Below are 72,089 nucleotides of genomic sequence, written 5' to 3' on the forward strand. Positions count from 1 at the left end.
TTGCTTTTCTATTGCCTTCCCCTTATCATCTTTGGGCTTAGAAGGTGTCACCCCTAAGATGCCTTGACCTTGGTCTTTCTTTGGATAAGAGTGAGAGCCATAAGATTTTGAAGTAGACTTCTTTTTAAGTTGTTGCTCTACCCTTATTTCCCAATCTAAGTTAGCCTCTACATTGTCCTTCCCATGGAAGTATGAGAGGTTAATGTTAGCCTCTTGAGGCTTTCTTTCCTTTTCTCTTCTATGGAAGTGAGGTCTAAGATGTGACCTATGCCTTCCTTCGTAATAGTCACGAAGTTCTTCACTTAGGCTCTTGCAAGAGTTATGACTACTATAGGAGGCATGTTTTTCTCTTTTCATTTCTTTCATTATTTTTCTTCTTTCTTCCTCTCTTATTTTCTTTCTTTCATCTTGAGTTATTTCTTCCACTCTTTTTTTTCCTTTTTCTTTTCTCTCTTGTTTTTCTTTCCATAACTTGAGGGAACTCAACTCATCTAAGATTCTAGATAAAGGGTCTTTATGACTAGTACCCTCGCCATTAACACTAGATGAATGATGACTCATGTTGGTTCCTAAGTTGTGATTCTTTCTTGTTGGAGGTTTGAAAACAAAAGGTAAAAGAAACTACGGTTTAAACTAGCCAAAATAAACACTAAAAGAGGTGTGAAAGATAAGGTAAACAACTAATTGGTAAAAGGAAAGTTATCTAGGCGGTTTGGCAAGAAATGTAAACTAGGCGAATCCTAAGAGTGTTTGGATGACCACATTCAAGGTTCCCAACAAAACACTCACTATCCTAAGGAAAAATTGCCTAAAATTATTACACACTAATGGAAGTTTGGTAACCTATTGGAGGCTCCCAACACACTTCCAATGAAAGGCCTTTTTGTTACAAAACTTGAAAGCAATGAAGGTAAGTAAATTGTAAATTACAAAACGGTCCTCAATTTTCGTGGTTGTTCTCTCTTTGGTGATTCACTCAATTTGGAATTCTTCTTAGTCCAATAGCTCTTAAGGTGGTTGGCCCTTTTTTCTTGACTCAAATTCTTCAAGGGATGGCACCAATCCTCCTTCCAATTCCCTATATGGCAACCCACAAACATGGAAACAAACAGACAAGCAATAACCAAAGAAAAAAAATGAAATGAAAGCTAAACCAATGGAGTTTTAACAAGACAATTTTTCAAGGATTATTCAACAATTAAAGCAATGAAAAGAACATAGAAGCAAGCTAGGACTCAAAGAGAAACTTAGAATGGCTCTAGAGTAGAGTAAAAAAACTGAAAAAAAAAGACTCAAAAAACCTCTAGCTTTGGAACTTGTCTTCACACTAATTTTCAATTGAAATTTTGGAACTAAGATTGGTATAACATAGGCACCAATTATAGAATAAATTTTGAGCCAAAACAACAAGCACACTTCCCTTTCATTTTTTTTCCTGGATACTGATTTTCCTGCCAACTTGTGTGATTTTTCGTATTTTTTCCTTTTATCCAAATCACTTTTTTCTTTTTTTCTAACTTTTTTCCAGATGTCTATAAAATTCATTAAAAATTTCAGATCAAAATTCGAAGTAACCAATTCTCAGTAATTTTTACAAGTTTGTATGTCCAAGCTGCGAGCACCAGCGATTTTGTTTTTTAAGCATGGTATATTGATTGCCTTGGGCTTACTTTCAACCTTCCTATGTATGTTGAACTCACTAGGATTGTTTACCACAGTTTTAGGAGTTCAATATTCACTTAGGATCAACATTTCAGCCAGCAATTCAATCACCAAAACTCAAATTCACAATAGACACAATCATAAGGAAACCTAAAAGTTCAAGAAAAGGTTCACAATCAAAGACTCTCTAAGAATTTTGCATGAACATGTTAAGGACTGATTAACATGAAAGATTTGACTCAAATCAAATAATAGGCTAAAATAATTTCATACACTCATGATCAAATGAGTTAGACAAAGAAACAAGAAAATAAAATTCAGCACAATATAAGAAATCTTATGTCACAAGTTTCATGACTAGACATGACTTCTATGACAAAACTACAATAGGTGAACAAGTCACTCTAGATTTTTGAGGTTTTCTTCTACTTTAATATTTTTGTAAGAATTTTATGGTTTAGGTTTCAGCCACAAAAATAACAATACAAAACTCAAAGGAACCTAAACTCAACACAATTCATGGTTCAAGAACAAGAACAAGAAATTTGAACCATAGAAAATAAAATCTAGCTTCTATAGCAAGTTTAATCAGTGAAAACTCTAAAGAATCATGTTAACAACATTTAGAACAAGACATTTGAGGAGATACATGGAGAAAAAATGAAGAAAAAACAATGGAAGAGAAGGTAAAGCAAAAAAATAATGGAGGTTTAAGGAGCACCTACTTGAAGCTCTTGTGCTCTGATTACCACTTGATGGAAGCTTGCTTGTGGAGCTTCTATGGAGGCTGGATCTTTGAGCTTCAATGAGGTCCTTCAATGGTAATTTTTCACCATGGAGATGCAGCGGAAGGCAAAGGAGAATAGGAGAGGGGAGGCACCATCCACTAGGGAATAAGCCAAGGAAGAAGGAGCTTCACCACCAAGAATTGCCTTGGATAAGAAGCTTGAAGAGGATGCTTTAATGGAGGAAAAGAAAGAGAGAAGGGGGGAGCACGAAATTGAAGGAATAAAAGAGGGAGAGAAGTGTAACTTTGAAGTGTATCTCATAAGACTTTCATTCATCAAAGTTACAACAAGTGTTACACATGTTAGGGACGAATTCTCCATAACCCAGGACAAGAGAATGGCGTCTGAATCAGAGGAAACAACCCGTTTTTAATATTATTAGTTTCGTATTCCAGTTTACTTGTTTTGTTCTTTAAATCACAAAACAAACAAACCCCCCCCCCCAATCGTTACTGTTACTGCAAGTATATTATGAACATTTGGTTTATCATTGCTCGTTGGGAAATGACCTAGGATCACTTCCTAGTTACAGCATTTTCATGTTTATTTGATTCGGGTACGGCCTCGATCACCCCCATCAAGGCAGAACATGCCCGCTTCACACAGCGCCTCCAACATGAACCTCCTAGAGGTTAACACATCTTCCATCCGCTTCGGCCCCCGAGGTCCACATTCCTTCACCGCATTAACCATTCATCCCCTATGACTCGCAAGAGGATTCATCCTTACATTTGGGTTGTCCTCTTGAAATGTCAGCCACCTTCGTCAATCCAACTTTGGACCTTGTGTTTGAAAGCTATGCATTGTTCTATTGAATGCCCTAGGACACCTCCATGATAAGCACAAGTTGTGTTGGGCTTGTACCATCGAAGGAAGGGAGATTGGTAGATCTCCCCGGGGTTCACCATTGTCATTTGGTTGGTGATCAAGGATGGCAGCAAGTCGGCGTATGGCATCGGGATCGAGTGAATTCCACAAGCTTCTTTACCAGAAAATTCCTTCCTAGATTGACGCTTATGCTGGGATTGGAGTTACTGGCATGGCGAGATTATGTGGGAGGCCTTTGTGGTTGAGTGGGTGCCCTTTGCTGAATGGGCGCCGAATTGGAAGGGTTTTCGATGTGGGCCGAAAAGCTTGGTTGGTGTAGGGTATATTGGTAAGTGTTGTGACAGGTTTGTTGGGATTTAGGCCAAGCAGGAGCTGAAGTCACAGCGTGGGTATCTCCTTCCTTCTTCTTGGCTCCACTTGCTTTGAATCTCCTATTGCTTGTGTTGGTAGGAGTGGCATAGTCGAACTTTCCCTTCTCAGGCCTACCTCGATCCTCTCGCCTGCAAATACCAAATCTATGAAGCTAGAGGACATGTAACCCACCATCTTCTCATAGTAGAACACTAGAAGCGTGTCCACTATCATAGTTATCATTTCTCTTTCCATCATGGCAGGTGCCACTTGTGCTGCCAGGTCCCTCCACCTTTGGGTATACTTTTTAAAGGACTCATGCTCCCTCTTGCTCATATTTTGCAATTGGGTTCTGTCATGAGCCATATCGGTATTATACTGATACTGCCTGATGAAAACAAATATCAAGCCCTTCCAAGAGCGGATCTGGAAAGCTTCCAAATTTGTATACCAGGTGACTACTGCCCCGGCCAAACTCTCTTGGAAGAAATGCATTAAGATCTTCTCGTCTCTAGAGTATGCCCCCATCTTTCAATAGTACATTTTCAGGTGGGTCTTGGGGAAAGTGGTCCCAAACACAACTCTGCCATGTAGGCGAATAGATAATCCTCAATTCCTTCGATGGCCCTTAGCCTCTCCTCGATGAGCTCCAATTTCTCCTTTTCTTCCACTACCGGAGGCAGTCTCCCCACGGAGAAGTGTAGAGGTTGCAACGGGCGCTGATGAGGGACTCCCGCGGCATTGGTTTGAGGCATACCACTACACGATGGACCTTCAACGGTGAACATAGGGTATGGTTCAAAGTCACCCTGAGCATGATCCCAAGGCTCTTCATGGGTGTCCCCCACAGGCTGAACAAAAGGTATATGCCTCGGTTGGGGTTGTTGGCCTTCAAAGGGAACGGGAACAGTGTGGTTAGCATTCTCATTGGGCATGTGCACGGTGATGGGTGGTGCATAGTTGGGGGGTAGGCCATATGGGTAAGCATTCCTATTATGCCCTATGTGTGGACCGCCTGTGCTGCCCAACACCTCTCCTCCTTGACCCACCATGTCTAAGATGGGTTGGTTCGCTTGGTTTATGGCGGATGGATGGGTCGGATCTGCTTTAGCGATAGCGCTGGTGGCGGCCACTTTGGTCGTATTGCTCTCCGTCATTCACTTCATGCTTAACATGGCCTCCATCATGGAGGTCATTTGATCCTTCATGGTCTCCATGTCAACCTTCATTTGCTCTTGCACTTCCTCTATCTCTGCCATGACTCTAGTTTTGGAACAGGTTCGATAGGGGTGTCGTAAAGTGTGTTTGTCTTTCTTGGTTATGGTGTTTATTTGACTATAACTGCTACATGAACAAAATGCAATGAGTATTGTGACAATGGACTAAACATGAATGCATGACAATGATATGTTGTCAAAGTATTGGACCCATGCAGAAATTTTAGCAGAGACATAGGATTGAATCTTATTTCATTAAGATACAAAATTGTCTATCTTGTCAAAGTCAAAGCCTAAATACAAACGCCTCAATGGTTCCTAATTATGTGGGACATCAACTCAATCATATGCTGACAATAATCGAAAAGCCCATGAACTTCCTCGAGAGCCGAGTACACGTCCGCCATTGCCTTGGCTTTGGCTAACAATCTTGGAAGTTCTTGACTTCCATTCAAAGTGAAAGTGAACCTATCCATCTACATCATAGCTTCTCTGTGTAATGAATCTACCACTCTCTCCCTCGCTTCCCTTTCCACTTGCAGGACTGATACCTTTGTGTGCTCATCCTCTAGCCTTTGCTCATAGGTTCCAGCTAGATTTAGGTTTTCTTTATACTGGTAAATGATAACCCAAATGTTCCCTTCCATCCTACTCAACTGTTCGGACAAGTTCCTCCTTGACCTTTGACAAGCCTTCAACTTGTCCTCTAATATCATACCTTTGACTCTTGACTGGTCTCTCTAGGCCCTTCGAAGCTTGAGTTCGTTGTTTCTGCCCTACAAAACCCCTCGGAACTTGTTTCGGGCCCTCTTCGTTTCCTGTTCTAATGCTTCGATTGTGGCCATGTTGACGTCCCTCAGCTTATCACACTCTTTTCGGACCTTGATGGTCGTCGTCTTGAACTTTTCCTTGACCGCTTGTGCTCTTTCAAGTTTTGCCTTCAAGGCTTGCACCTCTTCGCTCTCCTCTGGGGTTTCAGCCTCTTCCTCACTTGAAATCTTTAGCTTTGGGAGCCAAGTTATCTCTTGCATTCTAGCCCTCAGCCACTTGTGATAGCCGCCGACGATCCCATTGTTGCTTCCCTTAAGCTCCTTATCCTTTTTGTGCACCGCATTCCATGCTTTTCGAACTCTTTGAAGCACTCTTGATTTTGGTTCACTGAAGATTCGTGCAATGAAAGGCTTGCGATACTCTCTTCCGATGGTGCTCTTCTCATGGGGTAGCCAAGTTGTCTTATGGCAAGTACAAAATTATAATTGATACAACCCCTCGTTCCCATCAAGGGGACGTTTGTGAACCCTTCACATGAGGACAAAACTTTGGCCCTTCCTTCCTTTCATCGGGGGAACCAATTAATAGATGCCCTTACCATACCAGTCAGGAGTTGCTCCCAATTTGCTTTCCCTTTCTCGGCACACATGCGGTGACCTTGTAGAGGAGAGACAGGTCTACTTTCATGACAAAAGATGTGAGAGACCAACCATACATAAATAGCGGGGGTGCAACAAACAATCCTTGTGCTGCTCATCTCGCATCTCCAGTCAAATGTTTCATAGGCATCGGCCAAAATAGCAACGATTGAACTTTCCTTGATGTGGTTATAAGCAAGGAAGGCATCGATTGCCGCTAAATCCACTAGCCCATCCACATTTGGAAAGAGGACGACTCCGAACACCAATAGCACTAAGACATCAATGAATGAAGCCCATTCACCTTGTTCCGCAAAAGCCTTCACTTTTCTCTTCCTAGTGCTTCCTTGGTATTCCGACCACCCTATTTCTATTTTGTTTTACTCGGTCCAATTCTTGCGCCAAGACTTTGACCACTTTGGCTATTCTCGTCATGGAGGGGTAGAACCCAGAAAACAAGTACGGCTTCCTTCCTCCTAGCAGGAATCCCAAGATCCCTTTAAATTCTTCTATGGCTGGTACTAACTGAAAGTTCCCAAACATGAACCACCTCAGCGGCTGGTCGTAATATTGAATGAGGGATGGAATGGCTTCAACAGACACTTCTATCATAGCCAAATCCCATATCTTCCCATATATCTTGCGAAAAGCTTGACGTTGAAGTTGACCCATCCACTGCCCTAGCTCTTGCAAATTGGCTACTTCTAGGCTTTTGATTTTGACATGATAAAACCTTTTTCTTAAAAGAGGACGCTTGGTTCAATCCCATGTTTGCTAGAATGAAAGAAAAACTCTGTTGAGCAATACTTTGACACCCTATCATGGAAGGATATGATGAATGCATGAGGGGATGTTTATGCCATGCATCACAGAAATGCATTTATTTATAGACACAAGAGCCCGGAAGACCATCTCTCCTTACTCACAATGCATTGGGCATCATGGTTCATTCGCAGTCATTACCATGTTGCCCCATGCATGCATTTAAGGAGGTGACGCAGACCTTCTGACTTCCCGTGACAAAATGATGGGACAAATGCAATGCACAAGTGATGTCACAGTATGAGCATACATGCGTGAGAGCACGTAATTGATAGCACAAAGAGAAACATACGGGCATGGTAACACAATCAAGCACGGGAAAGACGCACACAATTATGACATCATTAAGGTATGCATGGCAATATCAATGAAACAAACATAGTGTGTTTGCTTCGTGCCCCTATTTTAGGAACCTAATAGGAAGGACTAAAGGTTTGCTACTTAGTGATAACCCCCAAGGTGGTTGCACATAACTTTCAAAGGTTTCTAGAGATATCATCCTCTTTGATATTAAACATTGTAGCGGTAGGGACTACCGGTGGCAATGTATCATCAAAGAGAAAAACTCTAGATAAGGTTTCACTATCATCAAGCGAGTTGGAGACTCAGCATGACCACAGATCAACCTCCACTTCCTATGTTCCCATGGACCCGGGTATATGGCCCTAATAACTCATCGTGTGTGCAAAAGTGTAGATGACTTGTGTGAATGAACAAATATTTATAGACATGCATATGATAAGGAAACTGATACACCAAATACAAAAACATCCAAAGAGTTATATGAATACAAGAACATAAAAGAAAGAAAGGGAAACAACACAAAGAGGAAGTCATGATAAATGTGCACAAAGATTAAATGGCTTAACTCTCTAACAATGTCCCCAATAGAAGTGTCAACTGTCGCAACCTACCCTTCGACGAGAGGGCAAGTGAGACTCAAGGGTGCATCTTCCAAGAAAGGAAAAGACGAGGGAGTCGCCACCAACGTTTATTCCAGGAAAACGTTAGAAAAACCAAGAAAGGGGTCTACGAATTTTAAGAATAAGGGTTCAGGAGTTGTTTACGTGCGGGGAAGGTATTAGCACCCCACGCGTTCGTCACAAGGGATGACAACCTTTAATCAAATGTGCAAAATCATGACTTCAATATTTGTTTATTTTTCCCTTTTATGTTTTTTTTAGATCGACAAGGGTGTTGCCCTTGCTCCTACATATCCTCAGGTGCAATGAGGAAATCATACCTACGTAGTTCTTTAAAAGCAAGAAAGTTACGCGTAGGGTTGATTTTAAACTTTTAAATGGTTCATTTTAACTGATAAAAGTAAAAAAAGGCCGTTAAGGCATTGGACCTTTGAACGGATTCAAGCAATTTTTGTGGATAAAAGCTTGTTTATGTGTTGATTTTAACTTTGGTTTTGCTTATTTACTTTCAAACTCATTAAAAGATGACTTGCAAAGTAAATGACCGATTGAATCTTTATTTCACATTGATAAACCGAGGTTATGACACAAACGATCGATTGAAACTTTATTTTACAATGACTAAGTGAGATTACAACACAAATGATCGGTTGAAATTTTATTTTATAGTGATTAAGTGAGATTACGGCTCAAACAATCGGTTGAAATTGCTTTACACAAAGACATGAGATCACTGACGGTTGAAGAATGAGATGAAGATATGAGAAGCAACAAGAGGGACCCCTAAGGGTGCATAGATTGAATTCAAAGCTTCAAAATAAAATCTAACTGATCGACGAACGAAGAGCGGACGAAGAATGGAAGTAGGAATCGATCACGGAAGCGATTAGAAAATGCCTCGGCCTCGTTTTTTCTTCTTGTTTCTCCTTCTTCTCACTAATTTCACTAAAATCCTCTCAATATATGGTGTTGAACCCCTTACCTCAGCCTCCTCACGCCTATTTATAGGAAATGAGGGGTGGAGGTTGCATAGCAGCTCGCCCAGGCGAGCTGGTTGCTTTCTCCAGAAGTAACCTTGCTCGCCCAAGCGAGTTGGTTACTTCATCCCTAAGCTTTCTGGTGGCACAGGCGAGCCAGGGACCTGAAAACGTCACCAAATGACCATTTTGTCCTCCCTTTTGTAATTGTAGTTTAGTTACTTTACATTTTTACAATTGATGACTCCTTAACATTAAATATTCTTTTAATTCATAGTAAATAATAAATTTATGATGGAATTTCTGGAAAAAAAAAATCGTTTCAAAATAGAATGAAAATGATATGTTATGGTTTTGATTTTAAAATTTGCATGTTAATTGTGGGGTTATTAAAAAATAGACAGCATATTAAAAAAATTCCTAAAAAATAACATTGATTTTAATAAAAAAAATCGATATTGTATGTTATATTAACATCGATCAGTTCTTTAAAAAATTGATGTCAACCTTCATAAACAACATCAATTTTTAATAAAAATTGATGTTGTTTTATGACCAGCAACATCAACAAAACCGATGTTAATATAGACATACAACATCGATTTTTACTAAAAACCAATGTTGTCTGCATATATCGACATTGATTTGGGTAAAAATCGATGTTGATATGAAGATATATTACTATTTTTTTTATAATTCTTATTATATAACATCGGTAATTTGAATAACCAATGTTGTAATTTTATATTAACATTGGTTTTGGAAAATCAATGATAACAGTATTACTTTCAACATCAGTATTTTCTATGTGGAAAATCCTTAATAACCAATGTTGAAACCCTATTTTTTAGTTGTGAAGGATGGTTCTTCAGAGAACCATTCTAGAAAGGTACCATTCTAAGACAGTTCTTAGCTAAGAACCGTTTTGGAAGACTATCTTTCTTAGACATTTCTCTGAAAAACCATCTTAGAAAGGTACTCTTCATAAACGGTTTTTAGCTAAAAATATGAAAAACCATTTCTCTGAAAATAATATATATATATATATATATATATATATTATTTAAAAATATTATTTTCTTTATATGTTTTTAAAGAAATTTCATATTTCATGTACAACGTATAAAAATTTCATATTATTTTTAAATAAATTTTATGTTAAATCAACACAACTTTGGCAACAAATGAATTTTGTAAAATATACCAACTTCTAACAAAATATATAGTAATATTGCTAGTTTTAAATTAAAATTTATTGATAATATAAACTGTGAAGCACTTTGAATACTCATCAAGAATGCAAGCCTTTGTTAGTGAAATAGTAAACAAATGAAAAGGATAAAATAATAAATGAAAGTTCTAGATGTTGGTTTACATAAGAAATTTTCACAAACCAAAAATTAAGTAAGGAAATGAAATATAATTAAATCAGAACCTCTGCATTAGTTCCCATGTCGTGAGGGGGAGGAACATCTCTCTAAATGCCAATGAGATCATCAATCTTTATCAAAGTTGGCCATGGAGGCTGAAATAGGTGAACCAAGGAGATGTCAAATGCTTGTTTTACGCCATTTTAATATCTTCACATTTTAACATCTTCGAGTATACACAACTAGTTATATGCAAATTCTCTACATATATGCATAAAACCGCTCGTTTTTATTAATAAATATGTAAGAGAATATTAATTCATATTGGACATGTAAGATAAACCTGAAGAATATTTACTTTTTGGATATATTATACGTATTGGACTAGTTTACTTAAAGCCTTTTTTTAATAAAAAAACAAAAAGCTTTTAATAAAATAAACAACTTTTTCCTTCGATATATTTGTCAACACTGTTTTTAAAGTAAATTTTTTATTTTTTTTAAAGAAGCAAGTTTGATATGCCTCTTAAAAAATTATTAATTAATTTAAAAATCACAATTTATAATATTTTTTAAATTTAAAAAATTGATTCTACTAAGAGATGCAACACATTGACTTCCCTTCAATCTTGTGTTATAATACATACTTTACTGCCTAATTAAGATATACAAATATATTATATCTTACTCTATATTTTAGAAAGATAAATTAAAAATTATTTGTATATTCAATCTTGTGTTATAATACATACTTTACTGCCTAATTAAGAGATGCAACACATTTTTTTTTAATTTTTTATATTTTAGAAAGATAAATTAAAAATTATTTTTTCTATAATTCGTATATTCAATTGTTTATGTTTTAAAGAAATTAATAAAAAAAGATATAAACAGTTTAATTTGACAAATGATACATTGAAACAAAAATAAGAAAAAGATAAAAAAATGAAAAAAAAGGTATGTGCATAGTATTTTCCTAAATATAAGTGTTAATAATACATTCTCTGCCCATATTTTTTCTCATATATTTTCTACTATTAATTAAAATTTGTTTGAAGTTTCAAAATTATAAGTATGACCTATTAAATCATAAGATTGATTCGTAAAATTTTATAACTAATAACAAAAATGTGTTCACATGAAAGAAAGTCTATCAGCAAACAAAATGGGATCTAAACGTTACCTATTGCTTCCTAAGACTCAATTCAACATAGAAGGCATCATGATATCAACAAAAAACCTTCCTTCAACTCTTCGAGTAAAAAATTGTAGAGTAAAGGAAGCAACACTACTACAAAAGCGTCTTTTTACGATGTGTATTTTAAGACGGTTGTATATAACCATCTTAGAAAATGGTGCGGTGGCAATTTTGTAATAAAGGAAAAAAATGTTTTTAACATCGCACTTTATAAGGCGGTTATAAATAACTGTCTTAGAATGTCACTTGGTGGCAATATTGTAATTACGATTAATTAAGACAACGACGAAGGACACAAAGGACCGTTTTTGTACAGGCTCTTCAATAATTGCAGTATACCCTAGCTAGCCCACGAAGAAACTTTACTTTGTTATGTCGCCCCCTCTCCTCTGTTGTCTTACGACGTTAGCCATAGAAGTCTCAAAAGAAGAAGCTCGAGTGGCACCCGCACCGGCAGTAGTGGCGATGCTGCCATCCCCTAGCATGGGCCACCTAATCCCAATGATCGAGTTCACAAAGCGAGTGGTGTGCTACCATAACCTGGCGGTGAGCTTCATGATCCCCAGTGACGACCCACCTTCAAAAGCCCAAGAGGCAGTTCTGAAGGCCCTTCCGGACTCCATTTCCCACACCTTCCCCAAACATGAGTCTGCATCACCGAAGGGAGGAAGAGATGTTGGGGAGCAGTGAGAGCTCACCCTACTCCCCCAAATCCATCAAGCACACTAGATCTCTCCCCCAGATCCATCAACTACCTCCTCCGCGAGCAACGCCTCTTGTTCATCCTCATCGACTCCACCTTCTTCATCATCCAGCCCACTCTCTCTTGCATGGGCCCACCCGAGCCGGTCCACACATTCCTCCCTCAAATCGGGCTTGCTCGCTTCAGCGGCACAAGGCTCACACGGGCCGCGTTCCTATCTGGATTGGCGGCAGGAGGCAACGAATCATCGTCACCGACGGCTCGAGCTTCATCGAGAGCCACCTCATTGACAAACTCATCGCTCGCGGTGATGACATCATCGTGATTGACAATTTCTTCACGGGAAGAAAAGAGAGCCTGATGCATCTGTTCGGGAACCCTAGGTTCGAGCTCATTCGCCACGACGTCGTTGAGCCGATTCTATTCGAGCTCATTCGCCCGTGAAGACCATCATATCCTTTCTCTCTATCTTCTAACTCTAACTTGTCGTGTTTTTAAGTTCCAGCCCTCTTTTTTCATAATTTTTTGTGTTTTGTGTTGAATTTTGTGATCCTTAATTGTTGGCTTACAAGACGAATGTGATGGGCATGCTTAACATGCTTGGCCTTGCGAAGAGAATTGGGGCTAGATTTCTACTTACTAGTACTAGTGAGGTTTATGGTGATTCGTTGGAGCATCCTCAGAAAGAGACTTACTGGGGAAATGTGAATCCAATTGGTGAGTGAGTGAATGAATGGACCATGCTTTTATGTTTTAACATAAATAACTTGTGTTTTCGTTGTTGGTTTGGTTTGGTGATTACAGGTGAGAGGAGTTGTTACGATGAAGGGAAAAGGACTGCGGAGACGTTGGCCATGGATTGTCATTGGGGTGTTGGTGCTGAGGTAGGTTATGTGTTTGTTGAATTGATCAGAGCTAGTTTATAATTAACAAATATTTTTCAAAAAAAAAATAAAACCATGGCCAAATGGAATGTTACGGCCTGAATGCAATTGTGTGATCTGCTGAAATCTAGAGTTGAATGTCTGGCCTTTCTTCAACAGTTGAGTGTGCTCGGGCTTCAGTTTCACAGATTATAGATGGTATCTTTTGCAGTGTGAAATGGTTTTTCGCATTTTGGTGATTTCAAATAATTAGTGCTTTCTCTTTATTTGTTTCAAGTTTAGAATGATAATAAAAGAAAAAGTTATTGGTTGTGGCAGAATAAGGTAATTCCTAGGATATGGTTAGCGAAAATGATCTCTGGGAAGGTGAAAGTTTTGACTCAGAACAAGAAGTTTTGATCTCTGGGAAGGTGAACGTTTTGATCTCTGGGAAGGTAATTCTTGTTTCTGCTTATACCTCCAAATATGCTTCTCAGTCGAGGCACAAATTCCAATTGGGGAAAAGTATATTTTAGAAAAATGTATTTGTAAAATACTTATTGTGAAATAAACATGAAAGGCTTATTTTTGCACTAAAATAATTTCAATGAAGCTGAAATAGGCAGGCTTCTCATGCTGGTTTTGAAAATTTGAAATCTTATTTGAATCTGTTGCAACCTGATTGAGAAACCACCATTTTCTGTCCTCTGAATCACAGTCACACAATTCATTCATAAATTGTCAAATCACACCAAATTGAGCTATACTAATTGCACTTGGTTTATCTTTTGAATTGGCATGTGTTCGGCTGTCTTTGGAGCTTTTAGCATAAATTGGCTACGTATCAGCATGACTATTTCTAACAGATCAAAAAAAGGGCCAAAATTATGGGTGTACCTACATCACCCACACAATTTTTATGAAGCCAGAATTACCATTGGATCTGCCTATGCTATTTAAACAATCAGGACTTTCTGACACATTTAACATATTTTTCTTTCCCTATGTCTAACTTTTAAAATTCATATTAAAATAAGTACTAAATTAAATATAGGGAGTGTTATGTACCAATATATATATTATCCCAGTTGATGGATTCTTAGTTGCCCAGTGTTTTACTAATCTTTTAGCACTGTGGTCTGCTCTGACAATTCAATTTTACTCTATTTTTGTTGCAGACTACATAGCATCAGTTCATGCAAACTACATAACATCTTTTAGCACCGTGGTCTGCTCTGACAACACATTATTATGAACTGATGTTTAACTATTTATGTCTCTAGTCACTTGACTATTTGAGAATAGTAATATACCACTACTATTTTTTAGCAAAATTAAACTGGAAACTTCTAGATTTAATATTTAATAATGAACTTTTTTAAGTTTGTATAATGCGTGCTTTCTCTACGGGGATGTCCATCCACTTTGTTCTATTAAATGTCAGGAAATAAGTAGTATCATGTTACAACTCAATAAGTTTATGTCAGGATTGCATTGTTGGACTTGATATCATTGGTATCATATGTTTCCCATTCCTTTATGCCTTTATGGGCATCATGTTGCAGTCCTGTTCGTTTTTTATATGGATAAAGATTTTTCTTGCAATGCAATGCTCAGAAGTCTCAATCATTAATTTACACGCCTTTTCCATAGTCTGCTTCTCTGTAGCCCTTTTCATTCATCTATAGGATAACAATCACTAGCATTTTGTAATTAGGAATGCCTTTTTCTTCTTTGGCTGTGAATAATGTTGTTTTATGAATTCTATCTATGATCAGTTGCTGCAAACATATTCTACCAAATGCATTTGAAATTTCTGTTTCTCTCTAATTGATTTCTTTGCTCTTTTGTAGGATTTGACCCCTGTCCAACTCCAGAGTGGTGAGTTGTTTGCATTCTTCCTAGTATGATATCTTCCCTTTTTATTCTTCCGTATATTTGAGTGATAAACAAGAAATAACTCTTTATCATCTACCTTTTCAGTCCAGATATTTTTTTATGATCTTATTGAGACAAGTTCATTGTAAGTTAGCTAAAACAATAGGAAAGAATTTCTAACTATTGTGGTTTGTTCCATTAGCGCTTAGCAAGACATTCTCAGTGAAAAAGAAAAAGGGAAAGCTACGAAAAGCTTGGGATGGGAGCAAAGTTATTTATAATGTTGCATCATGGGGGGCTACGGCCATAGGGTAAGTGGTTATTCCAATCCCCACCTCTTTTTATAATTAAGGAATTTATTGTAGCATTCACCCTTTGCATAACTTGCATATCTTGCCCGTGGATTTGCCTGCTGCCTGATAGCGTTTAATAGTCCGTCGTGTGATGGTCTGATGGACACTAAAATAAAGTTTAACAATTAAGTGCATGTTTAATTTATAATTGACACATTTTTATATAAATTCAACTGATAAAAATAATAGCATAAAAAATTGTCATGGTTGCTTTATCTTCCTTTCCTCGCCTCCAACTCCAACTTGCTTTACCTTCCAATAAGTTTAAAACCCTGATTGCATGGTTGCTATTTTTATTTATTAGGAAAAATAATAACATAAAAAATTATCAAGTAAACTGCTGATTCAAGCTTAGTCAGTAAAGCCTTTGATTTTGGAATTTTTATTATTGTTGTTTTTACTTATAAGTTTTAAACTAAAAACTGTTCTTAAAAAAAAAACTAAAAACTATTATTTTAAACAATAGAACTATAGTTTGTATATGCATCAAATTATTTATAAATAAAACGTTAACATAATCAATAAGTCATATAGTTTCTTACTTTTCTAATTTAATGCTTAATTGATTCTTTTATTATCTCATTTTGTCTGATAATATCAACAGCTTTTTTAAAACAATCATCCAATAGTAATATACACGTGTCAAATATTTAAAACAATCAATGAGAATTTTGAAAGGAAAACCAGTTATTATAATACGTAATTATGATAAGAAAAGGATTAATATAAAAAAATAAAAGGAAATAAGTTTGAAAATTTTAAAACAATTTTGGTAAGAAGTTATTATACCAACAGATTTTCTTTTTTTTTTTTTTTAAATTGTGGAACATACATATTCAATAATTGTCCCTCAAATGTAGCGTTAAATGCTTGTTAATTAAATACTTTTTCAATGATAAAAAAAATTCCTGTTAAATTCCTTAATGAAAGGCCTGTTAAATATTCAACATTCAACATATAGTAAAAAATTATTAAAAGGAAAGCAACTATTAAAGCAAAAAATCATGACAAGAGATTATAGTAATAATAAATTTGAAAAGGAAAATAGTTTAACAATTTCAAAACAATTATTAAAAAATTACTGTAACAAATAGTTCCTATTTTTAAAAATTTAATTGTAGAATTACACTCAATTAGTCTTCCTACAAATTAATACGGTAATGCATATATTCTCTATGGTAATAAAAGGAAAATACCGTCAATCTTTTCACCAATTAAAATGCATATATTCTTTATACGGTAATGCATATATTCTTTATTTTATTTTTTTAAAATTTCAAAAGAGCAAGTGCTTCACATGTGTGTTATTTGATACAATAATAGTTTACATTATTATTGTAATTTTTCCTCTTTGTTTTTGTAATTGTATTATTGGTCCTTCTCTTTTGGTCCACCAAGCCTTGCAGCAGCTTCATCAACTTCTTTCGTGCCTGAATATAGTTAAGTTGCTTTGAACATTTTAATATAGATTTCCCTGTTTTCCATTTGGTGCAATAAGGTAATAATTTTCTTTTTATTATGAAGCAATTAAAAGTAGGTGCAACCCAGCATTTTATTTTGATTGATGGAACATGGAGCAATTCAGCAGCCATGTTTAGACGCCTTCAGGTTACTTCTGGGTGGCTTTCTTGTTTTTTTTTTCTTCTTATTTTGTATATTTCATAATACGATTCAAGTTGAAAAATACAAAATTAATCTGCTGCATGACTGTTAGGGTGCTTAGGTGGGATAAAATGTCATTATATGAAATGAGGTTATAATACCAAGCAATAAAAAATTAATCTGCTTTTTACGACGGTTTAAAATCGTCGTAAAAAAATCCTATATAACCGACTTAGAATCGTATATTTGTAGTAGTACAAAAATGAATTTTTGCATTTAATAATCAGCACACATCAGATGTATATAAATAATTCACTAAAGCAAACATATATTATTATTGTAGAGAAGCAAAAAAACAACTAACATTGAAATAATAATTAATAAAAAAGTATTAGAATATAGTTGATAGATAATAAATGTAAACAATCTTCCGAGGAAATAATAAGGTTCAAATTTTGCATTACTTATTATTTAAAATATTAAAATGCATACTTTTGGAAGAGGTGGCCAGGAGGGGGAAGGTTAAGGCGGTGCAGGACTTGAGAGTGAGGGAGAGGAAGAATCTATAGAATCTTTTAAGCCATGGAGGAGGTTAAGGGTGTATGAAAGAGAATGAAATTCTAAGCGTCAAAATAAGAAGGTGCAGAAATTTCAAAGACGATTTTCTAATAAAATCATCTTTGAATATTTAAAATATTTAATTTCTAAAATGATTTTTATAAAATTATCATCATAAAATTTTTATTATTTATAAAACTGTCACTACTTAATATTCTAAAATGATTTTGCATAACCGTTTAAAAATACATATAGTAAAAAATAATTTTTTTAATAATGACGGTGGATCTTGACTTTATGAATTTGGATTAACTTTATAGCAACAACAGTGAAAAAAAGTAATTACAAGCACAAATCCCACCACCTCACATTTAATAAAACATAGAAACAACACTGCCATCATGATTTGGATCTCTTTATTATTTTTAAGAAAAAAATGATTATACATGGTCATTCTCATTCAAGTATCATCTATTATTTATAATAAATTTATTATTTTTATAATAATTATTTTACAAGTCATACTAATCATGAATTTTGATTAGATAATAGTGTAAAAATATTTTACATTATCGATATAAGATTAATAAACTTTTTTAATTTATATATATTTTATTTTGTTAAACTTCTTATATTTTAAAATCAATGAATTTGGTATTCCAATTTATGAAAATAGGTAGAATTAGTCCCCACCCATAAGTAACGTGATTAGTCTTGGTTGTTGGTGTAACTTATGGTTGACAGGTGGCAGTCGCATGCCATCAGCACTAAAACCAAGTTGTTTTTTTTTTTTTTTACAAAAAACCAAGTTGATTTACCCAAAAAATAAAAATTAATAAAATTCTCTTCCCAATTAATGATTTTGTTTGGCCAAGTTAATTTGATTATTAAAATTATGTAAAATTATTTAAATATTATAGTAATTATCTTACATTTTTATAATTGTAAAACATGTAAGAGTTTGAACGTATTTTTCTTATTATCTAGTAAATTTTATTAAATAATAGGCGAATCCTGTTAATATTGAAAAAGTAGTTTTACATTATTTTTACTTTCTCTTTTAAGAAAGTTTAACGATATTTTTCCTTCCATGCATTATTATAAAAACAACTTATACGGTCATCAGATGTTATGGGCCCAAATCAGGATGAAATAATAAGTAGGACCCTTTTATATTTAATTATAAATTTATATGAAAAAATAAACACTTAATTTTATTAAAATTGATATGTTTTGTCACATTAAACAAATAACTTATTTTTACTGAATATAAAAAGACGTATCATATTTTTTGTTCAATTTATTCTTTATTTATCATCTATTATTTAATTTATTCTTAAAAAAATTATATAATATAAATATTTATATATAAGATAAACATAAAAAAAAGATAGGTTTGACTTTGCTCGGAAAAGGTAAGATAAGTTATGGTTTATATAAAAGGTAAATTTATATTTTTTAAATTCATCACGGTCCCTATTGAGTTTTATTGAATTTGAGTAAATTTGTGGGAAATACGTCATATTTTATTATTATTCTTTTAATTTACATATATATATATATATATATATATATATATGTATTTAAAAAATTGTTTTATATATATGATTAATTTAATTTATATTTTGTCTTCAAAGAAAATATTCTTGTTGAATTGATATCTTATATTATCAGTAAAATATCATTTTATATTATAGCTAAGATATTTTTATTGTTTACTAACATAATAATGATTAGTTTTATTTTCTTTATAATTTGAGTTTTTTATTTATGTTTCTTGTTTGAAAAAAACTAACAACCAACGAGATAATACTTTTTAATCACATGATACGTGCCAATATAAATAAAAAAGAGACATGAAATAAAATAATAATTTCAAACCATTTATAAAAACAATATATTATAATATAAAAATAATTATATGACTATATACTTTTCTTTTAAAAAAAATTGGACCCCTTTTAATTAGCTACATTCTCATCTCCAAACAAGACTCAAGTTCGGCCTTGGTTTTACAACTATAAATAGTTATATTATAAGTACTTGTTCAATAAGACTGGATTAAATGGTTTATCCAAGTGCAGCCGTAGGCCTTAGAATACATATGTACTCTGAGTTTAGTGAACTTTATATGGCTTCTTTGAATGCCGATGGTGCTTTTCACACAACCAAAACGTGTTTCTGCAATATTTTTTTTTTTCATTTATGATTTCTTTACTTAGAGTGTTTTAAAATTTTCAAGGTATATATGTTATTTATTTATTTATTCAATTGCTTAAATATTTAAAATATATTTTCATTTTTTTGTTAATTTAAATTAAGTTTCACTACTATTATTTAACTAACTTCCTTATTATTATATTTTATAATGATGTGAATATTTAGTTATTAAGTTATGTATGTAAACTTAATTGAATTGTAAATATTATAACTTGGGGTGCTTTTATCTTGTGTATTGTTTGACAGATCATGGATAACACAAAGAAAATAATATAAATTTTATTTTTGACATTAATTATCTTAATACAAATTATATTATTATATGTAATAATTTCTCTCTCTATATATTATAATATAATATAAATATTATATTATAATATAATATTTATATATTATATTTTATAATATATTTAATAATTTTAAAAGACATATATATACTTGTAACAATTTTAAAATATATTTATATACTAGAATGTGTGACCCGTGTCATGTCGGGATAAAATTTGTTTACAAATATTGTTATAAATATTTAAATATATAAATAGTGTCTTAAAAGGAGATTGTCTTGGAAGAAAATTAATTGGGTATAAAAGGAGATAGGTGAGGGTGAGTCTTGAAAGAAAAAAAAAGTAATAAAATTAAGAAGATGGATGGAGGTATCTTGGAAGAAAATTATTATTTTTTTATTGTTTTGTTGGGAAAATCCATGATGGGTATAAAAGTTACATATAAATGCATATGTATATATTTAGTCTATGTTTATACATTATGTATATAAATAACTTATAAATGCATATATTTATTTATATTTTTCGAGTCCTTTTCATCATTTTATATAAATTATTTATTTTATAAATTATATTAATATTAACTTAAATAATAATAATAATATATTATTTTTGAAACAGAAAAAAATATTGTTATAAACACAAATGTATTGTATTAGGTTCCTCTTTTTATTATAATAGATAAATATGAGTATTGAAAAAAGTCTGAAAAAAATTATTTAACAGATCTAGAAATTAAATAATTTTTGTAAAATAATTATGTATTTTATATAATTCAAACTTCTGTACAGAATTTAATTTCTTTGATAACAGAATGTGAATTAAATTCAAATCAATTTCTTAGAAGTTTTAAAATATTTTAATTTAATTCATATAATTAGTGAGATGTCTAAATAAAATTTTAAACTAAATTGGATTAGTAATGTCCAAATGAATTTAATTTATTTATAGTATTGGTTTATTCTTAGCAACTCAATTAATTATTTTAAATTGTAAGAAAATTTTTAATTGATTAGTCTAACCCTATCATACAAATAAAGAAAAATAAATAAATTTTAAAAATAACAAAATATATATTTTTATCAATATTTTATTGCCTTTTAGAAATTAAAAAAATTAAATACATGAACAATGCCTAAAAAATTGTTTTTTTTTTGTTGTAATCGATGATATGAATTAAATACACATTTTTATCACTATAGAATTGGGTAAAGGCACCTAAAAGGGATTTGTATATATGTACTCGGTAGTTCGATATAAAATCCCATTGAAAGTTTTAGAGATATTGTGTTTGATACTCAAAGTGGTGATACTTTTCTCATTAGTAATGTCAATGCATTGACATTGACATGCCTAATATGGTGCGGTGACACAATGAGTTTATTTTTGAATAATTTTTCTTTGCTAGGGGTGTCTCGAATATGTAACTTGTTGGGTGTTTTATTGGTTAGGAATCTTTTCGTTTTGAACCTACAACTAAATTTTTTTAATAAATTTATTCTAAAAAATTTCTTTATTTTTGTTATCTTCTCATGGAATATAGGCACACTTACTGGAAAATCTATGGAAATAGTGGATGTTATGGTGAGGAGGAAGATCAATTTTATGTGCCTACAAGAAACTAAGTGGACAGGTGAAAAAGCGAAAGAATTAGACAACTCGGGATTTAAGCTGTGGTATACGGGAAAAATCAGATCAAGAAATGGGGTAGGGATTATTGTGGACAAGGAGTGGAAGAAGGATGTCGTGGATGTAAGAAGAGTAGGAGATCGTATCATAGCCTTAAAATTGGTAGTGGGACAAGACACCTTTAATGTTATTAGTGGGTACGCACCTCAGGTTGGGTTAGCAGAACACTTTAAGGTAAAATTTTGGGAGGATCTAGAAGGGGTACTTCAGGATATACCCCAAGGAGAGAAAGTTTTCCTAGGAGGGGATCTCAATGGACATGTAGGTAGCGTGGCTAGAGGTTTTGAGGGGGTGCATGGGGGTTTTGGCCTAGGGGAGATGAATGGGGAGGGTAAATCCATCTTGGAGTTTTCGGAGGCTTTGGATCTTTCTATAGCCATTACATGGTTTAAGAAAAGAGAGAAACATCTTATCACTTACAAAAGTGGAGGGACATGTTCTCAGATAGATTTCTTCCTTATCAGGAAGTCTGATAGGAAGTATTGCTTGAACTGTAAAGTTATCCCGGGAGAGAGCTTGACTACCCAACATAGAGTTTTGGTTATGGATGTAAGAATTAGAGATAGGGCAAAGAGAAGAAGTCCTATGGTAGCACCAAGGATCAAATGGTGGCACTTGAAGGGTGAGAAACAAGGAATCTTCCAACAAAAGATATGGGAGGGATGGTGTGGACAATCACAAGGAAGTGCAAATGATATGTGGAACAAGATGTCCCAAGAGATTATTAAAGTGGCTAAAGAGACGTTGGGTGAATCTAGAGGTTTTGGACCTAGGGGTAAAGAATCGTGGTGGTGGAATGAAAATGTTCAGAGCAAAGTTAGAGTAAAAAAGGAGTGTTTCAAGGAGTGGTCTAGGTGTAGAAATTCTGAAACTTGGGATAAGTATAAGATAGCTAGAAATGAAACCAAAAAGGCGGTGAGTGAGGCAAGAGCCCAAGCTTTTGACGGACTATACCAAGCTCTAGGAACCAGGGACGGAGAAAGATCTATATATAGGCTTGCTAAGGGTAGAGAGAGGAAGACTAGAGATTTGGATCAAGTAAAGTGTGTTAAGGATGAAGAAGGCAAAGTCTTAGTGCATGAAAAAGATATCAAGGAAAGGTGGAAGGCGTATTTCCACAACTTATTTAATGATGGATATGGATATGACTCTAGCAGTCTAGACACAAGAGAAGAGGACCGGAACTATAAGTACTATTGTCGGATTCAGAAACAGGAAGTAAAGGAAGCGTTGAAAAGAATCAGTAACGGTAAGGCGGTGGGGCCAGACAACATACCTATTGAAGTGTGGAAAACTCTTGGAGATAGAGGTCTTGAGTGGCTCACCGAACTCTTTAATGAAATTATGAGGTCAAAACGCATGCCGGAGGAATGGAGGAGAAGCACGTTAGTGCCAATCTATAAGAACAAGGGAGATATACAAAATTGTGCAAATTATAGGGGAATCAAGCTCATGAGTCATACCATGAAATTATGGGAAAGAGTGATCGAACGGAGATTAAGAAAGGAGACTCAAGTTACTGAGAATCAATTTGGTTTCATGCCGGGAAGGTCGACCATGGAAGCGATTTATTTATTACGGCGGGTGATGGAGCAATATCGCATGGCCCAACAAGACTTGCACTTGATTTTTATTGACTTGGAGAAAGCGTATGATAGAGTGCCTAGAGAGATTTTGTGGAAAGCTCTAGAGAAGAAAGGGGTTAGGGTTGCATATATTCGAGCTATCCAAGATATGTATGATAGGGTATCGACTAGTGTTAGGACACAGGGTGGAGAGTCAGGCGATTTTCCCATCACAATTGGTTTGCATCAAGTGTCAACCCTTAGCCCCTACCTTTTTACCTTAATTCTAGATGTCCTCACGGAACAAATCCAAGAGATAGCGCCGAGATGCATGCTTTTTGCAGATGACATAGTCCTCCTTGAAGAGTCGAGGGAGGAGTTGAATGAGAGGTTGGAAACTTGGAGACGAGCTCTAGAAACACATGGCTTTCGCCTAAGCAGAAGCAAATCGGAGTATATGAAATGTAAGTTCAACAAAAAAAGGAGGGTTTCTAACTCAGAGGTGAAAATAGGAGACCATATTATCCCTCAAGTCACACGGTTTAAATATCTTGGGTCTGTAATACAGGATGATGGGGAAATTGAAGGGGATGTGAATCATCGCATTCAAGCAGGATGGATGAAATGGAGAAAAGCATCGGGGGTGTTATGTGATGCAAAGGTACCGATCAAGCTAAAGGGAAAGTTTTATCGGACTGCGGTAAGACCGGCGATTTTGTACGGAACAGAATGTTGGGCGGTCAAGAGCCAACATGAGAATAAAGTAGGTGTAGCGGAGATGAGGATGTTGCGGTGGATGTGTGGTAAGACTCGACAGGATAAAACTAGAAACGAAGCTATTAGAGAGAGGGTTGGAGTAGCGCCTATTGTAGAGAAGATGGTGGAAAATAGACTTAGGTGGTTTGGGCATGTAGAGAGAAGACCGGTAGACTCTGTAGTGAGGAGAGTAGACCAGATGGAGAGAAGACAAACAATTCGAGGCAGAGGAAGACCTAAAAAGACTATAAGAGAGGTTATCAAAAAGGATCTCGAACTTAATGATTTGGATAGAAGTATGGTACTTGATAGAACATTATGGCGGAAGTTGATCCATGTAGCCGACCCCACCTAGTGGGATAAGGCGTTGTTGTTGTTGTTGTTGTTATCTTCTCATCTTCCTATCTTATTTTAATTTTCTTTGCAAAAATATTGCATTGCATACAACTCAGGTGAGCTAACTTTTTCAATTGAAATTGTTGGATTTGGTTTGTATTCAATATTCATTGGTTTGGTTTTTTTTTATTAATTTCATTTAGGGCTTTTATCTCTTTTTTTCAAATAATTTCATGCAATATTATTTCTATTTCTTATATATATATATATGAAAATCACTTATATTTCTCCTACAACTTCCCTCCATTTTATAAGTACTTGTGTCCTATATTCGGTATGAGCGGTGGATGTTGTTAGAGGAAGATTATTGGTAGAGAATCACATACTAAGAAATCTTCTTTAATTGTGAGAAAAAAAGTGTAAATTGTTTTTCTTCTATTTTTGTTCTTCATTGTTTGGAATTTTTCATATCAGGATATTTAATATGAATGTCCTTGAAATTTATATTACCTCTTCTAATAGAAACTTTCAATGTGTTTCAATAGTTTTAAAATCATTTCAAACCAAAGTTAATTGTAGTTTGAATTGGTGGGCTTCATATACATGGTTAGCTTTTTAAGACTTTTCAGAATTTGAATGTAGTATCATTGGATGATGCAAGAATGACAACTCTTTCAATTATTGTTGAGAGAATTTGAAAGAATGCATTTGATATATTTAAAATCAATCTATCCTAACATAGTAAAAGATACAATTTTCTCTCCCTGCGTCCATTTTGGTAAGAATCTTCTCCCAAGTATTAAGATTTTCTGAACTTGATTTGTTTTCTTTTTTAATTTTGAAATTGATACATAAAGGTTATATATTTACTTTTTTGTTAAATTCTTTTTCCCAAATCAGATTCTTTTGTGATTTCAAATCCTCTTCCAAATCAGTTTCTTGTGTTTTCTACAATTTTTTGAAGTTGCTTTCCTGTTGCAAGTCTTTCATTTAAACATCAAGTGAATTGTTCTTTTTGTTAATCTTATTCATTTATATCTTCAAATATTTTCTTTGATTTTTCATATGTTTCTCTTATTTTTTTGACATTTAAGAATTTGATCCTTACCTCCTTCAATTTTCTGATAAAATTTCAATTCAATAAGGTATAGTTAGCCTATGAATTATGCTTTCTTTAAGCCCCGCAGGCTCTTTCATTTCCTATTATAATCGATTTTCCTGAGAATTCTTTCCCTAGCTGAAGTTTTATAAAGTGATGATGCTTTTTAACTTTTGACAGGCATGACATATTGTTCTTTTGGGTGGCAAGAATGGTGATGATGGGACTGAATTCACTCCATTTTCTTATGCTTATTTGCATGGGCTAAGTAGGGATTCACAGGTGACTTCTAGTTGTATATGTTTTTTGTAGTTACCATGATTTTAGCCAGGCTGCTTTCCTCTGTTTTATGATTTTAAATCTTGTATTTTATTTAATACTCGAACTCTTACCATGTGTTTGGATGAGGAATTTAAAGATTTCTAAGAAATTCAAATTCACATCATTTTGATTGTCTTGATTTAAATTTCTTTCATTTTGTAAATATTTTGTTTGGATGAGACAATTCAATTTCTTGTATTTTAATTTCCTTATTTGGATAAAGTAATTTAATTTCAATGAAATTAAAATTTTAATTTTTAAATATTTATTTAAAAATTAAAATTTTAATATTGAATGAAAATAAAGATGAGTCATTTTTTAAATAGTTAAATATTCAAAATAAATTTAATGTTATAAAATATATAATAATAAATTTTTTTAATACTTAATAATTAAATAATCAAAATAATTTTAATGCTAAACAATTTTGAATCTTATACAATATTTTTGTAGTAACACAAAAAAACTTGGATTAAACAATACTGCAAAATTAAAAGATGAATGATATGTAATTCTTTATTCTTGTTCAAAAAATTAATTACCTTTTCTTGCAATAATTTTAAAAAACATATTAAAATTAAATAATTATGTAATTTAAGGACAATTATATCGTACAAAATTCAAATGATATTAATTTCATTGTTCGTACGGGAAGAAAATTCAAATTGTTAATAACGCACCAACGCATAAACACGAATCAACACAAGCATTACAAGGTCCTAATTAATCAAGTTCCAAACAAAGATCTTAAACAAAAATTACAAGGTCCAAATTTAAAATAAAAAAACATTCTTCATTCCATAATCTTCATTCATCATCAAGTGTAAAAGGTCGATGAACCTGAATAATTAACATCCAATGCTGCCATTTAGGGAAGAAGAAACAAGATAATATAAGTCACAAGAGGAAAGACAAATAACTATAGTGAAAATATGAGCTCAATTAGGCATAAAAAAGACACAAATTTATAATTTGAAAATTGAGATTGGAAATGTAGACAAAAGGTTACTCACCAAGTTTCATTCTCCAAGATGTGTTAAAACATAACTGTCTTTTGGTGAATTGGAAGGGCTTTCACAGTAGCTAACTGCTTTGGATCGTCAGCTAACCATTTAATAGTTTAGCCCATTGTTGTCTACTAAATCTGGTATCAAAGCTGTCTCACGTAATACTTCTTGAATATCTTCATCATCAACTTTACCATCCATTTTTTCCACCATTTGATTAAAAGAGTTCGCCATTTTATCCAAAGAAGCTGCCTATTCCTTTTTTTTCTCCCATCTTTCTCTTGTGAGGATGTGCGCCAGAAGAAGTCGAACCTTGTCTTTTTCCTTTTGTATTAGAGCTTGATTCTTCTAAATCTATGGCAGTAGCACCTAACCCCATGAATTCCACTTCATTTGTTTGTCTACTCATCGCTTCATCAGCATCCTCCATGACCGGTGGCTCTATCTTTAGCACACAAATCCACTATATCATCCCAATTTGAAGCACCTTGAGTCGAAATGGTTTAGCCGATTTATGCGACTAGAAAACAAAGAAAAAGTCAAATCCAATCTACTTTGAATAACAAATAGCAACATTTAAAGAATATTTACAGTGCAATATTCATTCCAAGCATTTTCATTCTCAACTGTGATCATGTGCTTAGTGCCATCCCAACCACGATCTCCATAATTTGATACGATTTTTGACATTATCTGATGTGACATTAACATTGAAGCTTGTAGATAACACTGCGGCTGCAGCATTCAATGCTGACCTTTTCCAACCTCCGTCACCCTTGTTGCCCAAATTTCTTTGATCTCTAAGTACATCAGCCAATACACATTCCATTTCCAAATTTCATGTAAAATAACTTATTGTTTCCTCATTATTTTTTCCTAAAACTTTTCTTTTGTCCATCATTTTTTTATTAGACGACTCCATTGAAGTTAATGTCACTTATTCAACCTGCACATAACAAATAGTAGATATGACCTACTTTATTCATTTGACTAGTTCACTGCACAATCATAGAAAATATTTCAAGCAAAGTTTTTATGCAATAGCAAAGTACATAAAAGTCTATCTTCAATAGAAAAGTACAATAGTAACAAAGCACACAAAGTTTGTCAGCAATAGCAAATTACATTTAAAAAGAACTATCCCTAAGCAGAGTTTCTCCTAACTTGATAGTTAGCAAACATATTCATAGCTAATGTATCTCGAAATCTTGTCCATTCCTCGGTAGCTTGAATAGTTGTGATATCATCTATGACATTATTTTGAACTTCTTCCCTTGATTAATGGACTAACTCTTCATCAACAACAGATAAAAATTCTAAGTCTTGAACTTCTAAAAGTTGATCAGTTTGTTATTCGTCTCTTATGAAATTGTGTAACACAAAACAAGCATTGATAATTCTTATTTGTGTCTTTATATCAAAAAATGAAGGAGTTCTTAATATACTCCATCTTTTTTTCAAGATCCCAAATGACCTTTCTATTGCATTTTGGGCACTTGCATGACAAAGATTAAATAACTCCTTGTAACTTTGAGGGGTGTTTCCAATCCACTCATTGAGATGATATCTAGTCCCTCGATATGGTGCTAAAAATCCCGGACCATTGGTATATCCCGCATCCACAAGAAAATACATACCTACAATGTTTAAAATAACAAACATAGACTTAAACTAGACCAAAAAAAAAGAAAAAAATTATTTCTAAGAAATATTACCAGTTGGAATTTCAAGTTTGTTTTGATGACGTAATGCATCTCGTAATACTCAAGAATCTCCTGCAGACCCTTCCCACCCAGGTAACACATAAATAAACCTTAAATCTGGACCACAAGCAGCTAACACATTTGTAGAGACATCACCCTTTCTATTACGATATCTAGGTCTCTCATCAGGAGAAACTGTAACCGGAATATGAGTCTCATCAAGTGCTCCAATACATCTCTACAAACAAGACAATTTTTTTAGATTCTAAGAAAATTTTATAATTAACTAATTTCTCCTAACAATTGATAAACTTACCTCAAACCATCTCCACTTGTTTGCTTCCGCACCTTCTAAAGTACAGGGTTGAAAATTCAAATAGTCTTTGCTCACTTTCATTACCGCTCTCAAGATATCATTGAATTGCCTACTTATGGTTTCTTTAGATCTACAATAACTAAATTGCACTACCCTATATTTTAGGTTGTGAGCAAGGATATGTAAAAACATTGCTACTGCTTCAGTTGTTGGAACATTTCTTGTTCTTACTAATCCACCTTTTTCTTGTAAAATTCTACAAAGGTTAAAAAATGCATTTTTACTAAGCCTCAATTGTTCAATGCAATCTTTATTTGTTCCTCTATAAAGACGATTAAGGAAGCTCTGACGTTCTAGTTCCCAATTTCGGGTTGGTTCCTTAAAAAAATAGTTATTATGATACCATGTCACTACACCAATGACCATATGAACAACACAAGCAGCATCTAATAAGATTATCTTCTTATACTCTTCTCTTTTACGTTTTCTTGAAGTCATTGCAGTGTCAACTATGCTATGATCCATTTCTTCTCAATCCAAACTGCATGATAATGATATAAGATAATATATGCATATATTATTTGGAGATTTAAAACAAATATCTAGGTAAAAGATGTAAAACAATGATACTAGTGCAATACAAAGATGATCAACTAAAAACAATGATACTATTAAATCATGTCTTGTTCCTCTGGATTGACGACATTCATGATAATAATTGTAACTTTGCAAGTAGTTTGAATTATCTTTGAGTAGTTGGGAATATAGTAGCAGTTGTTTGAGGGGTGGTCCTAATCTCTTTTAAAAGAATTTAGTGTTCTTAATTTAATATTAGCCTGGTTATTATTTCCTCTGGTCCATGTTGGTTTTTCAACTTGGATGTTTTTCATACTATCTCTGCATTTTTGTCGATTCAAAATTTCTTCTATATACTCCGTCTTATACATATTTCTTCATGTTTCAGGAAATCATTGATTAGGTTAGGAGCCAATATGCCTGCGAGAGCAGAGCGCATGGCTCGGAGGAGTGATTTTGATCAATACACCCCTTGTTGCAGTGGGGAAACCTACGATGTTGTTATATATTGTGGGATTATTGACATTTTGCAAGATTACGATATCAGCAAGAAACTGGAGCATGCTTACAAGTCTTTACAGGTTGACCCTTCATCAATCTCAGCTGTTGATCCAAAACTGTACTAAAAAAGGTTCCGGGATTTTGTGGGTAGAATATTCATTGAAGACTGGTAATAGTAAGTAGAAAAAGGTTCAAACATTAACATGATGGGAGAGTTTTGATCTGAATGTCCAGAAAATAGCTGAAAGAAGAATCCATTGTTTGGAGTTGGAGAGCTTGTGGTTGACGGTTTAATTCACGGGCCACTCTTTCTGTGGCTATGACCAAGGGAGCTCACCTGAATGCACAGGTTGTTTTTGTGGCTGAATTTTGAATGTACATAACCATGATAATGAAGGCAGGGAGATCTTTGTACATGGAGGATGATAGAAATGATCTCTGTCTTTTTTCTCTTTGTTTTTTTTTCGTGAAAGGGGGCAGGGTTTGTGGATTCTTTTTTGTGGTCACAAATAGGATATGAATATGATGTGAAAAATGATTGAGGAGACATGAAAATGTTTCTCAAAGATTGGATTCAAAATGCGTGGATAGTTTTTTGTTAATAAAAGAAAGTGTACAGTTCATTTAGAAAGGATAGATGGTAAATTTCTCTTCTTTTTTCCTCGGGAAGTTGGCAATTTCTTGTTTAATTTGAGATATTTTGGAGACAAGGTTGTGAAATGGAGGGCCAATGGGGCATTAGGATTTCTCCCACAGAACCCAAGTCGTCTACTTTTTCAATATAAATAAATGAGTTTTAATGTGACTCTGCAATAATGTGTTTCTTTATACATAGACCCTATGAGTATGGTTAATTAATCAATTAACAACTTAAATGCTTCCTCTGTCAAATATAATACAATATATAATTGGAAGGCAGAGAAAATGAATACAATATTAAATGAAATTTTTAGTACATGCATGATGCATACACTAAATTTGAATTTGGCATTACTTGTTGCAACATCAGGGCATCCATACAACAAAATTTAGAAAACAAAAAAGATCACATGTTGATAAAAAGATCACATATATATAGGTTGTTGCTTCATGGATCCTTTCTAATGGATCACAATATCACATTCACAAAAAAGAAGCCAGTGAAAAATTAATGGATCACAATATCACGTTCACAAACAACAATATTTATCAAAGCAAACCAAATTACTACTTCAATTAAAATATAGGAGTATTAATAAGAAGCATGCATCAAGGAATGTAAATAAAAGAGAACATAAGTTATGTAGAAAATAAAAGACAACACACAACAGTCATTCCAATGAAAACAACTTAGCCCACGCATTTCATATTATTTTGTAAGATTAATTAGATACCTCTCCAGCATTCACCGTAATAACATGCGGAGTAAACCAAGACCCTGGCCCTGCAAAAATATTCCATAAGAGGATACCATCACATGCACACGAAATTCAACCTTTAACTTCATGAGTGAAACAAAGGAGATCGTGCACATTTTTTTCAAATAATATAACATGTAGATATCCAATAGAACAGTGGACGCAAGCAAATAAGAAATTATCATATTCAGGACAAACAAAAATAAAATAAAATACACATAAGAAATGGGAACAACAGCACATGACACACGAGCAAAAGAGTAATTTTGAAAATCAAAGAATCGATAACCCGATGGAAAAGGACCCAACTCCAAAATTACAGTTCAAACATATAGATAAATAAAAAATATTTAAGTACAATAACAATTAACAGGTATCACAAAAAGGTAGATAGTTCCATTGCATTCATTTGATTCTTTTTTTGTTTTGCAGTTGTCAATTGCAAACCTGAAAATTTTATTCAAAATTTGGGTTATCAATACTGGGAGTCAGTCAAAATGTTTGTTGCAACTACTTTTTTCTTTTAAATTTGGAAAGTTTTGAACTCATTCATGTGATGGTGTTTTTAGAATGCATTTGCATGCATATTTTACTAGTGATATAACTTTTTCTGTTGGATGTAACATCTTAATTAAGCCTTTAATTCTTCTATCATAGTAAGTCACAAAAATTTCGAGCCACATAGACCAAATAAAAACGGCTTCTGCTTGTTCTGTCTGAATTATTGTCACAAAATAATAACCCAAGCCACATCAACTGTGAAATCACACCCACCAAATTAATTATGTAAGCCAATCTTGCATCACGATCACTCCCAAACCCACCAAAAAACAGAACCAACATATACACCAGTAACACCATAACTCCCTGCATATATAAAACTGCAAAATAGACAAGAATAAACTGCATGGAAGCATCGAACTTCGAACTCAAATAAATGCCCCAAGTAACAGACAATATCACCAAGCAAACAGATGAGCCCCCTCCGCTCCCAGTAGAAAGGAAATGATAATAATTCATATTTTCATACTACAATCTTGTTTTAGAAAACCATAAAAATATGACAAGGTTCATTCATGGGTCTGGTTATTCATGGCTAATCTAGCACAAAATCAATCATATTAATTCTCTTAATTTTTTTTAAGAGTATATATATGATTCTGTTACAAAGTGTAATTGTCTGTGACATGAGTTTCGCTAGCAAATCTTTTTTTATTTGCTAATAATTAAGTCATATCCGTAGTTCTCTGTATTAATGGGGTTTTTCACGGTTATAAAGTTTCAATATTCATATGGCAACCCGTGAAAAAGAATTGGTAAAGAAATGAATGTTTTGTCTGTGGTTGAAGCAAACAAGTCCAACAAGATTCTTAGAAGCATTTTTTCACATGACTATAATTTCTATTCTTCATGCCACCTAACTCATAGGCTACTGAACCTTTAATATCCCAAAGTTCTTAATTTGTATTAAGACTCCTCTCTCTCGTTTCTGCTTTTTTAACTGTCACATGCTTCTCTTGTCAACCAACTATATTCCTAGAAGCCACCGCCCTCAAAATAGAGTCAAGCTAAATAAAACTAGTTCATAAACTAAAACTAAAACTAGTTCATAAACTAAAACTAGTTTATGCATAGGTTAAAAATTAGCTTTTGGAGAAGTAATATGAGAAAGCTTCTACTCATTAGCTTATGGAGAAGCTTTTTCTTTTTAATTTTCTTCTCCTATTAGTGCTTATAGAAAAGCTTATCCAAACAAGGTCCACTATATATTCTGCAATCTGGTACTGTGCCATATATATGGATGGTGGTTTTGGACATTTGGATTTGTGTAGTCGTTGTTAATAACAATGATGCTTATGCCTTTGGGCATGGGTTTGGACTATTTGTGGTGGTTTTGGACACATGTATATTATGTAACTGGTTTCATTTTATTGCTACATGTGAGGTATAACTATTCTGTTTTTTAAAGCCATTGCATTCCTTTTTTATTTTTTTGCTAAAAGTTTAAAGTTGACACTGATAGGCATTTGAATCGGTTTACATTCCACTTGATTTGTAGAGATGTTGGTGCTTGAAAGCTCCAAACCTGCTGATTCAGTTCTAGAGTTCTTGGGTTCGATGCTCTTGTCATTCTGCTAGAAACACTCTCCACTCAAGGTAACTCACATCCCCACAGGTTCTGAAGCTATCTCTAAGCCTAAATAATCCCTTGAACCCCATCAACAAATAACTAAAATGCCAAATAAACCAATTCCCTTGAACCCCCAGAAAATCATACAGTTCAAGAAATTTAAATAGATTTGTTTCTCTATTTCTCTATTTCTCTTTGATGCATATTCACAAACATATGGTGCTCACAATCTATCTCAACTCCAAATCCATTCAATTCACACCCACCAACATATCAAAATCACAGAAACAAAATAGAAAACAAAACATAAATAAATAAAAAATAAGCAACCCTTATAACTACAAAAATGAAATCAAAATCAAACAAACATAAACTTTGAAAAAAGAAAAAAAAAAACAGAGATAACGAGGGAGAGAGGAACTTACCAGCGAGAGGAAGAAAAGCCACGGAGAGGGAGTGGTAACTCGTGACGCTGCTGAGAGGGAAAGAGAGAGAGAGCTTGTGATGGTGTGTTGAGAGGGAGAGAGAGCTCGTCTGCAGTGTGCGATGAGATAGAGGGAGAGCGCGTGGTGTGTGCTGAGAGAGAAAGGAAATTTTAATTTCTTTGCTTTTTAATGAGAATTTCAAATTCTCTCAAATTAATATATTAAAATACTTTGTAAAAATGACAGCATTTTAATTACTTTTAAAATACCCCATCCAAACATATTAGATTATTGAAAGACGATTTAATATCTCTATTAAAATATTTTACCTGGTTAAATTTCCCCATCCAAACATAGGGTTATAATTTTGAATATATATTACATGTAGATGGAACAGCCAGCACTCAGTAGTTCGCGACATTGGATCAACAAGTTGGCCTGGTCAGCTGCTTGGTGTCTGATCTTAATTTTATTATTGCATTAGAATTCATAAAATTAATATTTTCATATAAAAATGTAAATGTTGCTTTGGTTTTAATTGCCAGGTAGGCTTACACTGACCAATTACTCTCTTTACTTTAAGGCTTTTGGAGTAATAAGGTATGAAGATGCTATCAAAATAGACCTCTCCAAGAATATTGAGCAGTGTTGAACCTGCTGCCACAGGTCCAAGAATATTGAGCAGAGTGTATCTCTTCTAATTCAGGTGACCATTAAATTCTTATCACAAAAGCTGTTTGCAGGGCCAATCACTAATTATTAGTTAAGAGTTTTCTTAGATAAAAATATTTTTTTATATGGAAAGATGAAAAGAAATTAAAAACAATGATTACTAATTTTTTTTAATAATGCAGATGAGATATTACAGCAATTGACCAGCTACCAAATTACATGAAGGCATGCTTCTGAGTCCTCTATAATCTCACATATGAAATATTCCCAAATTTATTGAAGTTCGTTGCATGAAGCTTGATCAAGTAGTACAATTTTTGGTCAACATAAATTTTATGAAATATTTCTGCTACTATTTTTTTTCTTTTCTGTTTTTACTACCAATTTCCTCTTGGCTGTTTTCTAATAATTTGGAGGTGTAATTTTCTTGCAGGAAGTTGTAAGATTGGTTTTACATCTAATATTTCAATATTTACAGTCATCTAGCTATTGGTGGAGAAATTTCATCCCATCAGTCCTCTAATATGCTTGTAAGAATTTTTTTCCTCTTAAATTCTAAATGATTTTTTCACTAGTAATTTTTTAATTGACTCCTTTCTATGCTTGAAAATTTCACATGGCTAATGAAGTTCAACAAACTGGTCTGAATTTAACTTGCTATTAATCTTATTCAATTCCAACATACCCCCTGGCCCATGGAAGCTACCTATCATAGGAAACATACCCCATCTTGTTACATCTAATCCACATCGAAAATTAAGAGACCTAGACAAAAAATATGGGCCCTTGATGCATCTAAGACTTGATGCCAAAGAGCATACTAAACGAAGTAAGTAGAGCAAAAACAGATAAAAAAAAAAAATGTTAGAAACATACTAAACCATTTTTTAAATATATATTTTTATTTAATATATTTTTTTGCGGACTCCATTTCCGGGTTGATATCCAAGGTCCAAACCAACCTCTGAGATGATCCAAAACATAGTAGTCCAGCGGCCCAAAATAAATAACAACTAGACTTGATATTCCACAAAAAATCTATACAGATAATTAATGCCAAGACACTAAATTATATTTTTTTTAACAATCATCTGATAATCACAAAACAGAAGATAGACGAACCATCCATGCATACATGAACTTAGCACCATGGTAGAGGTAGTTGGAAAGGCGCAAAATATAAAATCGAAAAAAGCTTAACACTAAAGTATGTGTTTTCACTCTTGGTAAAAAATCTACCCATACTCCTTATTATTTTAGCAAAAAATATATTAATAAAAATACTAACAGCAAAAGATGTATTAGTAATATTTTCTCTAGACAGGAATACATGACAAAAAGCACTTTAGACACGCTAACTTTATATCTGCCCAATACACTACTATAATAATTGTTAGTTTAAATTTCAGACATGAAAATTAACCAAAGACATTTAAGTGCGGTTGAAGATTCATGCTTAAATTTATATATAAAGTGATTCACTTACTAAAATGATTAATTATACCTTCATTTTGTTGTGAGGACATGACATGACCCTTTTCCTTATTTTAACACGTTTTTCTTTTTAACAACTTTCTTTTCTGGTATGTTTGCCTAGTGGTTCAGTAACGTGGGTTTTACTTCAAGCTAGCTAGAATTGATTCTCCTGCCATAATTTACTTGTATTTTAGAACTCGAGCAAAGTGCATGATTATATAAATAATAATAACAACTCTGGTAACTAATTATTTAACAAAGAGAAAGAGAAGAAGATTATTGCTTTCAGTAGGAGTATACAACATAGTTGTTTCTCCATTGATGTTGCATAATGGTCTATAAAACATAGTTGTTTCTCCATTGATGTTGCAGAATGGTCCTTGCTTCTCCATGCTTGCCAAAGCTATTGCCAAGGAGTCAGGAGCAGTGTTTATTAATGTCAGAATATCAAACTTGATGAGCAAGTGTAGAACATTGATGATCAAAAGCTTGGTAAGAGCACAATATCTTTATGGCTACTTTAACAAAACACTGTAAAGCTATACTCTACTGTCTACAATATATTTCTGCACTTCATCTGCTTCACCTCTGTCTTTCATTTGCTCTATAATTTTTGTCTTTTGCTGAAAACAACTATTGGTGTGATTCTTTTAGGTTTTTTTTCCTTTGAAAATTTACATACCCTTTTATTTTTCAGTAATTTCATAGATACCCAGCTAATATTACCCTGTTACGTGAAAATCATTAAACTAGACAATTAACCCAGGTATGCTTTGTGAATGGAATCATTATAATGAGTTACTCAAGTTAGTTTATAAAATTTTGAAACTATCAGAAAAGTAACCATTTGTGATAGTTTTATTAATTTGAAGGACTCAATTATAAAATTTATAAAAAACTAGACAATCGATTACAAAAAAAATTAGTTGGTTTAAGGACTTGATTTAATTTTTTAAAAATAATTTAAGGACCTACAAATATATTACCTAATTTATGTTTGATAGTTGCATAATTCAAATAGAGATTTAAATAATGATAAAAGATATATAACTTTTTTTTAATGAAATATAGACATGACCTTTATTTTTTATGTGAAGAGGAAGTCACAAAAAACGAGGTTTATAGGACAATTATAAACACTGAAGCATGGAAAAAAGTTGAAAATCTTGAATAATGACCGAGTTGCTTTAAACTAATATATACCTTTTGTTGTTCTTGTGTTCAAATTACTTTCCATGTTCGTTCTGCTCTAGTATCGATATACTACAACGCTTCAGGAGGACAAGGTAAACAAATCACCAATTCACAACTTGTTTGAAATAGATTATTTTAGTCACAATGATTTATACTTAAAAAATTAATTTATAAAAGTAACTTTAAAAAAATTATTTTTCACAAATTGGTTTTTGCTAAACACACTCAATTAAATAAATTATTCTCAAACTTGGACGGCCAATTATTTGAGTATGTTGTATACACATGTGAATGTACAGATGGTGGTGTCTGTGCATTAAGTGGTCCTTGCGAAGAAAATTCAAGAAAATGGTGGCATGTACCGTCTTTATAAGTCCAATTTAACTGTCGTTAAAAAGTTTTATTGCAGTAGTGTTTTTTTATTTTTTTTGAATTTGTACATTTGAAAGGGAAAAAAAATAAAAAAAATTCAAATGAAGAAGTTGATTTCAATCCGGCCGACACCCCAAATTCTTTTGGATGCCTTAAGAAAACATTCTTGTGTATGAAAATAATATGGTTGATATTTGTTATTGATGAATGTCATAGAGCCACTGGCAACCTTCCCTGAACAAAATTAATGAAGGTGTATACTACAGAACATTCTCTCTCTCTCTCTCTCTCTTTTTCCTAGTATTTTATAGCCTTATATAGTTGTGCCAATGATGGAATTTTATCACCACACAAGGTAATGAAAAGCCAAAGATTTTTGGGATGACAAACATGGGAATTATTTACATGGGAACTTTGACCAAAACATGGGTTGAAAACAATAAGTCTTTCGAATAAAGAAAATGTAAAATACATTTTAAAAAATAGGAAAAATGAACAACTACATTTAAGGCCTATTTTAGGCTCAAGGATTCAGTTGCCACAAATCCGCACCCACTGCATTACCTAATTAATGAGTACGTGAAACCATTTCCACGGCTTTAATAGTATTTGGGTGTATTTTTTTTTTCAAATTTATCGGGGAACCATCATGAATTATTACTCATTTTGAGGTAATTCGTAGTATTATGAATTCTGTGTTAAAAACTGTAATATTCGTTATCATTTTTTTTTATCTGAAGTCGTATTTATTTAAGTTAATTTTTTAATAAAAATTGCAATTTTTTTATTTAATCATTTAATAAATAAATGTTTTTTAATTTTTTAGTTTTATTTAATATTTTGTATATTTTTTATATGGTTTTATTTTAGATTATATATATTTTTTAATATATATTTTTTTAATAAAAAAGACATTTACAACATCAAAGTTATAAATATAAAAAAATATTTACAACTTCAAAATCGTAAATGTAAAACAAAACTTAACGATTTTAAAGTTGAAATTCAAAAATAACTTAAGTCATAAAAATTTTTACAACTCAAGTCAAAAAAAATCCCCAGTTGGTAAATTCAAAAACAATTTACACCCAAACGCTATTAAAGCCCTGTTCCAGAGTCCGTGCAAATGTTATTAGTAAAAAAATTGAAAAAGTATTCCAGAGAACGAAGGAAAAGGTATCAATGAAAAAAATATACTGTAACAATACGAGGCAAGTAAAATGAAAAGACAAATGAAAGATCTAAAGTTTTGAAGATTACTTAGATGAACAATCTTAAAGATTAATATTTGAAATGAAGTTTTTTTTATTAGCTAAGCAAACCATATTATTAAACAAAACACCATTATAAGAAGGGCATAAGAAATACCTAACTAGTGGAGTACAAGTGTACAACGTGCAAAAGCAACACAAACACCTTACAAACTATATAAAAATCCTCTAATAGAAAATAGTCCCAAGAAAATGCAGGTCGGATAGCAACTGAAAAACACCCGAAAATATGAGAGACCAGATCCAACACAACTCAAAATTATGTCTCTAATAGTTGTTATGTGATGCGAGAAAACCGTAAGCATACAATGGATGTCAAGTGATAATATCAAATCTACAAGAATTGTATTTTTGGATTATCATAAGTATAAATTATAAATAGAAACTAAATAAATGGGAAAACATAAGATTTAATTTTTGAGAATATTTGAATTAAAAAGATAAAAAATTAGAAATAAGATAAATATTTGATTAGGAGAAAATTTAGATTAAGAAAATTATGGGATCGAAGTTTTATAGAAATTTTTGTTTAGCTAATTTATCAATTCAAGGTTTTTTTAATTCTCTTATAATGATGCGTTGTTGTTGTCTTTCAAGAAAGAGAGATGTGTATAATTGAATTTTTCCCTACATGGTGTTATGTACAATTAAGCCATTTACATTATTTATTAATTTATTTTATCCACCACAACTGCAAAAAAAAAGGATGTTAAGACGGTTAATATAGGCCTTCAACGACGGTTATAAACCGTTGTTATAGTCAACTTCATTGGAAGTTGAGACCATTAATAACGGTTACAAAATAATCGTCGTAAAAAACTTTGAAATGTGCATTTTTTCAGCTCATAATCATCTTAAAATGTATATTTTGTAAGATGATTAGAGTATTTTATGACGGTTATAAACATAATCGTGGTTAATGTCTCTTATCAATCAATATTGCTCATTGAAATTCCTTAAAATCACCACAATTAATTGGGATAATCTAGACAAGCAATGTTTACAATAACATGGTTGGCATGAAAAAAAAACCTACAATCACATAAAGAAAAGATAATTATTAGGAACCAAAAATCAAATAAATAATAAGGACTATTAATCCTTGGGAACCACAAATCAAATAAATAAATATGAAATCATAACCTTAGTGCTGAACTTGAGTCATCATGGTCATATATCTAAGAGTAAGAAAACCAAACCAAACTCACATACTGAATTACAGAATATGCAATTCGGTCCTTTGAAGAAAATGATCTTCACTTGGCACATCTGGATAAATTTCACGGATACAAGAAGCCATTAGAAATATGGTTCATGATATTAGCCAAAGGCAACCGAAAAGAACTACTATAACATTTATTTATGTAGAGTTTTTATATTGAATTGCTCAACTTGATCTCAATTAATACATAAGTTTTTAGTAATGTTATGATGACTAATTCTTATCACCTTATAATATAACAGAACTAACAAAGTATAATATAAGTATATAAGTATGATAACAATATCTAGTAAATCAAAACAACAAAATAATCCTGAGAATTATGGTCAGAATTTAAAAAATTAAAATCAAGCTAGAGCTCAAACTTATAATCTATTTTGTTAAAATAAAAGAGAATTAAAAAGGAGTAAAATGAACAATAAAATAAAATTTAAATTACACTTTAATTTAAATTCTTTTATCTCAATTTATTTTCATTTCACCCTACCAAAACACTCTACCTTAATTTCTCTAATGGATAACATTAAATTTTAGTAGAGGAAAACCATCCATCAGGCGATGGAGACATGGTTTAGTTCAACCCCTTTTTCATAGATATGCAAGTTGGCCCTACATGCATATATTTGTTCATGCTATTGTTGTCAATATCTCTTTACCTTTGTTTTCATTCACCTATTTAAGATTTAACAAGCAATTGAGTGACGCAGGGAAATGTATTCCATGCCATAAATATTATATTTGCGTGGAAGAGATAGTCTATTCACTGGACCTGCAGCATGGGTATTGATTGTTTTTTTTAAACATTGTTTAGTGGAAGATATAGTCTATTCAAATATTTCTTTAATAAAAAATGGCCTCACTAAATTAGATACCAAGAATCCTGCAAATCATGTTTTAAACCGATCTTGACCATTTAATTAACATAGTCACTGCCAACTGAAGTTGGTATTGAAATAAAACAGATTTTTCTAGTATTGAAATAGTAACCGACAATAACAAGTGATCAAGACTTAAAAAATACATTTTGCTACTGTTAGGAGTGTTGTTAATTTGTTATTGTTTGTTAAGAGGACATTGTCTAATACAATCTTATTAATTAAATAAACTTATGTTGAATTTATTGAAAAATAAAGGACAAAATAATAGTTTTATTTATAGAAATAAAAATACTAATATAAAAAGATTGACACAAGTTATATACCTGAATGAATAAACAGTTAAGTAAAACTTCGAAAAAAAATCACCTTGTAAAAAAATGCAACACAAAATATATTATTATTAATGTTTCAATTGTTGAGTCCACTTAGCTTTTGGCCATTTACTCATTTATTATCCTCCTACCCTAGTTCTCTTATTTCTAATTACAAACACACTTTGTTATCGAAAAAATATAAACAAAGAAACCACCCAATAATCAAATCTTCGCACCACTAACATGCAGAAGACGAGACAATGGACGGAAAAATAGTAAGTAAAGGCACCAACCTGACCATCGGGATTCACCCTCTGCACATTGGGAAACACAAAACTCAACTCCTACACAAAAGAATTGAATAACAATAAACAATGAGATGTCTGCAAAGCATCAAACAAATATATACAAAACATGGTTTATTTAAATAAAAAGAATTGAAACAAAAGTTCACCAAAGCAAGCAAACCTTAACAAACTGTTGAAGAGGAGCACTCGGATCCCTGGAAGTAGTCAGCAAAATTTTAGGATCCTTTTCCGCAGCATAAGCATACTCATCGTCAATGTGCGTTCTCGGAACTGAATTCGTTCACAAACCACAATTGAAACACACAATTAGGTGAAACAAGCAAAAAAAAAACTAATATAACCGAGAAAAGGGATTGAGAACTGAATTATTTACTAGTATAATATATCATACAAATAATAAAAGAATATTGAACGTGCTGGTGCTGCGAACCTAACAATCTTTAGAGAAGATACAAAAAACTATTTACATTTTAAAAATCTGTGTATTGTGATATAATTCCATATATATATATGTTCTCTTGTTTGCCTTAAAAAAACTAATGCTATTTCTATTCCCCATTGTTGCTACTACACTTCCTTTTGATTTTTTTTTCAAAAATACCCAATGAAATACATTTTCCTTATTTCTCTCCATAAGTTTATCTGATGAAAGAAAAATGCACTTTCCCAATAAATCAATGAAAAGAGAGAAAAACAACTAAAAAGTACTATAATTTTTCGAATAAAATGTGTGAATCATGCTTATACTAAGTGAAGAGAACAATATAATCATCCACCCCTTCCATTGGTTTAAGGAGCTTATTTTTCTACAAACTACATAATGAATAAATAAACATTAAAAGGCCTATATGTCGATCAATTAAACAGGCCCGAGCCAGTTCTTATAACCAAATTGATTGACATATAGGCTTGAAACGTGAATGGAGTGAATGAGAGCGGGGTGGTATGGCACTGAATGGAGGCATATTTAGTCAAGTAAAATTAGATGAGACTTACTAATAGCTCTCACGTGATGGGTGAGGAAGTGTTTTACTCAAAAGTTTTTCATTTCTATGCTGCAAAAGTTGTTTGGATGTTTATGGAAGAGTACGTGAATTGAAGAGGTCTTTAAGTTAGGAATTTTTCACTTTAAATTGGTTGAGAGAAATGAAGATCACTTATTGAAGTCACGGTGGTAGTAGAATGCATGCATGAAAAATAGTTGACTATCTTTTGGTCTTTGGTATATTAAGTTAGTGCATTAGGTAGTACTACAACTACTTAGTACTTGGTAGTATTTTTTGGTGAATAGAAATTCTTGAAGGCTCAAGCCAGTTAGCAAATCATAATTTTGGCAAACACGTTTTCTTGTTAGGTCTTAATAACTCTGTAATTGCTAAAAGAAACATATGTAAGTAACAATAAAAAAAAAATTGACAGAGAAATTGATTGTAAGAATTAGTACTTGAATTTAAACAAAAAATTGAAGCTAGAATAAAATATTCCACACCAGTCACATATATAATCAATGAAGAAAAGAATTTAAATATGTTTCATTAAGATTTTACATGTGTTTAGAGAATTCATGATGTTAGCTAAAATGGAAATGAGAACTTCTTTTTTCACGTGAATTTATTGATATGTTATACGAAGAATTATAATATAATGAATTCTTTAAATTAAACATACGTAGTAAAGTTAACACGGTCAGACTAAAATTATTATATGCACTAAGTTTCTAAAGGGATCCTGAGGATAAGTTGAGGTTGTTCCGAACAAGTACCTAAAAAATCACATCAATGTTCTTTAACTCTTTTACCAAGGGTTATATATAGAACTGGCTCGAGCCTGTTTAATTGATCGACATATAGGCCTATAACCAATTTGGTTCAAATTACTCTCAATAATAAATTTATATTGCAGTATAAGTATTTTTTATGTTAAATAAATAAACATTAAAAGTACCAATATTTGAAACTTATATCTTATCCTATAATATAAGCACTTATAGGTATTATAAAAATGAGTTGTTATCTTATTCATCCAACATTTTTATAAACATTTTATAACATTTAATAATTAATTTCAACCAATAAAAAGAATAATAAACTATTTTTCAATTTTCAGCTACTACTAAAACTTAATTAGGATCATACCTGAGTATTCCGAATTCCATGGTTGCTTTATATTGGAAGGAATCTCCATGGGAGCAACCAGAGTCCATGATCTTCATACCACTACCTGCTGGTTTCCTCACAACTAGAGTTGTTTCTCTACAATCATAGGAATGTTTCCATACTTAAATTCACTCACTAAATTTAATCATGTACAAAATGAAGGTAAAATACCTTGAGTAGTGGTGACGAGTACAAATCATATTTCATGCTCTCAGATCTAATGGGGATTTCAAATTTGTCTGGTGTTGCTGGACCCTGTGAATGAATTAGGCACCATTGATCAAATTTAAAATATGCTTAGCCATGTCATATAATTTATTATGTAACTCATTTAGTATATGTTTGGAAAATCGGTGCCAAGGCCCTGAACGTAAGTTGGATCCAAAAGTATGCCTTTCCATGCTTTTGAAAACATAAGGTAGGTTGACAACCCAAACACACTCTTAAAGGCAATCAAACTAGAACAAGACAAAAGTTGGCATTCTTCTTTGATCACTTAACTGTATTTTAATTTTAATAAAAAAAGAAGAAAGAAAAAGAGAGGAAAAACTAAATGTAAGAGACAATTGAGAATGCTTACATGGAGGTGGGCAGTGGAAGAGGGGGAGTGCAATATTTGGGCCCGGCCAACACGGATTTGGGCCTGTACATGTAAGAGTGCTTGCACTCTTTGCAGCCACTCTGTTGTGTGCTTCCTGTCAATGTGACCTCTCACTAATGTCTGTAGTTTCACCAATCCTTTCAATGCTCGAGGGGCTTTCCTTGCCTAAATATTTCAACACCGATCAGAGACCAATTATGCATAATTAATATATGGATTTCTCCAAGTTTGAATTCAGGTTTGCCGGCAGTGGTAATGAACTACATTGATGATAAAGCACCCGTGAAAGGTCTTAGATGCGAGGTGTGATCTTTCATTAATAAAACATTTGTAAATAAATATCACTTTATAAGTAAGACTTAATAAATAAATAATGGTTCATTGATAAATCATTTTTAAGCCTTTACTCAGGCAAATGCCAAGGCAGAGACATCAAGAATCTAAGACTAGGACATAAGGCAATAAAGGGAAAAATTATTAGATAGTCTCAAGCTATCATGATTTTCATTAATCTACACATAACACACAATTGAATATTATTAAATATTTATTATAAATTAAAACTAAAATATTTAAATACGTATAAAATTGAAATTTATGGAAACCATAGATACCAAGGATCCCTTAAGTACCTAATAATTTCTCCATATAAGAAAATTAATAGTATCTGTGTTGTATTCAAAAGCATTATTGAAAGGATTTGACTATTCTTACACTTACCTATTCAATTTATGTTTTCTTGGCTTCTACTCATGTTGGTTTCCTGCCAGAAAACTTCCTACGACTACCTGATACATATCAATCAATTGGAAAATATAAAGAAGTCAAAATCATGTATAGTTGTTATTGAATACTAAATTGTTATTTTCATGTTTGATCATTAAGGATATACTTCCAGAAGAGAAAAATAAACATTAAGAGAAAAAAATATAAATAATGATTCATTTCTTTTTGTTAGGTAGATGGAGAGCGAGAGAAGAAAAACGAAAAAGTACTAAAAAAAACTAATACTCATAGATAACTTGTCATATCCTAATTTTGTCCGGGGACCATCGTTTGCGAGGATGCAGACCTCCTTTGACCACTTCCAAACACTTGAGACCTGTATCCATGGAATCCATAAAGTTCTGAGACTTCTTGAAAAGAAACGTTAAAAAACGCAAAAAATGAGGTTGTGTTTAGTAAAACTAGCGGGGTGTAAATAGATCGTTAAGTGCCATTTTTTTTTAGAGATGATTTTTTGTTGGCACACGGATCTCAATTGGTCACTTTGGAAAACTTAACAATCATCGCCATGAAATCCGTGAGGTTTCGGAAAGAAATCAGCCAAAAACACAAAAGTGGGGTTGCACTTATCAAACTTTGGGGTGTAACTAGCATTGGACCATCCAGAACATACTAGAAGGGGGTGAACTTATCAATTACGGGTACACTCGGGAAACTTCATCTATAACATTCTAGAAGGTTGGGGTGAACTTACCAATTATGGGGTGCGCTCAGAAAACTTCATCACTAAGCAACTTAGAAGGGGGTGTACTCATCAATCGGGGGTTTGCTAAAAAATATTCCTCAAGAAGTCTATGGGCGACAACCACCTCCTCCATTTTGTTAAAAAAATGGCATCCAAGGCATCCGGAGCTTCCGTAAAATTTCTGTAACCTTGGGAAAACATATTTCACTTAGGATTCGTGAAAAGGAAGAGAAAGAAGAAGAAAATCAAGTCCGATACGCTTCCATAATGCTTCCGTAACTTTTTTTGTAAAGTACGAAAGGGGGGTGAACTTATCAATTGGGGTGCACTCAAGAATCTTCCTCAAGAAGCCTCTGGGTGGCAACCACCTCCCCTTTTCTCCTAAAAATAGGGGAAGGGGGCTGAGTTTAAGGATCCAACAATTTTTGTACTAAGCTTTCACTTGAAATTAGTGAGGAGAAGAGAAAGAAGAAAAAAAATCCAAGGCGAGGTGCTTCCGTAATGCTTCTGAGACGTTTCCGTGAACGATTCCGTGGAAGTTCTTCACCGTTCTTCGTTCGTTCTTTGTTGTTCTTCGTTCGTTCTTCATTCGTTCTTCGGTCCTCAACCGGTAAGTTTTCGAATCCGAGGCTTTCAATTCATTCTTGTTTTGTTTGCTTTCATTCTTCGTCTCGTTTACTTTCGGTATTCTTTTCTTTCGCTTTTAACGAGCTTTCAACCATTTATTTAAGCCATTATCTTGTTTAATAATTGATAAAATGAATTTCAACCGATCATTTGTATTGTAATCTCGTTCAATCACTGTTAAAATAAAATCCAACCGATCGTTCACGCTGTAACCTCGGTTAAATAAAAAAAAAGAAAAATAATAATAAAATTATCAAAATATGTAAAAAAAATAATAATAAAATTATCAAAATATCTTTGAAAATAATAAAATAATGAAATATTTTTGAAAAATAATAAAAATATATTTGAATAAAATAATTAAAAAAATCAATCGGACGTTTTTCTTTGAAAGTTTTCTTGAATGAATTGACTAATAACCAAAGTGAAAGTAAGGCTAAAATCAACTCACAAATCAAGCTTTGTCCGCAAATATCACTCAAAACCGTTTTAAGGTCCAACACCTTAAAATGGTCCTCTTTGCTTTTATTGGTTAACATGGACCGTTCAAAAGCATAAAATCAACACATAACTTTACCGCTTTTGCAAGAACTATTTAGGTCTGATTTTCTCATCGCAATTGAGGATACATAGGAGAAAAAACCCTGCTTTTGTCGACCCCATGAGATCGTTAAAAGTCCAACACCTTAACGTTTCTCTTCTTTCACAACCAAGAGATCATTAATGGTCCAATGCCTTAACGTTTCTCTCATTTCAAAAGAATCAAAAGACCGTTTAATGGTCCAACGCCTTAAATGACTTTTGTTCGATTAAAGTCAATCTTGCGAAAAAAGATAATAACAAATTAACCAACGTTTAGTTTTGAAAGAACTACATAGGTCTGATTTCCTCATCGCAATTGAGGAATACGTAGGAGCAAGGAAAATACCCTTGTCGACCACAAAATGATAAAAAATACAAAAACTAAAAAACATAAAAAGCACAAAAGATAAAAAACATAAAAAAGGGGAAAATAAAAACAAATCAAAGTCATGATATTGCACATTTGATTAAAGGCTGTCGTCCTTTGTGGCGGACTCGTGGGGTGCTAATACCTTCCCCGTGTGTAAAAACAACTCCCGAACCTTTCACACTTAAAGTTCGTAGACTGCATTTTTGGTTTTTCCAATGTTTTCCTTGAATAAACGTTGGTGGCGACTCCGCGCGTTTTCCTCCCTTGGAAGACGCTCTTGTGTGCCTCGCGTCGCCCTCCCGCGGAAGGGTAGGTTGCGATAGTTGGCGACTCCGCTGGGGATGTATTTTGAGAGTTAGGCCTACTTATTTCTGTACAAATGTTGTAATTTCCCTTCTGTCAGTTTTATTTCCTTTATGTTCTTATGTAACTTTGTAATGCTTTAAGCGTGTTGTAATATATGCATGAAGTAAATAGTTATTCATTTGATGCACACAAACACTAACACCTTTTTGCACACACGGTGAGTTGAAAAAGGGCCTATACCCGGGTCCATGGGAACTTAGGAAGTGGAGGTGAATCTATGGTCATGCTAAGTCCCCGACTTGCTTGATGACAATGAAACCTCATCTAGAGTTTTTCTTCTTTAATGATGTATTGTCGCTGGTAGTCCCAACCACCACAATATTTTTGTTAAAGGGAATGGTACTTCTAGAAACCATCAAGAGAGACATGACTACCTCGGGAATTGTTACTAAAAGCCTTTATTTCCTTCCATATTAGGTACCCAAAATAGGGGCACACAGCAAACACGTTGTGTGCTGTTTTTTTTCTTTAAAACACCTACATGCATAAAATGTCATCGCGGTTGGCACTGTTAATCTTTGGAGTGGTCCTCTTTCTGAACGTGGATGGTTTGGTAGACCTAGCAGCAATCGATGCCTTCCTTGCCTTTCACCACAGCAAGGAAAGCCCGGTCGTCGCCATCTTGGCTGACATATATGACACATTCGAACGGAGGTGTGAAACGAGTAACATAAGAATTATCTGCTGCACATCGGCCCTCTATGTGTGGTTGCTTTCACACCTTTTCTGCCAAGATGTGAGACACACCTGCCCCCTGTAAAGTCATCGTTCATGCGCCGAAAAGAGGGAAGCAAATTGGGACCAACTCTTGGTAAGCATAGCAGGGGCATCGGTCAATTGGTTCCCTTTCTAGAAGGAAGGAAGATCAGGAATTTTGTATTCATGTGGAGGATTTCCAAATGTTCCCTTGATGGGGACAAGGGGTTGTATCAACTATAATCTCGTCCTCGCAATAAGACAGCTTGGCGAGCCTATTGGTGGAGAGCCTCACACCTTTTGTCACACGGGGTTTCAGTGACCCCAACGCAAAGGTGCTTTAAGGACTCTGTAAGGCGAGGGAAATGGTGCAGAGAAAGGACAAAGAACTTAGGGGAAGTAGCAATGGGACCGTCGGCGACTATCATAGGTGGTTGAAAGCCTACACATAAGGTCTAGATTGGCTCCCGAAGCTGAGAGGCACTAAAGAGGAAGAGGCTGAAGCCCCGGAAGAGAGCGAAGAGGTGCAAGCCCTTAAAGCGGAGCTTGAAAAAGCCTAAGCAGTCAATGAAAAGTTTAAAACAACAGCTATCAGAATCCGAAAGGAGAATGACGAACTAAGAGACATCAACACAGCCACTGCCAAGGCCTTGGAGCAAGAAACCAAGAGGGCCTGGAAGGAAGAACACGACCGAAACAAGTTCCGAGGAGCTTTGTGAGGCAATAACAGTGAGCTTAAACTTCAGAGAGAAGAAAGATACCAGTCACGAGTGGAAGGCATGATCCTGAAAGACGAATTGAAGACTTGTCTAAGGTCCAAAAAGAGTTTGTCTCAGTAGTTGAGCGAGATCGAAGCAAACATAAGGTGGAAGAGGAGGACAAGGAAGAGGAGGACAAGGACAAGTGGGTTGTGTGGTTCGATGGAGCATTGAATGCCTTAGGCCATAGGGTTGGAGAAGCTTTGCTCTCTCTCGATGATCAATGCATACCCTTCACAGCCAGACTGGGTTTCGACTGCATGAACAACATGGCCGAGTATGAGGCATGTGCCCTTAGAGTCCAAGCAGCCATTGACTTTGGCTTCAAGCGGCTCAAGGTCTATGGGGACTCAGCTCTGGTAATTCACCAACTGAGAGGGGAGTGGGAGACTAGGGATCATAAGTTGATACCCTACCAGGCTTACATCAAGAAATTGGATGAATTCTTCGATGATGTCTCCTTTCACCATGTCCCCCGAGAGGAAAACCAAATGGTTGACACGCTTGCCACATTGTCATCCATGTTCCAGCTAACTCCGCACAGAGACTTGTCGTACATCGAGTTCTGGTGTCGCGGCAAGTTCGCTGCCGTGCATTGCTATCTGATAGAAGAGGAGCAGGATGGTAAACCATGGTATTTTGACATCAAGCGATATGTCGAGAATAAGGAATACCCACCAGAGGCCTCCGATAAAGACAAGAGAACATTAAGAAGGTTGGCGGCTGGTTTCTTCTTGAGTGGGAACGTGCTGTACAAGAGGAACCATGATATGATTTTACTCTGGTGCGTAGATGCTAAGGAGGCTGAGCAGATGATAGTGGAAGTCCATGAGGGCTCTTTCGAAACACACGCCAACAGGCATGCCATGGCTAGAAAGATCTTGAGGGCGGGGTACTATTGGCTCACCATGAAGAACGACTGTTGTCTCCACGTGAGAAAATTCCATAAGTGCCAGACGTTCATAGACAACGTCAACGCTCCACCGATACCCCTAAATGTCATGGCTGCGCCATGGCCCTTCTCCATGTGGGGAATAGATGTCATCGAGCCCAGAGCCTCAAACGAGCATCATTTTATCTTGGTAGCAATCGACTATTTCACCAAATGGGTCGAAGCTACCTCATACGCCAGCATCACAAGGAAGGTACGAATTGCCAAGAAAGATTATCACGTACAACGCCACCAATCTGAACAACAAGATGATGAGGGAAATGTGTGAGGACTTTAAAATCCAGCACTACAACTCCATGCCCTATAGGCCCAAGTTGAATGGGTAAGTGGAGGCGGAAAACAAAAACATCAAGAAGATCATTCAAAAGATGACTGTGTCTTATAAGGATTGGAATGAGATGCTCCTCTTCATGCTACATGGCTATCAGACTTCGGTGCGCACTTCAACTGGGGCAACGCCATTTTCATTGGTGTACGGAATGGAAGCTGTACTACCATTCGAGGTGGAGGTTCCATCCTTGCGGATTTTGGCAGAGTCCAGTTTGAAAGAATCGGAGTGGGCCCAAATGCGCTTCGACCAACTCAACCTTATAGAGGGCAAACGGTTGACGGCTGTGAGCCATGGGCGTCTATACCAAAGACGAGTAAAGAATTCTTTTGACAAGAAGGTACGCCTATGCAATTTAACAAGGGATAACAGGGGAAAATGGGATCCGAATTACGATGGACCTTTCGTCATAAAGAAAGCATTCTTGGGAGGAGCATTGGTGCTTGCCAACATGGATGACATCGAGTTTCCATTGCCCGTGAACGCCGATGTCGTCAAGCAATACTACGCATGACACTTAGGGAAATTCAGAGATTCGCTGCCCATTTGTTTTTTTTTTCGAGGCTTCTTATCCTTTTTAAGCTCTGGTCACAACATTTAATAAAACAACATATTTATGGGTCTTTTCCCAATCCCTGTGTTGTGTCTGTTGTCGCTTCAAGCTCCTACGCTCAGGTCCCTAGGGGTGCTACGAATGCTTAATTAAAATGAAAATAACGGGCTTTGCTCATCATTGTTGCATTTTAAACTGCTCATGCAAGCATATACCCATGCATATTTTCATCCTATGGGTCGAAAGACAGGAAAACATTTGCGTCAAGCAAAGGCCGCTGCCGCGCTTAACGAAAGGTCAAGGGAGACCAAAGTAAACGGGGACATGGTCACGTATGCGTAACATCATTTCCTGCTTTCAGAAACCTATGGGCGGATGCAAACAGACGCTAGGCCTGGAATCAACAGAGCAACATCACACGTCCGGCTCAAGACATTAAAGAAGCGCTGCTGGGAGGCAACCTAGTATCCTTTAAGTTTCTGCTTGTTATTTATTCAGCCATTTCTCTAAAAAAATTTATAACTGAATATGCCTAGTTATTATAGGAACTTAAAATAAACAAGCACTAACCCATAGGGGGCACGAGATTTTGAAGGAGTCTTTGCAAAACAAAAACCCAGGGTGATCATGAGCTCTCCTGGGCGAGCGCCCCCTGCACGAGTTAGATAAAAATGGGCTAGGGGGTGAGTTTTCTTCACCCAAAACTCCCCTCTCACTCAAGAACCCCATTGCTCATGGAAACAACAGGAATAACAGCCCCCAAGCTTCCATTGTTGGTTTTTTGCTTCCAATTTTGCATTTTGATTCACTCCCTACAGATGATGGCTCCGAAGAAGCTCTCCATAAAGAGGTCCAGAAAGGACACCCCTGGGGAAGGCTCCGATGTTGCCCAGGATTTTGACAATCACCGATTCCAGAGCGCCAAGCACCAGCAGCATTTCGAGGCCATCATAGGATGGTCGTTCCTCAGAGAAAGGCGTGTCCAGCTTAGGGAGGACGAGTACCCTGACTTCTAGGGAGAGATAACTCGTAGGCGTTGGGCACCTCTAGTAATCCCCATGGCTAAGTTCGACCCATAAATAGTCATGGAATTATACGCCAACGCATGGTCCACCGAGGAAAGTGTCCGTGACATGCGCTCGTGGGTGAGGGGCCAATGGGTTCCTTTTGACGCAGACGCCCTCAACTAGTTCTTTGACCACCCGCTAATCCTGGAAGAGGGTCAACAATGCGAGTATGACAAGAAGAGGAACTAGGCTAATGGTTTCGACGAGGAGGCCATCGCCCAGTGGCTGTGTACACTGGGGTAGGATTTCGCCTGTACTGCTGTAGGGAGATGGGTTTGGATCATGCGCACCAGCTTGACCACCCTGACCCAAATATGGATGACGCTGCTGCTCAACAACATCCTCCCTAGCGACCATAACTCTGACCTTCTCCTGCTGAAGTGTCAGCTGGTGTATGCCATCCTTACGAGGATGAGTGTTCATGTGGCTCAGCTGATGGCTGACGCCATTTATATTTTTGCCGGTATGGCTCCCACGAGATACCCATTGAACCCGGAGAAGTCCAACAGGGCCCTGGGGTTTCCAGCTCTAATAATAGGCCTCTGCCAATTCTACGGATTGCCCATCATGCCCAGCAAGGTCATCCGACCTCCTATCAACAGGGCCTTTGTCGAGAAGTATAGTACTCCCCGATAGGTACAGGGCGAAGCACCCCAGCCGCACGCAGCAGAGGCACCGCCACCACCTCGGCAGGCCGCTTTGACTAGTCCACTTAGCGTGGAACATTACCTACAGCATGTGGTTCGCCAGCGGGCGACCAACCATTGCGGACAGATGCAGTTGCATGAATGCCTCTACCGATTCAGTCTTAGCCAGTAGGGTTAGGGTTCCACCCCTTTCATATGCCCTACCCTGGAGCAGTTCAAAGCTGCGGTCGCATGGCCTGGAGACTAGCCTGATGATCGGACAGGGGCAGGACCTACAGGGGCCCCCAGAGCCACGAACGAAGCCCAAGATGATGAAGACATGGCCGACCTATTCGGCTTCTTGGGAGGGAGCGGTGCCATGTGATCAGGAGCACCCGACTCGTGATTTCTTTTCCATCATTACCTATTTTCATTTTATTGTTATGCATGTTACTGTTTTCATTGTTATTATGTGCTGACTTTACTTTTCAGTTGTCCTCATAATTACTGCTTTCAGTCGTTTTGACATTGCATTTTGGTATTACTGTCCTTCATGTTTAAAGTCAAACATGTCATCATTTACCGTTTGTTGGCTTTCTGTCGTACTTACTTTACGATGTTTTGTCCGAAACCAAAAAATGTGTGTAAGCGTGTAAGCTTTGTGTACCTTCATTCGTACGTCTCTTTCAATAAAAAGTAATCTCGGGTGTCAACCGTGCCCAGGTCACAAGCTGATTTTAATCTTTTGAAAAAATATATAGCAAAATAACTCATGGAAAAAACAAACAAAAACAAAATAAAAATGAAATTGGTTAACTAAAAAGTCAACACGCTTTCGAAAGGAAATAAACTCCCATTTTTCTTTGGAAAGATTCACTGATAAAAACACAAGGTTTTTGTTGAAAAAAAATGTGTATACATATGAAGGGTGAAAGTTGTGAAAAGTTTTTCGAACACCCAAAATGGACTTGGATGGATGCATGAATTGACAAAAGAGTATGTTTTGGAAACATTGGGTTGACTTGAGTAGGAAAAATGAATCCTGAGCCCTAGTGTCACATGACCATAAAAACTTGATGCTTGAGTGTCCACATGGGTGCATGCATGACTGATTTTGCATAAAATTTCTGAATCATCATTGTTGTGTGTGTATCATGGAAATAATATGGGACATTCCTTTATCCCTGAACCGCTGGCCAAACCAACACCCTGACGTACATCGTGTCTGGCCATTCTGCAAGCCTTTTGTGCCAAGACCTCAAACCACCATAAACCTTGACAAAGGATGAGAATTTCCATCCTTGTCCTTGGAAGAAGGAACCATGAGGTCTCCCAAGGAAAAAAGAGTCATTCACCATTAACCTAACACGCTTCCAAAAGAAAAAGATAGTTTCTGATCAAAGATCGGAAGAAAACAAAAGAAAATATACAGAAAGGTATTTGGACTAGACAATATCTGAACAATATAAAATTGTCACAAGCAAATAAGAAAAGAAAGGAAACCATGACTTGAAGTGACCCTCTCCCTTTGATTACCAACCAAAATCTTGTGCACCGACAACTTTTTTGCCTCGCACTAAACAAAAAAAAAAAAACAAAAACAGAAAAAAGGAACAGGCCGAAATGCCCAGAGCCAAGTTTCCCACCAAAGCAGTATTCCGAAAAAAGTCCTATTGATCCATGATCACACATGTAATCTTTGATTTGATAGGAAATGATTTGACAAATCAAGTCATGACATATCTATGGTTCAGAATTAGGATAAAACAGTTTCCTGTGTGAGGTTTATACACTCTAAGTGATTTTCTTCTATTTTGGTCGGACCCAATGTTTCCTCTAAATGTTCGTTTAGAAATGAAATGCTAACATCCAAAATCTCATTTGTGGTTACGAAAAAATTTCATCAGCATATTGAGGATACGTAGGGGGAGGGCCTAGTGTTTCCTCTACATGGTCGGACCCAGTGTTTCCTATAAATGGTCGGACCCAATGTTTCCCCTAAATAGTCGTTTAGAACACTGAGCCTATTTTTTAGCCTCATAGTCTCACACCACAAGCAAGAATTACGTAGGTATGTGTTCCTCATCGCAAATTGAGGATACGTAGGAGCAAAAGCCCCACTTTAGTAAACCACCCCACCTTTTGCTATCGTGACCCGTGAGTCCAGTGGTATGCGAAGACACCCAAGTGGTTATCCGTACAAACACAACATCTATTGACCTTGACCCATGCATTAGGTGGCAGGTGGAAATACCCCAAGTGGTTATCCGTACAAAGACAACATCTGTTGATCCTACGAAAATACCCCAAGTGGTTATTCGTACAAAGACAACATCTGTTGATCCTGATCCATGCGTCAGATGGTAGGCGGAAATACCGCAAGTGGTTATCCATACAAAGATAACATCTGTTGATCCTGACCCATGCGTCAGGTGGCAGGCGAAAATACCCCAAGTGGTTATCCATACAAAGACAACATTTGTTGATCCTGACCCATGCGTCAAGTGGCAGGCAGAAATACCCCAAGTGGTTATCCATACAAAGACAACATTTGTTGATCCTGACCCATGCGTCAGGTGCCAGGCAGAAATACCCCAAGTGGTTATCCATACAAGACAACATCTGTTGATCATGACCCATGCGTTAGGTGGCAAGCGAAAATACCCCAAGTGGTTATCCGTACAAGACAACTTCTGTTGATCCTGACCCATGCGTCAGGTCGTAGGCAGAAATACCAGAAGTGGTTATCCGTACAAAGACAACATCTATTAATCCTGACCCATGCGTCATGTGGCAGGCGGAAATACCCCAAGTGGTTATCCGTACAAACACAACATCTGTTGATCCTGACCCATGTGTCAGGTGGCAGGTGGAAATACCCTGAGTGATTATCCTTACAAACACAACATCTGTTGATCCTGACCCATGCGTCAAGTGGCAGGCAGAGATACCTCGAGTGGTTATCAGTATAAACACACAGTTCTGCTACCTCGACTTGTGAGACTCCGGTAGCATGCAGAGACACCGTTTGGTTATCCGCACACTTGCTTTCCATTCCCAAGGCTGTCAAAATCCTCTATATTGGCCTGAGACAAGCAAAGTCTAGTGATATCCTGGATGGTGATAGTCGTTTGATTCTAATCATTTTGCTAAGTTTTCCTGCAGATACTACTTGTCCTCCAGGGACAATCAAGTGGATGGCGCACAAAAAGCCCCTCCTACTGTCAAGGAATGATCAAGCTGGATAGCGTAAGAGACGTCACGGTCACTATTGGAGCTATTTGGTCAGTTAGGTGGAGTGTCAGCCCGAACGAAATTAGGGTCTTATCTTTACTTCCCTTTTATCTCCAATAAAAGATAAGTAAAGAGGGACAACTATCATGCTCTAATTTTGTCCGGGGACCATCGTTTGCGAGGATGCGGACCTCGTTTGACCACTTTCAAACACTTGAGACCCGTCCCCATGGAATCCGTAAAGTTCCGAGACATTCCTGAAAAGAAATGGTAAAAAAACACAAAAAATGGGGATGTGTTTAGTAAACCTGGGGGGTGTAAATAGAACTTCAAGCCCCATTTTTGTCCGGAGAGGATTTTTTGTTGGCACACAGATCTCAATTAGTCACTTCAGAAAACTTAACACTCATCACCGTGAAATCCGTGAGGTTTCGGAAAGAAATCAACCAAAAACATAATAATGGGGCTGCACTTATCAAACTTGGGGGTGTAACTAGCATTGGGACCATCCAAACATCCAAAAGGGGGTGAACTTATCAATTACAGTGCGCTTAGGAAAGTTCATCCAGAACATTCTAGAAGGGGGTGAACTTATCAATTACGGGGTGCGCTCAGGAAACTTCATCACTAAGCAACCTAGAAGGGGGTGTACTCATCAATCGAGGGGTGTGCTCAGAAATGTTCCTCAAGAAGCCTCTGGGCGGCAACCACCTCCCTCATTTTGTTAAAAAATGGCATACGGGCTAAAATCAACTCTAATATGCTTCCGTAACTTTTTTGTCAAGTACGAAAGGGGGGGGTGAACTTATCAGTTGGGGGTGTACTCAGAAATCTTCCTCAAGAAGTCTCTGGGCAGAAACCACCTCCCTTTTTCTCCTATAAATAGGGGAAGTGGGCTGAGTTTAAGGATCCAACAATTTTTGCACTAAGCTTTCACTTGAAATTAGTGAGTAGAAGAGAAAGAAGAAAAAAATCCAAGCTAAGGTGTTTTCGTAATGCTTCCGAGATGTTTCCGTGAGCGATTCTGAGGAAGTCCTTTGCTGTTCTTCATTCGTTCTTCGTCATTCTTCGTTCCTTCTTCGGTCTTCAACCGGTAAGTTTTCGAATCCGAGGCTTTCAATTCATTCTTGTTTTGTTTTGTTTTCATTCCTCATCTCGTTTACTTTCGGTATTCTTTTCTTCTACTTTTAACGATCTTTCAACCGTTTATTTAAGCCATTATCTTGTTTAATAATTGATAAAATGAATTTCAACCGATCATTTGTGTTGTAATCTCATTCAATCACTGTTAAAATGAAATCCAACCGATCGTTCACGTTGTAACCTCGGTTAAATAAAAAACAGCAAAATAATAATAAAATAATCAAAATATCTGAAAATAATAATAATAAAATAATCAAAATATATTTGAAAAATAATAAAAATATCTTTGAATAAAATAATAAGAAAAAAATCAATCGAATTTCTTTCTTTGAAAGTTTCCTTTGATGAATTGACTAATAACCAAAGTGAAACTAAGGCTAAAATCAACTCACAAATCAAGCTTTGTCTACAAAAATACTCAACACCGTTTTAAGGTCCAATGCCTTAAAACGATCCTCTTTGCTTTATTGGTTAACATGGACTATTCAAAAGCATAAAATCAACACATAACTTTACCGCTTTTGCAAGAACTACGTAGGTCTGATTTTATCATCGCAATTGAGGATACGTAGGAAAAAAAGCCTCGCTTTTGTCGACCCCATGAGATCGTTAAAGGTCTAACGTCTTAACGTTTATCTCCTTTCAAAAACAAAGAGATTGTTAATGGTTCAATGCCTTAACGTTTCTCTTCTTTGACAACCAAGAGATCGTTAATGGTCCAATGCCTTAACGTTTCTCTCATTTCAAAAGAATCAAAAGATCGTTTAATGGTCCAATGCCTTAAACAACTTTTGTTTGATTAAAATTGATCTTGCGAAAAAAGATAAAAACAAATTAACCAACGTTTAGTTCTGAAAGAACTAAGTAGGTCTGATTTTCTCATCGCAATTGAGGAATATGTAGGATAAAGGGAAATACCCTTGTCGACCACAAAAGGATAAAAAATACAAAAAGTAAAAAACATAAAAAACACAAAAGATAGAAAAACATAAAAAAGGGGAAAATAAAAACAAACCGAAGTCATGATATTGCACATTTGATTAAAGACTGCCGTCCTTTGTGGTGGATGTGTGGGGTGCTAATACCTTCCCCGTGCGTAAAAACAACTCCCGAACCTTTCACACTTAAAGTTCTTAGACCAAATTTTTGGTTTTTCCAATGTTTTCCTCGAATAAGTGGCAACTCCACGCGTTTTCCTCCCTTGGAAGACGCTCCCGTGAGTCTCGCGTCGCCCTCCCGCCGAAGGGTAGGTTGCGACATAACTCATGCAAGGTTCCCAGCGATCCAAAATTCCCCTAGTACATAGAGTTAACAACTTCACCTAGTACTCCAAGGTGCATTTTGGAGTAAATGTCTTAACTAAGCATTTATTAAACAAGTATTTATCGTATAGGTATTTATGTATAAGTTTTTCATAGAATCAAAATAAAAATATGATTAAATTATTTTTGTACAGGTTATAAAATATTTTCATAAGATATTTTTCAAAAGATAAATCCAAATATGTTGTAAATTAGTTCTGCCAAAAAAGCATCCTAATTAGTTCTGCCAAATGAAAGAGAGAGGCGGGGTCGTGAAGGGTGAGGGGAGGGGTTTAGAAAATGAAAATAGCAATAGGAGGGGCAATGCATTATTGTAGTCATTATGCCATTCTGTTCCCCAATAGAATTCTAACAATATAATCAAAAGGATGTTAATAGTTGTCAGCTTTCCCTGCCTGCAATTATACAAAAAAGCATGAGAATAACAGAATTTAGTGAAATTCATAAAATCTCCCAAATGCTAATGTTTCAAACTTCAACTGCTGGAAAACATGAGCATTGCAAGAACATAAAAACGTTCGAAGAATTGATAGTTAGCTTGATGAAAAAATCTTCATAGTGCATGTCAAGAACTAATTGTTATTTTCAATAGATGCAAATAACAAATTTAAAACCCAGCATAAGGTGTTGGGTTTCAAAAATACCAAAAAACCTTTGCAAAATAATTCAAAAAATTATTTTATGATGCTTATTGCAAAAGCATTCCAATGGCAAGCTTTAACCAAGAGTTTTCGTAGAAATTTAAAACTTCCATATGTAAATGCAAATTGGGAAAACTTGCTTTCCTTAGCAAAAATAAAAGCTTATATAATTTTTTTTAAAAAAGCAGAAAGGTAAGCACATATTGAATATTCAAAAAAATAAAAAAGTGGCTAAAGGGAATAATAAATTTGAAAATAATAATGCTCTATGAAAACCAGTTTGTGAAAAGTGGTCTTCAGATATTGATCATGCATATAATGCATATCAAATATGATATTACTATCTTATACCTAGAAAATAACTTCATGAAGCCCAGTTTATTGTTTGGTATTTTTTATATTGAATTGAAAAATAGACTTCCTAACTAATATGTTTACACTTTTCGATCAAACAATTTGTTACTTTGTTAATTTCCCATTTAAATCTCAAAAAATAATATTAGCTTGCATGCAAGAGTACCCCAACAAACAATCCTATCCATATTTTCAAAAATTGTGACCAATTAACATAATCAATTTGAAAAAGAAATCTTTGATGTTCACATTAGCAAACACGATTAGTATAGTTTTAGAGGAACTTGAGATAGAAAACTGGGGAGTTGTGAATTTAAGCTGAAAAGATGTGTTATTTTCACGCGCAAGTTAAACTAGAGAAGAAAAAGAAGATTAACCAGCTTCTCAACACACTCCACTAGTTCTCTAAGAGACACTACATTATTAAACTACTACTGTGCATCGCATCGCATCACACCTTTTGATTTTACATGCACCGGGTGCTCGACAAAATATCCAAATGATTAAATTAAACTAGTGTTTCCAAAAGATGATACTTTATCAATTTATGCACACATCAGAGTCCATTTAGACATTCGGAAAAAACTTCCACAACATTCACCCTTCAAGTGTACACACGCATTTTTCTTTCAAAAATCCACTTGTATTCCGACTGGTGAAATTCTAAAAGAAAAACTGGCAGTTCATCTATTTTCAAAGCATGTCGGTCTTTTAGCCAATTAATAAACTATTTTTGTCATTTATTTTTTCATTTCTATCTTTCTTTTAGTCAATTGCTTCAAGAAAAAGATTGACAAGGTTTGCAAATCGGGCGCAGTTGGTATCCAAACTTACACTATTGAAAACAAGGCATGTGACTGAATGTACACAAGACCTACATTTTTTTGGCGTTTCAGACAAATCATCACAAAGTAAGTACGATCATATGCTAGAAGTGGTAAATCTACTTACGACGAGCGAAAAATAACTGAAAGCGATAACGACATACTCAGTTTAATCATAACAAACATAACAACTAGTGCGAATAACATCAAACCACAATGGAAGTAACAAAATGACCGAACGCGATAACGTCAAACAACCAAAACAATAATTTCAAGCCACGCAGAAATAACAAAAACAATAATGTCAAATCATGCAGAAATAATAAAAACAATAATGTCAAATCATGAGTAAATAAAAAAATAAAAAAGACATAATGACGAAAGAAGACGAATCACAAGTTTGGCGATCCCGGTCATACGTCTCCGCCTCCTCCAAGGAAGAAGTCCATCACGTCAACCATGTCATCATGTTCCTCAGCTCCGTATCCATCTCTAGAGGTGCCTGTGGGCCCTACCCCTTTTTGAGCATCAGGCCAATCACCAGGCCATGCTACCGTGGCGTCAAACTGCTCAGGGTTAGGCCACACATAAGTGTTGGGATCCTGGCTCCACCGATAAAAGCTCTTGTTCAGCTGTACTTGTCCCCTAAGATTGGCTGCCTGCTAGTCAGCCACGTGTCGTATATAGCGCTCCAACCTTTGCAAGTGAGCTGAGGTGGACTTTGGGGGAGATGGAGGTGCATTGGCTGCCTATGGCAGGGCGTCTCCAGGCTGTTGTGGTGCCTCGCCTTGAGCCTGCCTAGAGGTGCAATACTTCTCGATGATGGCTATAGTGATAGGGGGTCGATGACCTTGCTGGGGGTGATAGGCACTCCATAAAACTGGTAGAGACCTATGATCAGAGTAGGGAAACCCAGGACCCTATTGGAATTTTTCGGGTTGACAGAGTGCCTCGTAGGCACTGTTCCAGCAAACTGATAGATGGCATCGACAATCAACTCTGTGTCAGGATGGCATACACCAGTAGAGGGAGATCGGAGTTGTGGTCACTGGGTAGGATGTTGTTGAGCAACAATGTCATCCATATCTGGGTCAAGGTGGTCATGCTGGTGCGCATGATCCTCGCCCGTCTCCCTATAGTGGTCTGGGAAAAATCCTACCCCGGCATGCACAAACATTGAGCAATGGCGTCCTTGTCAAAGCCAGAGACCTGGCTCTTCCTCTGGTTGTATTCACACTATTGACCCTATTCCAAAATCAGCGGGTGGCCCAAGAACTGGCTGAGGGCATCCGCGTCAAAGATATGTTTTTTTTTTTGGGGGGGGGGGTAGTTTTGGGTGAAGAAAACTCACCCTCCCCCTCTTTTTAAACTACCTCGTACAGGGGGTGCTCACCCAGGCGACCTAACCCTGTGCATTTTTTTTTGCAAGAATTATTTGCAAAATTTTAACCTTTGGGTTGGCGCTTGTTCATTTTAATTCCTAGGATTAAGAATAAACTAGGCATATTTAACTACGACTTTAGAAAAATAGACGAATAGATAACAAGCAGAAATTTAAAGTGTACTAGGCTGCCTCCTAGTAGCGCTTCTTTAACGTCTTGAGCGGACGCGGGATGATAATTTATTGATCACGGGCCTAGCATGTACTCATACCCATCCCTAAGTCTTCTAAAAACAGGAAATGGCACCACGCAATAAAACATGACTACGTTACCACTTATCTTGGTTTATCTTTGTCTTGAATTTGCATGGTATTGACTATCACTTAAAATGAATCTTTTCCTATCCTTCGATTCACAGGATAAAATTATGCGTATACATGCGTATGCATGGGCAGTTCAAGTGCAATGACTCAAACAAACGTCCATTATGTTCAATTTTATTTAAGCGCTTGGGGCACCCCTATAGATCGAGTGAGATGGCTTGGACTAAAAAAGAGAACACACATTTTAAAACATAACAGACACAACGCTAGGGTTGAAATGCAAATTGCCAATCCAATGTTCATTAGATGTTGAGATCAAAGTTTACAAAGGACAGAAAATCTCTAGGGAGCCTCAGAGTATAATCACGTAGTGACTCTTCTAGCTGCCCCAAGAGCTAAGCATGATATCGCTTGATGATATCGGTGTTCACAGGTGAAGGCAACTCCTCATCATCCATGTTGGTGAGCACCAGTGCTCCTCCGGAGAATGCCTTCTTTATGATGAAAGGTTCTTCATAGTTCGGAGCCCACTTTCCCCTATCATCCTTTAGGGCTTGGGATGATTTCTTTTGAACAAGGTCTCCCTCGTTGAATTTGCACGGGTGTACCTTCTTGTTGAAAGCATTTTTTACCCGTCTCTGGTACAAACGCCCATGGCTCATAGCTACCAGACGCTTGCCTTCTATAAGATTGAGATAATCAAAGTGTGCTTGAGCCCACTCTGATTCTTTCAACCCGGACTCTACCAAGATCCTCAAAGAAGGAACTTCCACCTCAAACGACAATACAACTTCCATTCCGTACACCAACGAAAATGGTGTTGCCCCGGTTGATGTGCGTACCAAGGTGCGATAACCATGTAGTGCGAAAGGGAACATCCGTGCCAATCCTTATATGAAACGGTCATCTTCTAAATAATTTTCTCGATGTTCTTATTGGCTGCCTCATTCATCTTGGGCCTGTAATGTGTGGAATTGTGGTATTGAATTTTGAAGTCCTCGCACAATTCCTTCATCATCTTGTTATTCAAATTGATGGCATTGTCTGTGATAATCTTCCTGGGCAGTCCATACCGACATATTATTTCCTTTTTAATGAATCTGACTACCACGCTTCTCGTGACGTTGAAGGACTTTAACCCATTAGGTGAAGTAGTCGATTGCAACTAAGATGAAGCGATGCCCATTCAAATCCTTGGGCTCAATGGCCTTGATCACATCTATTCCCCACATGGAGAAGGGCCACGGTGCTGCAAAAATGTATAAAGGCATGGGCAGAGCATTGACATTGTCCATGAATGTCTGGCATTTGTGGCATTTCCTAACATGGATGTAGCAGTCGCTCTCCATGGTAAGCCAATAATACCCCGCCCTCAGAATCTTCCATGCCATAGCATGCTCATTGGCATTTGTTCTAAAGGAACCCTCGTGGACTTCCACTAGCATGCGTTTAGCCTCCCTGGCATCCACAAATTGGAGTAAAACCATGTCATGGTTCCTTTTGTATAGAATGTTTTCATTCAAGAAGAAACCGGTTGTCGACCTTCTTAATGTTCTCTTGTCGTTGTCGGAAGCCTCCTGTGGGTACTCCTTGTCTTCGATGTATCGCTTTATGTCAAAGTACCAATGTTTACCATCATGTTCCTCTTCTATCAAACAAGAATGCACGAGTTTTCCACGACATATAAATTCAATGTATGGCATGTCCCCATGCGGGGTTAGTTGGAACATAGATTCTAGAGTGGCAAGCGCATCGACCATTTGATTCTCCTCTCTGGGAACATGGTGGAAAGAGACATCATCGAAGAACTCAACCAACTTCTTGATGTATGTTTGATAGGGTATCAGCTTATGATCCCTAGTCTCCCATTCTCCCCTTAGCTGGTGAATCACCAAGGCTGAGTCTCTGTACACTGTGAGCAACTTGACGTTGAAGTCAATTGCCGCTTGGATCCCAAGGGCACATGCCTCGTATTCGGCCATGTTCTTCGTACAATCAAAACCCAACCTGGCCGTGAAGGGAATGCATTTATTGCCGGGAGAAACCAAAGTCACCGCAACCACATGGCCTAGGGTGTTGGACGCATCGTCGAACCACACGATCCACTTATCCCTGTCCTTATCCTTTGACTTCTCTTCGAACAAGGCCATAATGTCTTCATCCGAAAACTCCAGATGCATGGGATGGTAATCATTGAGAGGTTGCTGAGCCAAATAGTCTGCCAAGGCGCTTCCCTTTATCGCCTTTTGGGTGACATAGACAATGTTGTACTCAGATAGAAAAACTTGCCATCGAGCAATCTGCGTCGTAAGAGCGGGCTTCTCGAAAATATACTTGACTGGGTCCATCTTGGATACCAACCAAGTAGTATGGCTCAACATATACTGCCTTAGACGATGGGATGCCCATAACAAAGTGCAACATGTTCTTTCCAGCAGAGAGTAGTTCATCTCGCAAGCTGTGAACTTTTTGCTTAAGTAATAGACAACCCATTCTCTTTTTCCGGAATCGTCGTGCTGCCCCAGCATGCATCTCATTGACTCATCCAACACCATCATGTACAGGATGAGAGGCCTCCCAAGCACTAGTGGCATAAGTACCAGAGGATTCATAATGCATTGTTCGATCTTTCCAAATGCCTCTTGACAATCATCATTCCAATGAATGGACTGGTTCTTACGCAAGAGTTTAAAGAGCGGCTAATAGGTAGCAGTGAGCTATGATATGAACCTTGAGATGTAGTTTTGATGCCCCAAGAAACCCTGGACTTGTTTCTCGGTGCACAGCTTAGTCATTTCAAGGACGACTTTTACATTTTTAGGGTCCACCTCTATCCCTTTATGACTTACGACGAAGCCCAACAATCTTAACTGGTACTTTTGCAGTCTCTTGAACAACTTCCGCAAGTTGACGAGATGTTCTTCCTCAGTCTTAGACTTGGCAATCATGTCATCCACGTAGATCTTAATTTCCTTATGCATTATGTCATAATGCCACCATGGCCTGCTGATAGGTTACCCCGACGTTCTTGAGCCCAAAGGACATCACCTTATAATAGAATGTTCCCCAGAAGGTGATGAACGTAGTCTTTTCTATGTCCTCTGGTGCCATCTTTATTTGATTGTAACCCGAGAACCCGTGTCGCAACATGCCCTTTTGCGGGCGTGCGAGGCGAGGCTTACGGGTGTGCTTTCCAAAGGAGGAAAGATGCGCGGAGTCGCCACCAACGTTTATTTGTGGAAAACGTCGAAAAAACCGAAGGAAACCGGTCAAAATGAAAATTCTAAGTTCGGGAGTTGTATTTACGTTTGAGGAAGGTATTAGCACCTCTCACGTTTGTCTCAAAGGACAACAACCTATTTTTTAGAATTGTGGAAATTGTGTTACCTTAACTTTTATTTCATTTTATTTTTTGAGGTCGACAAAAGCGGGGTTTTTGCTCCTACGTACCCTCCTTTGGAGAGGAAATCAGACCTACGTAGTTCTTTCTTAAGAGTGAATCAAGCGATTCTTTTTACTTGAATTTGTGATCATTTTTAAGGCGTTGGACCTTAAAAATGATCCTTTTTACTTGGTAAGAAACTGAAATGATAAACTTTCAAACCCTATTTTTTGTGGACGAGCTTGACTAGGCGAGTTGATTTTAGCCTTAGTTTCACTTTAGTTATTAGTCAATCCAATTAAGAATGAGAAATCCCAAAGAGAAAACGTCCGATTGATTTTTTCGCTTCATTTTACTAAAAGATATTTATTATTATTATTATATAATTATTTTACCTCTTTTTTGATTTCCAACGTGGTTACGGCACGACCGAACAGTCATAATTCATTTTAACCGAAATTAACGGATGATACAATTCAAATGATCGGTGGAAATTTATTTTATTTTTTGATTAGGCGAGAAATGACTTAAATAAATGACTGAAGCACGTCAAAAGGGCAATAGAAAGCGAATGAAAACGAGAATAAAAATACATGAAACAAAATGTGGACCACCACGGGTACATAGAATGAATTGAAAAGCTCAGTTTGGGGTACTTACCAGTTGAAGACTGAAGAAAACGAAGAATGAACGATGAATGTCGAAGAACAGTTGAAAATCTTCGCGTAGTTACTCACGGAAACGTTACGGAAGTGCCTCGGCTTGGATTTTCTTCACGGAAACAATTTTCCTCAGCAATTTCGAGAGAATAAGAAGTGCCAAGAAGGTTGAACCCCTTCCCTCTTCACTCCTCCCCATATTTATAGCAAAATAGGGGAGGAGCTTGCCACCCAGCTCGCCCAGGTGAGCAAGGTTGCTTCCTCCAGAAGCAACAACCTTCTGGAGGAAGAATCTGGAAGGCCCAAGTGGGCCTAATTGCTATTTGTACCCTCCTTTTTACTAAATGCACCCCCTTTACCTTTTTTGGTAATTCTTTTTCCGTAACGTTACAAAACTTTACGAATTTCGTAACGATACTTATTTTCCTTCCGCAAGGTTACGAATCCTTACGGATTATGTATTTACTCTTTTTTAGCTTTCGAAGAAGTTACGAAAACTCACGGATTGCGAAAAACACCTCCTTTCGATTTCCGTCACATTACGGAATTTTCACGGATTGCGTAAGCCTGCTCCCTTTTGATTTTCGGCACGTCTCGGGACTTCACATATTGTGCAACAAAGGGTGCCAAGTATCTCGAAGCGGCCAATCAAAGGTTGTATATCATCAAATAATAATTCCCGGACGAAATTAGGGTATGACAACCCGTCCATGAAAGAAAACAAAGCAAAGTTGGCTGTGTTATCTACAAAGACGTCAATGTGTGGAAAAGGGAAGTTATCCTTGGGAATGGCTCAATTTAGGTCCCGATAGTCCATGCACATTTGTACCTTCCCATCTTTCTTAGGGACTGGAACAATGTTGGCCACCCATTCCGAGTATTGAGCCACTGCCAAGAAGCCAGCGTCGAACTACTTTTTCACTTCCTCTTTAATTTTTAGGGACATTTTTGGCTTCATGCTCCGCAGCTTTTGCTTGACTGGGGAACACTAGGGTTTCAGAGGTAAACAATGTTGCACAATGTCGGGGTTCAAACCAGGCATATCTTGGTATGACCAAGCGAAGATGTCTTGGTAGTTCGGCAACAAGACTACCAATTCATCTCGAATTGGTGTGGCAATACCAATTCATCTCTTTCTTTTCATTGCCAACACCTAAGTTTATGACTTTCGTTTCTTCTTGGTGTGGCTTCATCACTCAGTCTTCCTGAGCGGCCATCGTTTCTAGCTTAGGGGGAAATTCGATGCCTTCGTCTTCTTCAACCTCAGGCTGATTCTCTTCTCGTTCAAAATTGATGGTAGGGTCCTCGGTATTAGTACCTTCACAGGACTTGTCATCGGATATGTATCGTTTAAATGCAACAAAATAAACATGCAGATGAATGAAGGCGCAAAAATAGATGAAGGAAAGATCTTTATATTATATTCTTCAAAAGACATAACGCCTTAACAAGGAGAGAACCCTAAAGCCTAGGCCCAACTGTAGGATTAAAACTAAAGCATTACATTATGCCTGCCATGGAAACTTCGGGTTATTCCACGACCTGCCAGTTTCCCAATTGAAAATCAGCAAGGCATGGTCGCACCCAGTCTGAACGTTCTTGAGGGACCTCATCGTATATCACAATGACTTGCTCTTCATGTCTCAAGCCCGCACTCACGAAGCTTTTACTGATATGGCAAGGAGGGACCTCCCTCGCTTATGGCCTTAGTTGCGGGCACGCACCCCTGTTCCTCCTTTCTATGATCATTCTTCTCACATCAGTCTACATAGGCTTATAGCCTTGCCCAAACTTTCCGTGGTTTTCCTTGATGTCCACTAAGCTGGCCATGCCGTCATTGATTTTTCCCAAGTCTATTCTAGACTCATAGCCATGCCATAATGATGCAATCCTACACCCCATGGGCATTGGATAGAAGACTCCAAGAAGATTGAGCCAGAGATGCAAGAGAAGACCTTAAGGTTCTCATGAGCCTTAGGTTGGATTTCGGGCCCATGGGCTAAGTATGAGCCCACTTATCTTTGTACATATTAGATTAAGGTTTCATTATTTTTGGGCCTTGTATTTAGGGCTCCATAATGTATGTAGGGTACCCTAGAAATCTAGGATTTTTTAGCCATTGTATTTTAGGGCACCTAGATTAGTTTTTGTATTAGGGGTAGTTTTGTAATTTCACATGCATTAAGTGAATATTTGATGTGTGTGGTGGAAAATAAATTTAATTGAGTTGGGATAAGCCCAATCCAATTAAATTTAGAGGGGGAGGTGAGCATTTTCTTGCTACATCTCATTGCCACATCATACAGTCACACTTTATGCATGTCCTTCATGCTTTTCATGCCTTATGACACCTAAGCACACTTAGTGGAGAATCTTGGACTTGATCTTGGATTAGTGGGCTGAACCATAGCAAAATTCACTAATCATAATTAGTGAAATTTTGGCTCCATAAATTCAATTTCAAATTCAAGTGAAATTTGAATAAAAATTTAAATTTCCCTTCAATTTTGTGTGACACTTAGGCTATAAATAGAGGTCATGTGTGTGTATTTTTCAAATTTGATCATTTGAAAATTAAACTTTAGATTTCAGAGCTCTTTTAGAGAATAAAATTTCATGCTCTTCTCTTCCTCTCCCTTCATTCATCTTCTTCTTCCTCCGAGCTCTTATATATGGCCTCCTATGGTGGTGAGCTTCTTCTAGACTCATCTTCTCCTTGAAGTGACGTCTCCTCTCTCTCTTCCTTCTCCATTGATGAAGAAGATCCTAGGCCTACAAGCTCCAATGGAGCTTACATCACCTAATATCACCTGGGCCACCATCATTGTCGTGCCAGATATGCAGGGTTGCATTGGGAGGGATTCTACGAAAGTGTTGATGACCACCTCAAAGGATTGGAAAGCCGTTTCCAAGGACTTTTCCATGGCCTCCATGTATGGCATAGAAGAGGGGCAACTTACCAGAACATCTTCCTCCCCCGAAACAATGACTAAGTGCCCCTCTACTACGAATTTTAGTTTTTGGTGGAGCGTTGAGAGGACGACTCCCATCGAGTGAATCCATGGTCGTCCCAAAAAGCAACCGTAGGCTGGGTTAATATCCATTACTTGAAAAGTAACCTGATAGGTGTGTGGTCCTATCTGAACTAGGAGATCGATCTCCCCTCTTACTTCCCAACGACTTCCATCAAAAGGCCGGACCACCATGGAGCTTGGTTTCAGGTGGGAGGCATTGAAAGCCAATTTCTCCAAGGTGCTTTTAGCCATAATGTTTAGGCTGGAGCCATTATCAATGATCACTTTGGCCATGATGTGATCCATGCATTTCACACATACATGCAGAGCCCTATTATGTCCTCATCCCTCGACGGGAATCTCCTCCTCAGTGAAGGTAAGGTACTTATTGGCTGTGATATTGTTGGCAATCCCCTTGAAGCCTTCTACAGAGATGTCTTGGGCCACATGGGCCTCATTCAAAATTTTAACTAGCAATGGTCAGTGATGCTCGGAACTTATGAGCAGTTCTAACAAAGAGACCCTAGCTGGAGTCTTGTTGAGTTGCTCGATTATCTTGAACTCACTCTGTTGGATTATACGGAAGAACTCATTGGCCTCCTCCAAGGATACCTCTTTTCTGTCGAGTCCTTCCCCTTTTCTAGCGAACCTCCCTGCTGGAACATCCTTGTCCAGGGTGGGGTTTGCTTTGTTGGCCTCTTCCACGACCATATTTTCTTTTCCTTTGGTGTTCGCGGGTCATACCGGTAGGTCAGGCACTGCAAAGATGCGGCCGCTGTGGGTCACGCCTCTTAGCTTGATGATATTGTCACTTTGGCGGAACGTAAGTCAATGTCAATGGCCTTCTCCTTCTTCTTGCTCAGCTTCTGAGGAGCGTACCTCCATAGGTCCACCTTATTGTTTTTATAGGGGAAGGGGACAGGTTTACTTCCTAACAACGTCGAAGGGCCTCAGTGATTTTGGGGAGCTTCATCTCTGGTGAAATATATCACCAAAGGCTTGGGCTTCTTGGGACTTTCCTTGTCTACTAACTGCATGCAGACACGTTGCTCTTTCTCGTCCTTGTTGCCGATCTCGAGTCGACCTTGGTCTATCATCCGTTGCAACAACTCCTCCACCACTGAGAATGTTTCCATATCATGTGGTGCACCCGAGTGCATCAATCAAGGATCCCCCTTGTGCCTACCGAGAGGAACCACGCCTGCCTCTTGCAGGGCTTCAAAAATAAACCTCCTAGAGGTTGTGACGTCCTTTAAATGCTTAGGCCTTTGCAAACTGCACACCTCAATTGCATTCACAGTCGATCCCCCGTGGTTGGCGAGCGAATTCATCTTTATATTTGGCTCATCTTCTTGGAACGTCAACCATCCCACCTCGATCAAGCTCTACACCTTGTGCTTGAGGACCATGCATTGCTCGACCAAATGCCCTGGTGTTCCCCCATGATACGCGCAGGTCGTGTTGGGGTTGTACCAATTTGGGAAGGGAGACTAGTAAATCTTTCCAGGGGTCACCACTTCTAATTGGTTGGCGATCAGCGATGGCAACAGGTCTCCCTATGTCATCAGGATTAGGCCAAACTTTGGAAGCTTCTTCATGGGAGGGTTTTGATATGAACTAACAAAACAATAATCAATGTAGCAGCAAAATGATTATGAAAATATGAGGAAAGATAGCTTTATTTATGAGAAATGGAAACGTGTACAGAGAATGGAATGTGTCAATCCCAAAATGGGCCCAGAGCTATGCTCCTATAGGATACTAGAATATCCTCTTCATTCCCTCTAGATCTAACTGCCAAATTCCCCCCTATTCTCTCTACTGACTGTTCCTTATATTGTGGAAACGTATTGCCCCCCTCTTTTGTGCCACCTCATGATTGCTAACTAACTGAGCCTTAAATCCCTTTTTTACCCCTTCTGGAGTATACTTTCCAAACTCTGGGACCACTAGAGGTATGATGAATTAACTGTCCTGGTAATGATGAATTATTATCATTGTTTCTATCAATACTCCCCTCTTCAGCTGCAACCTTGTCCTCAAGGTTGAATTGAGGAAATTGACTTTTGAACATGACATAGTCCTCCCAAGTAGCTTCCTCTACTGTCTTCCCCTTCCAATGGATAAGTAATTGTTTCACCTCTTCACCCTGCTTCTGTACCCTCCTCACAACCAGCACCGCTTCAGGTTCAAACTCCTCTTCCTGCTCTCCTGCCATAAGGTCTGGCAGCTCTTCATTCTCATGGTACTGTCCCACGGCTTTTTTTAATAATGAAACATGAAACACAGGATGAACTTTGGAACTTGTTGGTAATCTCAATTTGTAGGCGACAGCTCCAATTCTCTCTGTAATAGGGTAAGGTCCATAGTATCTAGCAGCAAGTTTAGCATTAATTCGGGTAACCACAGAATTTTGCCTATGTGCTCTCAACTTAACAAAGACCCATTCTCCTATTTCAAAACTCCTATCACTTCTCTTCTTATCAGCCTGAGCCTTCATTCTATCTTGTGCTCTGAGCAAATGGCTTCTCAACTGTCTGATTGCCTCATCCCGTTCTATTAAGTCCCTCTGTAGTGCTTCAACCCTTGTTTCCCCTTGAACCCATCTACTCATTACAGGAGGAGGTCTACCATAGACTAGTTCAAAAGGGGTGTACTCTGTAGTAGTGTGAAATGACGTATTGAACCAGTATTCAGCCCAATGTAGCCATGACATCCAAGTCTTGGGCTGATCAGAGATGAAGCATCTAAGGTACGTCTCTAAACACCGGTTAACTACCTCTGTTTGGCCATCGGATTCCGGGTGATAGGACGAGCTCATCTTGAGTTGAGTTCCCTGGGCCTTAAACAATTCTCTCCAAAAATTACTCATGAAAATGGGATCTCTATCACTCACTATAGACATGGGTATCCCATGCAACTTGACTACTTCCTTACTAAAAATCTCAGCTAAACTTCTAGCAGTATACGAATGTTTAAGAGGAATGAAGTGACAATATTTAGACAACCTATCTACTACTACAAAAATGGCTTCATACCCCTTGAATTTCAGCAAGCCGGCGATGAAATCCATAGAAATGTCTTCCTAAATGCGTTCAGGTATGGGCAGAGGCTGCAGCA

General features: G+C 36.2%; 2 protein-coding genes, 1 long non-coding RNA gene and 1 pseudogene across 3 annotated transcripts; 2 read left to right on the plus strand and 2 right to left on the minus strand.

Annotated features, from left to right (window-relative positions):
• Positions 1 to 11,857: 11,857 nt before the first annotated feature.
• Positions 11,858 to 12,724, plus strand: LOC121173153 (UDP-glucuronic acid decarboxylase 1-like; annotated as a pseudogene).
• Positions 12,725 to 12,822: 98 nt separating this feature from the next.
• LOC100779584 (valine--tRNA ligase) lies at positions 12,823 to 25,899 on the plus strand. Its single transcript, XM_026124626.2, has 5 exons — positions 12,823 to 12,965; positions 13,053 to 13,132; positions 14,965 to 14,992; positions 15,192 to 15,300; positions 25,635 to 25,899. The coding sequence occupies exons 1-5, from the start codon at positions 12,830 to 12,832 to the stop codon at positions 25,720 to 25,722; spliced, it is 441 nt and encodes a 146-aa protein (XP_025980411.1). The 5' UTR covers positions 12,823 to 12,829; the 3' UTR covers positions 25,723 to 25,899.
• A 13,901-nt stretch (positions 25,900 to 39,800) lies between these two features.
• On the minus strand, positions 39,801 to 42,389 carry LOC102667050 (uncharacterized). The gene is made up of 3 exons (XR_417155.4): positions 41,699 to 42,389; positions 41,524 to 41,574; positions 39,801 to 40,085 (listed from the first exon to the last, which is right to left on the minus strand). It is a non-coding gene; the product is annotated as an uncharacterized lncRNA (long non-coding RNA).
• Positions 42,390 to 63,133: 20,744 nt separating this feature from the next.
• LOC102669795 (uncharacterized) lies at positions 63,134 to 64,895 on the minus strand. Its single transcript, XM_006593111.1, has 3 exons — positions 64,764 to 64,895; positions 63,240 to 64,613; positions 63,134 to 63,163 (listed from the first exon to the last, which is right to left on the minus strand). Exons 1-3 carry the CDS (start codon positions 64,893 to 64,895, stop codon positions 63,134 to 63,136), a joined length of 1,536 nt encoding a protein of 511 aa, XP_006593174.1.
• Between the last annotated feature and the right edge of the window lie 7,194 nt (positions 64,896 to 72,089).

Source organism: Glycine max, chromosome 12 (genome assembly GCF_000004515.6).
Source record: "Glycine max cultivar Williams 82 chromosome 12, Glycine_max_v4.0, whole genome shotgun sequence".
Lineage (NCBI taxonomy): Eukaryota > Viridiplantae > Streptophyta > Magnoliopsida > Fabales > Fabaceae > Glycine > Glycine max.

Bases quoted from the DNA above. Each gene is read 5' to 3' on its own strand.
- LOC100779584 (XM_026124626.2), top strand. From the start codon at position 12,830: ATGGGCATGCTTAACATGCTTGGCCTTGCGAAGAGAATTGGGGCTAGA. The intron at 14,993-15,191 runs GTGAGTTGTTTG...TTGTTCCATTAG, and splicing joins CCCTGTCCAACTCCAGAGTG to CGCTTAGCAAGACATTCTCA. The intron at 15,301-25,634 runs GTAAGTGGTTAT...AACTTTTGACAG, and splicing joins TGGGGGGCTACGGCCATAGG to GCATGACATATTGTTCTTTT.
- LOC102669795 (XM_006593111.1), bottom strand. From the start codon at position 64,895: ATGCATAAGGAAATTAAGATCTACGTGGATGACATGATTGCCAAGTCT. The intron at 64,614-64,763 runs GTAAGTCATAAA...GCTACCTATTAG, and splicing joins TAAGATTGTTGGGCTTCGTC to CCGCTCTTTAAACTCTTGCG. The intron at 63,164-63,239 runs GTTAGGAAATGC...ACATTTTTGCAG, and splicing joins AGAGCGACTGCTACATCCAT to CACCGTGGCCCTTCTCCATG.